Source organism: Gastrolobium bilobum, unplaced genomic scaffold (genome assembly GCF_033153095.1).
Source record: "Gastrolobium bilobum isolate Gb01-03AN ecotype WA unplaced genomic scaffold, APGP_CSIRO_Gbil_v1 utg6459, whole genome shotgun sequence".
NCBI lineage: Eukaryota > Viridiplantae > Streptophyta > Magnoliopsida > Fabales > Fabaceae > Gastrolobium > Gastrolobium bilobum.
Window position 1 is genome coordinate 95,248 of NW_026895412.1, and position 65,107 is coordinate 160,354.

General features: G+C 33.7%; 4 protein-coding genes across 4 annotated transcripts; 1 reads left to right on the top strand and 3 right to left on the bottom strand.

The window, feature by feature from the left end:
* Positions 1 to 10,308: 10,308 nt before the first annotated feature.
* On the top strand, positions 10,309 to 13,703 carry LOC133310158 (cyclin-dependent kinase inhibitor 4-like). Its single transcript, XM_061511064.1, has 3 exons — positions 10,309 to 10,959; positions 12,913 to 13,104; positions 13,368 to 13,703. The coding sequence occupies exons 1-3, from the start codon at positions 10,553 to 10,555 to the stop codon at positions 13,435 to 13,437; spliced, it is 669 nt and encodes a 222-aa protein (XP_061367048.1). The 5' UTR covers positions 10,309 to 10,552; the 3' UTR covers positions 13,438 to 13,703.
* Positions 13,704 to 19,251: 5,548 nt separating this feature from the next.
* On the bottom strand, positions 19,252 to 25,063 carry LOC133310170 (uncharacterized). The gene is made up of 3 exons (XM_061511073.1): positions 24,933 to 25,063; positions 24,125 to 24,246; positions 19,252 to 19,864 (listed from the first exon to the last, which is right to left on the bottom strand). Exon 3 carries the CDS (start codon positions 19,819 to 19,821, stop codon positions 19,459 to 19,461), a length of 363 nt encoding a protein of 120 aa, XP_061367057.1. The 5' UTR covers positions 19,822 to 19,864; positions 24,125 to 24,246; positions 24,933 to 25,063; the 3' UTR covers positions 19,252 to 19,458.
* A 10,345-nt stretch (positions 25,064 to 35,408) lies between these two features.
* On the bottom strand, positions 35,409 to 36,667 carry LOC133310134 (uncharacterized protein At4g04775-like). Its single transcript, XM_061511031.1, has 3 exons — positions 36,497 to 36,667; positions 36,097 to 36,428; positions 35,409 to 35,493 (listed from the first exon to the last, which is right to left on the bottom strand). The coding sequence occupies exons 1-3, from the start codon at positions 36,665 to 36,667 to the stop codon at positions 35,409 to 35,411; spliced, it is 588 nt and encodes a 195-aa protein (XP_061367015.1).
* Positions 36,668 to 37,726: 1,059 nt separating this feature from the next.
* On the bottom strand, positions 37,727 to 41,148 carry LOC133310154 (cytochrome b5-like). Its single transcript, XM_061511053.1, has 3 exons — positions 41,059 to 41,148; positions 40,174 to 40,240; positions 37,727 to 37,977 (listed from the first exon to the last, which is right to left on the bottom strand). The coding sequence occupies exons 1-3, from the start codon at positions 41,143 to 41,145 to the stop codon at positions 37,727 to 37,729; spliced, it is 405 nt and encodes a 134-aa protein (XP_061367037.1). The 5' UTR covers positions 41,146 to 41,148.
* Positions 41,149 to 65,107: the final 23,959 nt, after the last annotated feature.

Consider the following 65,107-nt stretch of genomic DNA (forward strand, 5'->3'; position numbering starts at 1 on the left):
AGGTTAGTACCTGAAATATAATCCCCACACTGGATAAGATAAACATATTAGCAAACTCTTGGAGGATTTCTCCACCCCAAAGCTCACTTCAGGTGTAAAAGCAATAAACAGAGATAATACAGTATATATACATCCATGCAATGCGTGAAAATATTATTCAAAACATCCCTTTGGGCTACACACCATCATTGGAATGCTTCCATAACAGTTAGTTCTATTAGCCAGAGAAAACTACAATGTATGAATTATGCAAGGAAACCATCTTGCCATATACCAGCATAAGAAAACCATCTTACACTAAGCATAAGGAAACCCTGTTAGGCCTCACATAAGGGACTCCATCTTGGGTGGATTACAAGCATATGCACATAAAACATTATATCACACTCTATTGCAATTACATACACCATTTAAAACCATCCTCTCTCAGAGTATGGAGGAATAGAAAATGGATAAATCTCAAAGTCCAAAAGCTTACCTCTTGAAGCTCTCAAACAAATGATTTCTCCACTCACAAGAAATCTCCCACACTCTTGCTTTATCCTCAAAATACTAACCAAATAATTTGCTATGTACAACATATATTAACAAGGTGAGATTGCAATCAATCACTCAATACAATCAAATTGCAAACAAGTGAATATATCTATATTCACATCAACATTATGCAATTATATGCACAAATCACAAAGTTATGAACTTACCTAATCTTGAATCATTCAAGATTTCTACTCAAGTTCCATTGAGTTTTCTAATGCTTAATATCTCAACAATGATCCACTTGATTCAATAATATAAGTCAAATGAACACAATTTCCATCTATATTTCCAATCACAGGCCTTGGAATACAAGCAATCCATATTTAAAGGCATGTAATTTTTGAAAATAATAAAGATGGTTCAAATGGCTACTTTAACTCATTTTCACCATTTATTTCCCTTCCTAAGCATACTTTCCAACATAGACTATGTCCAAGCCATTCTCCAACACCTTCATCTCACACAACATTTTATCAAAGGAAACCTAACAGTCAAAATTCATGAAACTTCAAGAGAATGAGGATTTCTTACCATCAATCTTCTTAGAATCACTCAAGGAGCAAGTTCCAAGCTTCAAGAAGACAAACAACCCTTTCTAGCTCCTTGAACACCAACTTAGGTGCCTCATTCAAGAGAGGATGTCTCCTTGCTCAATGATTTTCTAAGAGGTTTCTTTAGAAGGATATGATCACAAGGTGATTCCTAACATTTTTCATGACCAAGGTTTGTTGATTTGGTGGCTTAATCAAAATGTCCACCATCCATGGCTTTCGGGTTTGGATTGAGCAAACGAAGGAGATGAAGCTTTTTAAGCAAAATGAAGTATTAAACACATTTTAATCCAAGTTTGACTTTTATGAATTTTTTTTTTTTTTGGAGTTACCCAACCCTAATTACCTCTTTGAGGCGAGTTGACTCCCTCCGGTATCCCCACAAGCTTCGACTCTTTGAGCCGGCTATGGGACTAATCCGGAGTGCGGGGGTCAGTGATGGCTAAAGGTACTTTTATGAAATTTCTACAAATATCTAAATGGATTGTTACAAGTTTAGCCCTTATGTTAAATTCACTCTTGGAAAGTAACTTAGCCATAATTCCATAATTCTAAAGTTCACCAAGGTTATTTATTAATGTTACACTACATCATTTTCAAGTTTTGGGCATATGTTGCATAATTGCATTTTTATCCCAAAACTCTCACTAATTGCACTTTTGCCTAAAAGCAACTTTATTTTCCTTAATTATTTATCTCATCTACTTATTCCCTATTAATCATGATTAATCACTTAATCAAATTACAAATTCATAATTCACATGTTAGTATTATTATAACCTCCTCTTGTGGCTCCCAATATGTGTTCCCCATTCCAAGTCTACCTATCAAACACCATACAACGGCTAGATTACAGATCCAGCGCGACAAAGGTTTATGTTACAATTGTGATGAGAAGTTCACTCATGGTACTTGCTATAAAAGTTGTTTTACAGTTCTAAGGGTTCAAATGAGAGCCTTCACTCATGGTACTTGCTATAAAAGTTGTTTTACAGTTCTAAGGGCACCATCATTCAAAATTAGCTTTCATGCATTTTTGATGCATCATTCCTCTAAATCTATTTATGTTTCAAGAACAACAGTAAGTTGTTCACTCTAAATGTTGATCGACAAAGGGAGCACCTACAATTTCATCATACCCAAAATGGCCACCTATCTAAAATTGGAAGTGACAACCATTTTTACTTTGCTACATTGTTCTACTGACCATACAATATTACATTTCCCCTTTGGATTTAAATGTGCTTGATCTCAAGGGTGCTAGCATAGTATTAGGGACCCAATGGCGAGTAGCATCAAGCCTCGCTACTATTGATTATAATTAACTAAAAGTGTATTCTTCTCTCTTAATAATAATCACATTTTATTACAAGGAGATTCCTCTGTAAGCTCAAACCCAATGTTGTCTTTGCATATCAACAAATTCGTCTCGCATCGAGTAGGTACTTCTTGCCTAATTAATGTGCTTCACCTTATCTACAATGGTGGCTACTATAACCTATCAGGGGCCTACAACCCGGCTTACATCAGGCCAGGCTTGACTTATTAAATATAGTAAAATAGAACAATCTTTAGCTTTAAAAAAAATTAGAATTTACCAAAAAAAAAGAGTAAAGCCCCTTTGGGTTCCTAATAAAAAATATGGTCCCCTCTTTCGTCCCTTACAAAAAAAATACCCATATTAATCCTTTTTTAGGGACTAAATTGGATCTTCATTGAATTTCTTAGGGACCACATTTTCAAAGAACTGGAATTATAGAGGGATCAAAAGTTGACTTTTTTGTAAGGGATGAAAGTGGGAACCATATTTTTTGTTATGGACCCCAAAAGTGTTTAACTCAAAAAATTCTTTTTAGAAAGTAGGCCATATACTTTTTTTATAAGTCCGACCTATAAGCCTACAGGCCAGCTTATATCATATTACTTAGTTTAAATAAAATAAATAAAAATATTATTTTACTGATTTTAAATAATAAAATAATATTTTTTTAATTATTGAATGTCAAATAGGCTTAAACAGGCCTAAGGCCGTACCTTTTGTTTTTTAACATAGGTCAGACCGGACTTATAATTTGGGTCTACACAAGGCTAACATATCAGGTTAAACCTAGGGATATGCATGGATCGATCTGAACCGAATTTTATAGAAAATTGAACCGAACCACTTTAAACCGGTTTGGTTCTTTGAGTCAAACTTTTTTTTAATCGAACCAGTTCGGTTTGGTTTAAAACTGGTTCGGAATGGATTTGACCCGAACCGATTATGAACTGGTTTCAAACCAATTCTGAACTAGAACAATTTCCGAACCAGTTTCGAACTGGTTTCAAACTGGTTTTATGGGGGAAATTTGTTTTCAAACAGATTTATTGGCTATGGCAATGAGGGGCTTGAAGAGGTACTGTTCTTCAAAATAGTGCCTGGAGATTTGTGAAAAGAAAAGATGGCTAAACAATTACACAAGAGGGGAAGTGAATTGTGTGTTACTTAAAATTCAAGAAACAATTCAAAAATCAAGTTTTTGAGAAGTATATCAACCAAAATCAATTCAAACAGAATGTGATCTTATTTCTCAATACAAAACAGAATTAAAACAGTTCTTATAACATCAATTCAGAGAGAATATGCAGTGGATCAAATTTGAAGAAAAAATAAGAGAATTTTATTGTTTATGGTCACCCTTTTCAAGAATTCATGCAAGAACGAATTAAAACATAAAAGTAATGATCATAAACCTTTATAAAAATTCAATATGACATATATCAACTATCAAAATGAAATTTAATTGATAGAAATCAAAAGAGATAGGGTAAGCAAGAATCACACCGGAATTTATCCTGGTTTACTCTCTAAACCACTTGAGAGGTACGTCCAATCTGAGGTTGATCGTTTTTATATCATCAAGCTTCCAACAGGTGCTTGAAGAAACCTTTTTACAATTGAAATTTTACAAGTTTATGATCACACCTTGATCACACTTAACCTAAGCCTTTAGGATCACTCCAATTGTCTTTCCAACAATTACAGCAATTCACTCTTGCTAAACAGATGTAGAGTCACCTCTATACGTTCAAACAAAAAAAAGAACATAAAAAGATTGAGAGATGAGAGAGTAATTGAGATTTTTCTCAAGGATGTGCAAAAACAAGCCAATATAGGTTCAATTTTGAGATTTCTTTGATTCTGAGTGTGTACTGTTAATTCTTGTGTTCAGAACCCTAATGATATGTATTTAAAGGTGCCCAATGAGTTATTAGTCGTTTATAGCCGTTGGGCATAAAAAAATGTGAATTTCTTTCAGTTTAAGTCACTAATAACAGAAAATATTTGATTACTTTTCGGGGAGTATTCGAACACTTCTTCAAACCCAGAAAGTATTCGATTACTGTTCATCAAGTATTCCATTACTTTTCTACCTAGAAAAATATTTGATTACTTTGCAAAAAGTATTCGATTACTTTTATGCAGAAATCAATTTTCATGCTGGTTTTTCAAAATTTAATGCATCTTAATGATTTCTAGTGAATTCTAATTGATTTTAAGTGACTTTAATATATGTATGATCATGTATCACACTTGCATAACAACTCTTAATGTGTGTGAGCATTGTATGCATGATCAAAGTGAATATGTTTCACCTATATGAGTTTTTAGTTTATTTTTGCACTTTCCAAGTTAAAAACTTAATAAACTCAATCCTAATAAGTTCTAAGACTCTTAATGTACTATATAACCAGTAAGTGCTTGAGACTTCATAGTTTGAGTCTTCTTCTACTCTTTTTAGCTTGAAATCTTTGACTTGAGCTTTTGACTTTGTATATTTGAGTCTTCTCTTCATGTTTGCACTTTGTTATAGCTTCTTGTGTCATTTAGAATTTGTTGTCATGCTTTTCATTGAGAGCTTTCATGTTGAGCTATGTTGGTACTTGTTGTTGCTTGGTTATCATCAAAACTTCATAAACATAGTCTTCTTGACCTATGATTCAACAGATCGCGCGTACCCGTTCGCGGTGCCGGGATACATGGGCGATGGTGGACCGGGGCAACTGTTGCAACCGAACGTTGATGTCGGCGTGGATGGGATGGTGAGCGTGATCGGACACGAGCTCACGGAGCTATCGTCGAACCCTCTGGTGAACGCATGGTACGCCGGCAAAGACCTCATCGTACCCACCGAGATTGGTGACCTGTGCAAGGGTCTGTACGAAATAGGTGGCGGAGGCTGTTACATTGGTCAAGTTTTGAAGGACAGGGTGGAAATACGTTTAGCCATAATGGCATTCGAGGTAGGCAGTTCTTGGTACAATGGATTTGGAGCCCTATTTTGAAGGCTTGTTCTGGTCCCAATGCTTTGGAGAACCGATTTATATTTAATTTATTTTTATCATGTGAAACAATTAATAATATCATTAAATGCATAGCATAAAAGTTTTAATAAAAAAGATGATTAAATAAAAATAATAAAATATAAGAACATTTTATCATATTTAGTTAGATTTGGAAATTTTATTGATAAACATATTTTGTGAAGTTAACTTATTTAAAATAATAATAATTTAATCCAAACTAATTTTGAAAACGTATTAGTGAGTCAATGACATGGATGAGAGAACATTTGGAAGTGAAGATTGATTTTTTGGTCTTTGAAATGATCAAAGAGGATGCTATCTCCATACTCCAATCTAGAGGTGGCAAAGTGGGCGGCTCGCCCCGCCCATCAACCCGTCAAAAAATGAGTCAGCCCGCCCCGCCCCGTTTGGCGGGTTGGGCGAGTTGGCCCGCCAGCCCGAGCCTATTTTACACTGACCCGCCTCGGCCCGCCTATGCCCGCCATCAACCCGCCAAAAAATGAGCTGTCCCGCTTTTGAGATGGGTTGAAAAACTCAGCCCGCCCCGCCCCGTTTGGCGGGTTGGCCCGCCGAGCCGAGCCCGTTTTGCCGGCTCTACTCCAATCATCGACAATCAACTTTGAACAGAAAATGGGCTAGTTCTTAATATGGTTCAGGTTCTTGAATTGGTTTTTAAAACCAGTTTAGTTCATGAACCGGTTCGGTTTATGTACTGGTTTTTAAAAATTGATTATTTTTAATTTTTTTAGTTATTTTGTACCTCCCTAGCTAAACCTAAATTATTTTATATATACTTGACCTATTTAAGCAAAGTATGACCGTGCCCAACCTATTTAGTGCCCGTGATATCCTTCTTCGGAGCTTCCATTAACTCATGATTTTCTGAATATTGTAAGTATTCTCAACAAATTTGCAGTGACTTTTTAAACACCAAAGAGATCACCACCAAATCAGCCTCAAAACGAACACATTACCCCGGTGCCCAACTTAGGAATCGTGTTTCTTAGTTTTTCTTTTCAATGTTAAAACTGACAAAATTCAGGCTCCTCATACATAAGGAGCCTCATTTCAACCACAAAACCTTCATGAGAAGTTGCAAACTCACAAGATACCCATCATGAAGTGGATTAAATCAATTAAATCTAGTAATTTTGAGACATGATTCTGTAAATAATGGAAAATAAAATCATGCAAGCAATTTCTATTTTTAATTAGAAAACCAAAACAAACGAGAAGTAACCATCTTTACATTGATTGGGAAAGGTCGCGTCTTTACATATTGGGAAAACAATTTCTTTTATGAAGTAACCGTCCATAATAATTGCAAATTCAAAAGAAACGAAAATCGTTGACATATAAAAGCATTCAAACAAAATTTCGTTTTGTATCCGTTTTCACAATTAACAAAAATCGAATCATAAATTTATTTGAATCATTAATGCGTATGACGCATTGAAAGCACCATAGTCAAAGGGCACTCAAAGCAACGATTATGCCACATTGAATGAATGAGCATTGATAATAACTATCACTGTGATAGTTCAAAAACAAAAACAAACACGGTTTTGCATTTTCACAAATGAGACTCTAAGTGTAGAAACAATAACAATAACGGCTTTTTTTGGTGTATAGTATAGGATAAAATTTGATAGTATAAGACTTGATAGTATAAGATCTGATAATATAAGACCTGATTGTATAAGACTTGATTGAATTTTAATACTATCCAGCGTTTGACATGATATTGTATAAAATAATATATTGTATAAGATAATATCATCTAATATTTGGTAATGTACTGTATAATACTATATAGGATAAAAATAAATATCTTTTAATAAAAATATCTTTTAATAAAGAATTTATATAATTCTTCAAAAAATGTCATATGATATAATTTTATAAAAATCTATTGATCAGTGTGTCCAAAAAATAAATTAAATTTATAAAACTAAAAATATTCAATATTTTAAAATTTAATATATTGAAAAATTATTTTTTACTTTAATATATTAATATTAAAATAATATATTAATTTTTGAGAATTGCACTGGTCAACGATGTTAATACACTAATCCCTTATCAAGCCTAGTCCTTCTTCCCCTTTAGGCCGGATTAAGTTATACATCGTTTTGATGTATTAAAAGATTCTGCTGTATAAACTTATACTATACGATGGTCACACTAAACAACTGAAAATGTCATATCGTATAATATAAGCTTATACTATCATGCCTTATACATCACACACACGCCCTAAATAACAACAAATAATTTCTAAACAGAGATGGATAATACAAATTATCCTAAGATTGTTAGAAAATTAATAGGAAAATAATGAGAGGGAATAACAACGTGTGTAGAAGTTGTCTCATTGGATTATTTAAAGTGAGATAATGTATTTTAATTTTTAATAGCATTGTTTAATAAAATCATTGGAAGCTTTCTACAAATATTAATTAGTTTTGCACTTAAAAGTAGTAGATATTGTCTTTGTTTCAGTACTTCTGGGAGACTTGTGTGTTTGAATTAAACCTTAATGCCTAACCTAAATTAAGCAAAACAAGTCACTTCATAATATTTTTCCATTTAACTAGCAAAAATTTGTTTGAAATAAAAAAATATCTTAATTTTTTATTAAATTTAAAATGAATTCAAACTTACGATAAAATAGAATTACACTTTAAAATAAATTTAATTTTTTTTATACATAAATTTAAAAACTGTTTTATTCCTTGACTAATTGGTTCCTTCTTAATTACAATTTACACTTACTCATGGTCAAAATTCCTAAATGTTTGAATCAAATTTTTGTTTTTGGAAGAAACTATTTAACTCCTGTTCTAGATAGCCCACATACATAAGCCCAACCACTGAGTCCAATCTAAAAAGTCCACTTTTAGAAGGTGACATAGGATTCCCTTTCTTCCCCATGCACATGGTTGCCCCTGCACACTGGCAGGGGTTCAACATGCCCAGTTTGAAAAGGCTAGGTTGACTAGGGCTCCCACTCTAAGTACCCCCTCTCACATTGAGGAAATGGCTTCTTCTCCTCCATTCAACTTCATGCGCAGCTACCATGAAGAGCTATTCTAGCCACTCTCACATACTCCCGTTATGCACAATATGGGAAGCTTCACTAGTGCTTTGGTCTCTACCATTGTCATTATGAGCACCTCCTATATCAACATACTTCACCCTACATAGGGCACATTTTGTATACCAAGAGCACTTCTTTGGTACTTCTTTACTAAAAGTAGAAAATTGTGATGGTTTAGGAAAAAATAACCATACAAGAAAAGGTAAAACGGTAAAAAAAAATACTATTTTTTTCAAATTAAGTAAATGATGCATTGAGTCTTCAATACTCACGTAGTACTGAAGATATCTCTGTACACCAATAGTACAACTCCAAAGTGTTCATTAGTCAAAACTTGTTAACCAAACATGTATTTAGTTCCTTATTAGTTGAATTTGAAATGAACTCTAATCGTAAAAGGGACTTATTATTATACCAAAAAAGTTTCCATGGCACGGGCTTCCCTCTAAAGATAAAGCTTCAGAAAAGATAGATTTATTAAAAGTTGGAAAAAGCAATACTTATTGAACTTATAAAAAGAATGGGATACACTTTTTGTTTGTAACTGGAAAAAAAAAGCTTGAAAAGCGTGACTAAAAATACAAATTTTGCAGTCTAATTAACTCTAGTGTAGAGAAATACATTTAAAATAAACCAACTTTTGGTACCGTAAAAAAAAACCAACTTTACGTAGTTTTAGAAATTTCATAAAGAGTTTAATTTTGATTTCAGTACTTATCGTATATTCATATTTGATATATAGATAAAATCAGAATCTATAGAATCCGGTTAATTTCGTTACTTTCTTTAAAAATAAGATAAAATAAAACGTACTATCTTTTTTTAAATTATAAATTATAAATTAAATAATAAAAATTTACAACTTTTTTATGTCTATAACTTTTATAAATCTATATTTTTCGTTGCTCAAATAATAACAATTGACATGAAATTTATAATTTTAAAAAATATAATATAATATCAAAGTGAAGCTCTCCCTGTGACTCTATTGATGCTATAGTTAAAAGAAATATAGCTGTTTACCAATATATATATATATATATATATATATATATATATATAGCTGCACTTTAAATCTTATTTTTTTTATTGGCATACGATTTATAATTTTTCTGGAAATTATTATAATCTTTAGGTATTTATTGAATAATAAAACTAAATTAATATATATATATATATATGTATATATATATATATATGAATTTTTTCACATAAAAGAGAGAAAAATGTTTGTTATTTTAAATGACATAAAGTTATGTCATTTTAAGATAGAGATAGACATAAAATATTTTTTTTGTTTAAAATTTAAATTAAAAAATCACTCACTTTCTCTTCTATGATTTTTATTTTTTGTGTCTATCTCTCTCCTAAAATAACATAATTTATGTCATTTAAAATGACAAACATCAAACATATAACATGATTACGGGAGGAATCAAAATTATGAAAAAATCACTCACTTTCTCTTCCATGATCTTCATTTTTTGTGTCTATCTCTCTCCTAAAATAACATAATTTATGTCATTTAAAATGACAAACATCAAATACTATAACATGATTACGGGAGGAATTAAAATCATGAAAAAATAGATCAATAATAATAAAAAAAAAAGAGAGAAAAATATTAAAATAAATAATTATAAAATCATAATTCTTAATTAAAATATTGAAATAGATAATCAAAGGATGATGATTTTTTTCTTACAATTCATTTTCATATATATATGTATATAGAGAGAGAGAACACTGCGGTCCCTGCCCCTTAAAAACCCCAACCCTAAACATTTTTTCCCCCCACTTTTGCCCAACGTAGACAGATTGGCCTCTTCTCTCTCTCTTTTCTGTATTTTTCTCTCTCTTCACTAATGGCATCAATTACCTGCACTTGATTTCATGAATTCTCCCTTACTCTTCTCACATACACTTTACCCCAAAACTTTTTTTTTCTTTTTTCTTTTTTTGTTTTGTGTTGTTTTGGCATTCCCCTGAAATTGAAGAAGAAAGAAGGAGCCAAATGGGAAAGTACATGAAGAAATCCAAAATCGCCGGCGACGTCGCCGCCGTTATCATGGAGGTTTCCACTCACTCATCCTCCTCCTCCGTATCTTCCTCCCCACTCGGGGTTCGCACGAGGGCCAAGACACTCGCTCTTCAGAAATCTCCGCCGCAACTTCCGGACTCCTCCTCATACCTCCAGCTCCGGAGCCGCCGCCTCCGTAAGGTTCCGCCGCCGGAGCAGCCCCGTAAGTGTTGTAGGGAAAGCGCGCTTGCGAATTCGAGGTTTGTTGAGAGTTCGGCCAAAACGGCGTCGTCTCCCAGAGACGAAAAGTTGGGAACTTTTTCTGTGGAAGAGGAGAATGTTGATGTGGGTATGGATGGTTCTTTTGGAGAAAATTTGTTGGAGGTTGAAGGCAGAGATAGGTATATATATAATTCTGATATCTCCTCCTTTCTTCTATTTTATCATTTTTTCTCTCTGCTTTTATTTATTTTGGGTATGAATATTCCAGCATTACAGTTTTTTTTTTTTTTTTTAATTGTGGGTATCTCTGTTTTTTTTTTTAAACAAAAATTTGGGATTATTTGCTCTTTATTTGTGTGTGCTGTGTAGCTCTTTCTGTTTGTTCTTGCTCGAAATGAAGTGGATACATGTGAAAAACCAGAAAGGTTTTGAGAACTTTTTAGTTGCATGTAAGTGTTTCCATGGTTTTGAGAATTTTCATAAAGTGTATTTTCATGTGCATTTCTTTTCGCCTGGAGGCAGATAGAAAGGGAAGAGCAGAGAAGAGGGTTTTCAGAATTGTCATATGTGGGATGTAATTAAATATAATTTCCCTCAAAGTCACAACTTTTTTGCTTTTATAGATGGGAAATACTAGTTTACTTTGTTCTAATAAATTAGTATCTTATGTTATAAATACAGCATTTGAGGCTCATTTTTATTTAAATAAATAAATAAATAAATGAATTTTATATATTTTATGTTTATGATATGAGATAATTAGTTTCCTACGAACGTAAGATTAATATTCCGCATTATATATATAATGGGCGCTCTTATTCCTCAAATTTGTTCTGTTTATGCTATTTCACTCTTTTGTGATTGTATTGATTTTTTATATTATTTCAATTGTTACGTTTTTAGCGGAGTGAGAGTCATGAGAATTTCTCGAAGAAGAGAGTTTCATAATTGTTGAATGCGGCTGATATGATATATTCCATCTCAAAAGTCGCAACTTTTTTGCATCTTCTACTTTTTTATATTATTATTAATTCTTGTGAGGTCTTAGTCCCTGAATTTTTATTTATGCATTCTAACTTTCATGTCATTGTTTTGATTTCTTACTCCGTCAAATCTGGGTACAGAGGTAAAGGTCTCTGAGCACAAAGGTTGCTCAGATTTGTAACTCCTGTGACTTGTGATAGGTTCTGCAACTTGCATACCCCTCAGTATAGTTATTTACAGCAACTTGTATTTTTCTTCTCTGTGTTGATATCTACATGTCACTCTTTAATTGAACCGCCTTTCTTACGTAATTTATTATTAGGTTTTATAAGAGTTATGTTGCAGAAAAAGTGATTGTGTAATGTTATAGAGATTCGTTTTGCGTGCCTTAACTTTTTTAATTTTTTTTTGTTTTAAAAAGTGCAGGTCCCACAAAATGTTGTGTGTGTAGGAAATTTGATGGTGTCATGTTAAATGAGAAACTACAATCCCTTTATTATTAATATATCTTATTTGCCATACGTGCCCAAAAAGAAAAAAAATAAAAAACTTTTTTGCTATAAATATCTCTTTACATTAATGCAGTTGATAAATTCTCAATCTTTTTTTTTAAGTGAATAGAACCAAAAAAAAAGGGTAAATAATTTCTGTAGCTTAGAGAATATTGATGGACATTAATTTTCTCTGCAGATCTAGTTGTTGAGTAATTGTGATTTTACAATCTTGCTGCATTTCCCTCAAGATTTTGATGAACATAGAAAACTGAGTAATTAGAAATGTTTCTGTCGTGACTCCAAAATGCATTTAACGTTGAAATTTTTTGGATTTTAGTAGTAATAGGAGCAGCTATAACTCATTTTTTGAGTTTTGACTCGTGTTAGAAACGACGTTTCATGTACATGGGGCCTAGTGGTATATTGTTGTGTTTTGGGTTACTGCTTGGGTTTGCGGAGACTGAGAAAGATTTGGCCGTTTCTTTCTTTGTATTTTTTGGTGGTTGAGCCCACTGAGTTAGTGCTTGTCCCATTTAAATGCTAGTTACTTTTTTAGAGTAGCTATTTGTCTCTAGTTCCATACTATAGAGATTATGTGTGAGGAAACTCTCTTTTGCTAAGCTATTTTCATTACTAATTTGTTTCATTCAACAGAAGCACCAGGGAAAGCACACCTTGTAGTTTAATAAGGGATTCAAATGCCATTCATACCCCTGGTTCAACCACAAGGCAAAGAACTCATCAAATAATCCATCAACACATGCAAAGAAATATTCCAACGGCTTATGAGGTGGAGGAATTCTTCTCTTATGCAGAGAAGCAACAGCGAACAATATTTATGGACAAGTGTGTATTCTTTTACCCCAATTTTTTCTTTTCTTTTTTTTTGGTTTTTCTCTGAGTATGGTCTTGGAGCAGCAATAAAGTTACTTCTTATGAGGGATAAGACTGCGTATAATTGATTATTATCCCTATCTTTGCAAAAGAGGGAGCTTAGTTAATTGGATTTTTCCTTTTATTTGTTTTCACCTAATATTGTACTTTTATTTGGATTTATTCCCCATTTATTGAGGTATTTATGTAATATGCTAATGTCTATACTTTTACAGGTACAATTTCGACATTGTCAATGAAGTACCTCTACCAGGACGGTACGAATGGGTACCAGTACTTAACTAGGATAAGCTTTAGTCATATGGAGTTCAAGCAATGCTATTAGACTTGTAATTTAACAACTAGCAGCTTTCACTAACCATTCAGATTGCTTGAGGCTCTTGTTCAACTAGTTTAAGGAAAAGGGTCTGTTTAGAACATGTTTCTGAAATCTGGGTAGTTTAGAGTTAGGAGTCTTTCTGATTTGTAGGGGTAAGTATATCTAATTTGTAGGTCATATTTTCTGTAATTTATTTACTTTCTGTCTATAATTCAGTAGGGACTATCATGGTATGGAGAGTTAATGTAGAGAGTACTTATCCTTCAATGTCCTCAAGCTGAAAATTTGGCATTGATGTTTTAACGTTGAAGACTTTTTAACCATTCTATATGCCCCACAAGGAGTGCCTCCAATGTCAGACAGTGATTCATTCAAACTCTGTTTGCATGATAACCAGTCAATACCTGCACAAGAGTACAATATTAAATTACTATAAAAATAAATGAATGAGTCTTCTTATATTTAACATGACATGATTATTTAGGGGAATTATGACTATATAAAGTTAAATTAATGGTAATAATTTTGTAATTATTTATTTCAATATTTTTTTTATATTATTGATTCATTTTCGTATAGTTATGATTTTTTAACACCATCATTCCATGTTAAATATTATGAGAAGATTCACTTCCAAAATAAATACAAGGATTACTTTTTTTATAATGAAAAAATTACATTGAATTCAACTAATGATAGATCGCTTTACCAAAAATAAAATAAAAATACAGCAATTGAAAATATAATTCGTTTTTGAAATTTGGTTCTTTATCTAGTTCTTTCGGGTGTTAATGGGCCGGACCAGACTGAGTTTTGATCTTGAAAGGTTACGTTTGTGTTTAAATGTATCAGATCGACCTAACTCTGGAGAAGAATTTTAGTGGTTCGGATCATCATTTACTCAGTGGTCCGGACCAATCAAAATTATACAACTAATGAGGAGAGAGGAAAGAGAATAAATAAAAAATAACATTTTACCTAAGTGTCACCTCTTGAATGGAAGGACCATATAGGACATGGAGCACCAAAAATAATTTCGTCTTGGACAAGAATTTCAGTGGTCCTGGATCACCATTTACTCAGTGGTCCCGGATCACCTAACCCTGCAACCTGTTATGAATATAATTATTAACATGTGGACTGACTTATTTACAAAAAATAAAAGTTTGGCTTAGCCTATTAAAAAAAATAAGATGACAAAATTTTATCCAAACAGAATATATGATCAACAACACTAATAATTTCATAAAGATTCATAAGTTCAATGTATATTTAAACAACAAAATTTAGAATAAAATCATTCAAAAAGGTCTGGTTAACCATTAAACTAAAGTTGTACAAAATTTTGCACATCCAAAAGATCAAAGAATACAAATTTTGCGTAAACAATTTAATATATTAATATCAATAATTTAATATATCGCGACGTTGTCTCCTCCTACATAAAAAAAAACAAGTTAGATTATTTTTAACATTCAATTATAATATCGTAAGATATAAAAACAATTTAAATTAAGTAAATTAATACTTTTCTATTTTTTCTTTATGACATTCAATTATAATATCATACAAGGTAAGGGCAGAATGATTGCATTTCCACACGAAAATATCTACAATCTTAGTTTGAGCGTACACAAGGAATCATAAGGACTAAAAAAAAAAAAAAAATATTAACCCAAATACTTGGAGTGAAAATAACGATGGATCACGAGGAGGAAGTAAAAATTAGGTTGAATTTAATAAATATTTAATATAAGAAATATAAAATAAAAATAAGAGTTAGAATACCGTGCCAGTCCGATAGACTCGACCAAACTTTTGAATTGATTTATTTTTATTAAATAAGCTTTTACACAAATATCCAACTATCAAAATAGATGGGTACACAAGTTTGGCCAAAAATCTCTAGCTCTTTTAACGGCCATATTAGTGACATTACAATGTGGAAGTAATGTTAGTTATTTTAACATGTTATTAGTGATTATTACTTAAGTGATTAACTTTTTTTTTATTGAAATCAATAATTTTGTTATGGTGAAATAATAGAAAGTTGGTCGAAGGACACATTCCGAAGTGTTTAGGGTGTGCATGACAACCTTTTCGGAATGAGTTTTTTTTTTTTTAATTTCTGTTCCTGGGAATAAAAATGGATGAGAAACTCGTTTGTTAAAACCGGTTTATTCTTTTGTTCTCCAGATGAACCGGTTTAATTTTTGTGCCAGGAAACAAAAAAAAGAATCAAAAAATTCCTGCTTTCTCATTCCTGGCACAAAAATAGAATCAGTTTTCTCACTCTCTCTCTCTCTCATACCCCTCATACACCAACACCAAACCATCACCGGCCTTCAACATATCACCAGACCACCACCTCCTTCACCGCAGAATCTTCCCTCTCTCTTTTGCCTTTTTGGTGTGCCCTGACATTTCCAAAGCGAACCTGGCTCAGGATCGGTGTTGTTCGAGAACCCCAGATGGAAACCTCCCCATCCCACTGCAACATAACATAACAAAACATCCAAATATTTTTAATCTTGGATCTAATGCGAATGCAACACCAATTATTTTAATCTTCTCAACATCTTCGTCTTTCCTTGTTACAGTGAATGTTTTGGTATGTTTTAAGTTTCAAGAAAAATTATTATTAACATTTAAAAATGAAAAAAAGAAAAAACAAAGAAGTTTCAAGAAATCAGAATTCTGAAGGTGTGTTTGTTTTGGTATTTTTCCCCAGCAACCTCGATATTTCCAGGAAGGTTCCATTGGATCGTTATGTTGTTGATGTCCACGGGCACGATTATGTGGAGCTAGGACGCAAAGAGATGGCTTTTGGCGAAGTTTCATTTGGTGAATTATTGATTTTATTGTGGACACCACAGTTTATTGTTGTGTGCATTATTAATTAATAGCCTCATTAGTTTGTAGAAATAAAGCTAGGGTTCAGTCATCAGCGGAAGATGACTAATAGCATATGGGACACACACGACATTAATATTAAGGTAATAATATGATATTAAAAAATAAAATGGTCAAGGAAATGAGAAACAAAAAAAATATGAATTGTGAAGATGATTAAAAAATAATAGTTAAAACTATATATTAGCATTTGTCGTAAAAAAAAAAAAACTATATAATAAAATATTATAAATTTTTATAGAATTTTTTTAAATATAAAATTTGGCATTTCGGTTAAAATTTGTTGTCATTTGCTATTTTATACAGTGGATGAAATCTATAAACAAAAGTAAAGAAATAAATTTTTATTGTGTTATCAAACGTAATTCTGATTCGCAGAATAAAAATAAAATATGTTAACAAACGTACTTCTGATTCTCAGAATTGTTCCAAGACACAGAAATAGAAAAGAATCATTTCTTTTCAGAAACAGTGCCAGAAATCAGAATGATTGTCATGCGCAGCCTTATTTTAGTTTTTGAGACTTATCCCACGTGCACATTCTAAAGTCTTGAAATTTTGGTGAGTAAATGATGGCCGAAATATTTTCACTTACACTTAAAAGTAGAAAAGTTATCAAACACTTTGAAATATTCATGGTATGTTTTCCATTTTAGTTGGAGAATGTGAAAATCAAATAATATTTTATCAACACTAGAAAAAGCATACGAAGCAACAAAGGTTTGTGTTAACGGAATGAGTCTGGCATATACTTTCTATTTTCAGAATATCCTTACGATCTGTCAATTCGAATTGGATAATTGTCCCCTTTGGTTTGTGTTAAGGAATGCACTAGCATATACTTTTTAATTTTCGAATATCCTTAGGATCTATCAATTCATATTTGGATAATTGTCACCTTTGATTTTGGACAAGAGGCATCATTCCCAAATGCTGTCCCTATCTCTCTTAACTCTTCATTGTCTGTGCAATTTGTTCTCTAACAAGTAATGAAAACGGTCACACATTGATGAACATTATCATATAATATTTTGGTGTTCCCTTGAAAGATCAATAATACTTTTATCCCAAATTAATTGGGGTTGATTGGAATCTCCTTAAAAGCATAAATAAATAAAATGACATGAATTATATGAAATAAAAAATTTTAAATGCTTCAAATGAACCTGATCAATTTTTAAAATTTTTATACATATACATTTTGTTGAGAGATTGTGCAATAAAGTACCAGATTGGGTCCCTCCATTTTCATTCTGTCGTTAAAACACACATTTATCTTTTACGTTCACTCGTCAAAATTTTCTTCTAGTCTCTTGTTTCCCTCTTTCCTAGACTATCTTTACGAGTCGTTCTTGTTATTTACGTAACAAACTTTTTATGCTAAATAGCTCCAGGCTGAAGAATAATTTAGCTCAGGGTTAGCAAAACGAGTCAACTTGCCTTGCTCTGTCTTCAACCCATCAAAAACTGGATGAGTTAAAAATAATAATCCACCTTGTTTTGAGACAGATCAGTGGGTCAGTCCGCATAAAATATAAAATATTAAAAAATAAATAAATAAACATATTCACATTAATCTTTTATTTCTAATTTCTAATATCTAAATATTTCTCAAATTTAAAAGAACCATCAAGCAATAAGTCAAAGACAAAAAAATGATTTAAATTTCATTTAACAAAATAATAACATCAAGCATATGAATATTTGTAAATGAACACACTATTGCATTTGCATCATGTAATAAGAATTTCTTAAGTTTCTAGTTTGATTTGTATGGATACTAATATTTAAATCCAAAAACAGGCTTATTGTTCTTTTATTTTTTGTGTTAATCTTCTTCTTTTTTCCCCAAAAGAATCAAAAGTGAATAAAAAATAACTTTTCCAATAAAATAACAACATTATGACCCTAAACGAAAAAATTTGTTTATCACATAAGTCATTCACATAGACTAATCAAATCATAATTTAACATTTAATATTTTTTTTTTTTTAAAAAGTGACCAGCAAATTGACCCACCCTACCCTAACCCGTCCCACATATAAACGGGTTATGTTGGATTTGTGGTTTAAAATACATAACCCAACCTGTTCTGTTTATATCCAAGTCATAAGTATGTTTAACCCTAACTTTGCCAAGGACCATGAAATGTCGTTGGTTTCCTTTCCACCAGGCTAAACATACTAATGACTTGGATTAATTGCATTTATTAGTATATTAATAACTTCATTTTCTCAAATTTATTATCAAATTTATACCCCAATTCAACCTAATGGAACTGCTTAATAATCATACTTGCATTGAGCCACTAGGAGCAAGCTAGTTGTGAGGTAATTTCCTTAAAATTATAGTTTCAAGACTTAATGCCATCATTATCCAAATACACATTATAGTATATTTGAGTTACCTTCAACACAGTCCATCTGCAAATTTCTTAACATTAGCACTGCCATTTCTGAAGCTACATTATTCAACCAAAAGAATAAAAACATGCTACACCAATTAATACAGGATCATTAGTACATAAGACATGAAAATAAGGAAAGGATTTTTTAAGTGGTCTGGGCCTACATTAGGACCCGTGAGACCTATTGTAACGCACACATTAAAACACTGGTATTAAAGTGAGCATGGTCAATATAAGAATGTCTCATAAGATAAATTTTATACAGTTATGTGAAGACAGAGCAAGAGTTAATAAGACAGATTTTTCACCCGATTAACGCATCAATTTGAAATGGTGCTCAATTGTATAGAACATATGCAGTATACAACAGTGATTTGTTACCATAGTAAATATTAAATTTTCACACGAAAATTGTCTCAATATTGAAATTGAATATCTGCAAACAGTATTCAGTGTGCAGTGCTTCCAATGATTGTGTAAAATAAAGACATCACAGAACTTTGGAAAGAAAAATATCAGATATAATTTTTAACAATTTCTACAAAGCTTAATATAGTTGAGAACTTCCTCCAATGATTCAGTTGTTTAGAGGAGCCAAAAAAAATCTTATTTCATGCCCCAGGAAACTAGACTACCTGGCCCTTGTAAGGATTATTGTGACTGTAGGCTAATTGGAAGGCTTTTCAGATGATGTAGAACCCTTTTCAACCACTTTGGTAGAATTAGCAGATTTTTCAGCTTCAATTTTCTGACGCAGTCTTTCTTGAAGAACTCGTACTCTTTCTTCTGTTTTGCGAAGCCTTCTCCATCTATAAGCAGTCCAGAGACCAAAGCCACCATATACAAGAATATAAGAAGCCCATACATAAGGATAAGTTTCTGCATTCTCTTTGATTTTTTGATACTGTTTTTCCAATGAATCTATCAAGCCCACAGGTGACATGCCACTGGCTATTTGACCCTCAGTTTTCTGGATAGGTGTGGGGGAACTTGTTGCTTGCTGGTTTTCATTTTTTGGCTGATTTGCCATGTCCTCTGCTTGTGTTGTTCCAGTTATCGATAATTTAAAAAAACTGCATAACCAATGACATTTTTACGTGCCACATTAGTTGAGAAAACAGAAGACAGTAACATTCATAATCGAACACCATAGCATCACAGCATGAGTAAACATGCCAACGGAGAAAAAAATTTATTCTGCACTTGCTAGTCAAGAGTCAACTCTGAGAACATCTTAAACCATACATGTGTATATGAAGCCACATCCAACAAATACTCTATTTAATTCAGAATCCAGATGTCATAAATTAAATTTTTTCTTTCCAGACATGAGCAAATGGTGGAGATTTTGAGTATTGTGTAACCACAGAAATTTCTAATATAATCCAAGACGTGGGATACCACCCCACCAATGTGATAGCCTGTCTTCAATTATTGAAGCATCAAGAAAATTATATCATATGGATCAAGAAAAAAGAAGTAAGCTACAAAACAAAAGTTACATAACATCTTCAAAACCCACTTCGGTAACAATACGTTCCAAACCATTTTCCTTTTTTGAGTAATTAAGGAATTATACCGAAAGGGCAACCATTGTACATCTAAACAGTGAGAGTAGTCCAACATTGAATGAACTCACTGAAAGTATGACTCTGTAATGGATTCCACTATCTACCATGCGATCCATCTGAAATCACCATATTCTAAAAAACCCCAGTGCCTAAATCATACTTGTGAATAGCCCTGCTATAGTGCGCTATAGCGGAGTTGCGTTGCGGTGCAGCGACTAGCCGCCACAGACCGCACCGCTACGGTCAGACGAAGTGTAGCGGATGTAGCGGCCGCTATTGCGGCTGAATCGCGGCGCTATTGCGCCATTACAGTAGTTTATGCAAAAATGTTCTCGTCGTAGAAGGAAGAGATTTACAACTTAGATACAATTGAAAGTAAAGATGAAGATTTGGATGTTCATGATTTCAATTATGATTAGTTCCTTAAGTTCTTTGATTTTGACATTTCACTTAAGTGGCAGTTTGAATTTTGACTAATTTTGCCACTTTATTTTGTTGTGTTACATTATTTGAGACTTTAATTCCTTCAATTTGCTTATGATTTGAATTTTAATGTTTGAAATCATTTATGTTTTAGTTTGAGATCCTTCAAATTTGTTTTTTATGTCACATTTTCATATTTTAAGTTTTATATTTGTGAAGTACAATTTAGTATATCACTTAGGTACACTTTGCACAGTAGCGTTGTAACGCTATCCGCTATAGCAATTTGGAGGGTGAGCCGCTATGCGCTGCTATCCGAGATTAATAAGTATGGCCTAAATTAGGAAATATCCATCCTAAAAGACAGGGTTTTGATTTAGTGGAATTTAGAGGGACATGCTTATGAACTTGATCCTCCTGATGGTTGGAAAGGAGTGATATTTTCTTTTTATTTTCAAAATTTGGTAACTTTTTAGCAAGGTTGTCAAACTCAGCACATGTAAACTCAACTTGTAAACTTGTTTACCTATTTCAACAATAATACACAAGCATTATTCAATAACATGTCTATAATCAAAGTTTCAACGTTCCTACTCCATAAAAAAGCAAACAAAATAACAAAGCATGATAATTCAACAAACAGAAAGCAAAGAACCGATCAGAAGCATGAACAGAACACAGAAACCGCAAGTACAGATCAGAACCCAGCAACAAACGTGATTTTTGGGGTCTAGAACAGAACAGAAAGAAAGAGACAATGGGGAAATGAACAGGACCTGCATCCTGACATTGCTCTATCAGAGAGATATGAAGTGAAACAGCCAATAACAGGGCCAAATCTGGAAATGCAACAGAGCCAGGATTTGAATTTGTGCCTTTAGTCACAAAGAAGTAGTTTTATCACCGCTCTAGCTCACCCTCTTACTAATAACCAAAAAAAAAAAAAAACACTCATAGTACATTCCTCTTCAAATTTCTCATGTGTCCATTTCTTTATAGAGCTTATTGTTTTGTTATGTCATTAGTATTCCATTTTTATCTTAAAAATCAAGTATGCCAATCATCCAAAGCCATGGAAACTTTTCAAAAGTTGTCACAAGTGGTTCTAAAGACAGGGGGAACTCTTTATCACATAAACCAAACCATTATGTCATAGCCTTGGAATGAATTTTAGTGTCACTTTATGACTACCTTCATAGAAGTTATCATAGATTTCCATTAATCAGAAACTTTCTACCCACTAGTTGGTATCAATTCTGTACGTGGATATATGAAATCCGACAGTTTCAATTAAAACTATAGGTCTCTGCATATACTGGAAGTTAAACACACACACACACCATTGTAGCCATTTTCATTGATAGGAAATAGATAATAACTAAAGGTCTATACCTAGAAACTCACTGCTCCCTGTCTTGTCATTAGGTGTATTATACAATAAACCCAATTCCAACCCCCTTGCATTATTGCAAATAGACTGTTTCCTTAATTCGAAATCTTGACCTCTCAGCCATCAAGAAGCAGCTTTACCACTGCTCTAGGCTTGCCCACTTTAGGTGTATTATACAATAATGAAAAGATATTTTACTGCTCTGAAAAGTGATTTTATATATTTAAGAGCTGTGCAAGTCATTTCATTGATATCTAAAATATTTATCAACATAAGATTCCAAATACATAAGCCATAAAGTGAATAAGTGAACATCTAAAGTCTCAAAACCCGGCTTCCTCACACTGACATGCCTTGAAGTGTTCATTCAAAATTAAAACACGAACCCAAAATCTCAAATCATAATCTTTTCTGCCTGCATTATCAGTATTTCATATAATTTTAAACCGCAAAATTATAAAAAAAAAAATTATCAACCAATCAATTATCAAACGAAAAAAAGAAGAAAATGCAGGAAAAGAAAAACATCAGAGGGATCTAAGTTATTGTATGATTAGCTTCGGCAATTATAAAGGCACCATCTCAAGCATCCAATGGTCCAAAGATTGCATATTTTTTCTTGAGATTAGGTAGAGATTGAAGCACTGAAAGACGACTAACAAAGAGATACTTGAGGCCAGATTGCAAGAAGAAAAGGGTTTTCCTATGCCTTTTGAGTTCCACCCTTGAAATGAAAGGGTTGCAACACTTGGTGAGAAACAGTTATTCTGTGCTTTAGGCTTCACCCTCTTTAAGCTGAGACTCACTTAACCTTCTAATCAACACAAGGACAGACGGGATGGTGGTGGATGGTGGCCAATAGGCATGTGGGGCTGGCACAAAGCCAGAGTGATAGGGGTTCACTATTTTGTAGCAAAATGAAAAAGGGTCCATTGTAGGTTGATGTCTGTAGATATCTTGTCAGGTTCACTGATCATTTATGTTGAACGAGTTTGCCCATTTGGACTCGCATTTTACATAAGCTTTGTAAAATTTTATTTGGCTTGATTCATTTTATAAATTAAAGGGTCCTAAGGTGCAAAGCAGACCAGACCCAGCCCTGCCTCTAACCTGACAAAAATGTGATGGGACTGGTTGACCCTATTTTCAAAAATGGGTTGAAAACACCAGCCTGTCTTGTTTAATGGCAGGTTTGCAAGTCAATCCGCCTAAATAATAAAAAAATTGAGAAATAGAAAGATAGAAATTAGAGAAGCTAAAAAAATACTATTTTATTCACCATTGGAAAACTAATGCAAATTAAGAAGATGCACTTGTTAAAACCAGAGAAGCAAACATGCATGATGCAAATAAATTAACCTGCCAGAGCTTAATTACTGATACTGTAATTTGATAATCACTGAAAAGGATGTTTCTGATTTTCTATTTTTTTAATAATGACAAACACAATCGGCATGTTTGATTTAGTCACCTAAACCATATTATAAATATGCTGACCAGTGGTGCAACATTCATACATACAATAGCAAACTGCTTACCCTGGAATTCTAGCTCCTAGAGTCCCAAACAAGCGAAATTGAGACATAGGCGTCTCTTGGAAAAAGTTAAGCAAAGAACAAAATACAAGTATATCAATGACTCTTCAACCGGAATATGCTTGATAGTATTCCCAAGTCTTAACTCTTATGCATATACAATCTAATATTAGGTGCGTATTCTTCAGCATTTCCCCCACCCCCCCACCCCAGTAAGTACCTTTTTATTTACTAACTTTATTTTGTTATCAGTTCAATATTGAATAATTCATGATTTAGAGTCAAATCAAATGAACCAGTTGTTAATAGCACATGGAAGATTTGTACAGTCATTCACGGAATGTGATGATATTATACATACAGGGCATAATAAAAAATTGATAAAATAGGCCTTAAGTAGGATGAAGATGTTACCTAAAGTAGAAGGATCATCACTAAAGTCATAATCCAACCTTTTTGAACCAAGTTTATCTCCGTGCAAAGTGACTTTCCAGCAATCAAATTGAAATACAAATACAAAAATCTTTTTTGAACACCTGCAAGTTACCAAATAGAGAGTAAGTCATCATAAGTTTGAAACAGATTATGAAGTTAAAGAAAAGTGAGAGATCCCAGAACATATAAATCATCACAACTTCAACTTTAGTCAAAATATCAAAGACTTTGTGATGGCGAAGGTTCCTAACTCTTCATCAACTCATTCACAATGTTATACGAGAAATATGAACCTCTTAAAACATAATTACTCAAATTCCACACAATTTAACACGCAGAAGAAAGAGAACAATTTATGTAAAAAATTTAGAACTAAAGAAATGTTTTACTATAAAACAGCTTCAAATCTTGTATAAAACCAATTATCAGCAGCAAATCTGGTTTCGTGTGGTTAAAACTTTTCAGGATATAACCTAAAGGGACAATCTAACAGGACTAAACAAAAAATCTCAGCCAAACTACATTTTAGGAGAATGGACTTGGTACTAAAGAAAGTCAAAGCTTGAAACTAAAAGTTCAAAACCCATCATGAAAAAAAAAATTAAAAAATCAGAAATTTCTGGTGTCATTTAAGCTTAAAAGCGGCATTTTTCTGTGTTTAGAAGTTCCATTTACTGCTTGTCATTGTTCCTCTTCAATTTAAACTTAATGTGAACCAAACATCACTATTTTCTGCGATTATCAGAAAAAAGGAAAAGGAAAGAAAGAAAGCAAAAATATACGGTACCTGATATGTGCAGAGAGGAGGAGAATGCGCCGGCGGCACAGGCTGTGTGTGGCTGGGGCGGCTGTGTGTGGCTGGTGTGTGCTCGTAGGGATAGATTCGAGTAGAGATCAGGGTTTAAGGTAACAAAACCCTAACCCAACTGAATAATAAGTATTTTAAAAAACTTAAATAAAAAAATAAAATGTACTTAATAATTGCATTTAAAAAAATTTCCTTTTATGATTATTGAGTAGGGTTGAATCGATAAATATTTTTTTATAAATTTACAAACTATATTATGTTTGACAGGTAATACTCTATTCAAGAGTGTATTACCGATCAGACATAGCATAATTTTAAGAGTTTGTAAACAAAAGATTTGTAAATATAACATTTTTCATGATTATATATTGGAAAAATATTTCGAAGAGTGACTAATGTGCCACGTTTTTTGCATTTATATATCAAACTGTCATGCGAACTAGGGGTATTCATAAACCGATCCAAACCGATTCAAACCGCAAAAACCGAACCGAAAAACCGAAAACCGAAAAAACCCGCAAATATTTACTGGATTGGATCGGTTTTCGGTTTGGATGTTGAAAACCGATCCAATCCAAACCGATCCAAACTTATTTTCTACCAATTTTTTTTTTGTTAATGTAGTATTCATGCCAATGATCTATGTATGGGTAAGAAGAATTCAGTTTTATGTTTCAAGTTTACTATGTTATGGAATTTCTGGATTACTTTCGTTAATCTAGTATACATGGTTAAGTTTTTTGTAGAAGCTGTGTTTTGGCCAGTGTTCATAGTGGCCACTTTTGCAGCCATTATAATTTATAAGTAGTAAAACAGTGACTTCTGTAAAAGAATTCATTACTTTTTTTATTAGTGATTTTGGAAGACTTATTACTACGGTATTGTCAAAATTTTCTGCTACTACCAATACAAAAGATCCATGACAAATAATACTACTCATTTTTCTAAAAATAATTCTTATAAGTTCTGTTTTTTTGGCTTTTCAAAAAACCGAAAACCAATCCAATCCAAACCGAAAAAATTGGATCGGATTTGAAAAAAAATTCAAACCGATCGGATGATGTAATGACCAAACCGAAGGAATTGGATCGGATGGTTTTTTGCTTCAAAACCGATCCAATCCAGACCGCGAACACCCCTAATGCGAACAGTAAAATTTATCAGACTGCCGCACGTTAAGTTCACTCCGAAGAGAACTTGGTAGCAAATGATTTCGTGACACGTGGCATACTTTCGCAAAAAAAGCTACGCTACCAAGGGTAGCGAACTTGGTGTATTATGTGGCACAATCTTATTGCCCGATCAGAATTTATGTACCAATCACAATCAAAAAAAGAAAACTAAGAAAAATGACTATTTAATTAATGGAAAATTATTTCTCCAGTCACCGGAGATAAAGTTATCTCCAGTGAGCTTAAAACGACGTCGTTTTGGGTTATAAGATTAAAAGATTATAATGACAAAGAGTAATATAACCCTGGAATATATTATAATTACAAAAACACCTTGATTTTCTCCCCGACGTCGTTACCAGTCACCAATCACTAATCACAATTAAAGTATCAATCACCAATCATAATTCGTTACCAGTCGCAGCGAACTTGGACACGTGACACTGGCAGACCTGCTCAATTGCCAATGTGGGCAAATGCAGACATAAATTTGGAGATATATTTTTTTTAGTAAAGAAGAGATATATTTTTTAATTAATTAGAAATGTAAGGAGTAATTTTAGTAGATGGATTGCCAAGAATGCAAGCACATGTACTAAGAAAGAAATACATATATTTCCAAAAAAAAAGAAAGAAATACATCTTATTTACTGCTTATGTTTTAGTGTTTTTATATCATTAAGTTGATTAGTATTTTTTTTATGTTAAGTTAAAGTTTTCTTTTCTTTTTTTATTTGGGGATTATATCCCTCATGTTATATGAACTAAATTTTTTATCATGTTAAGAAAAAGACAAGCTAATATTAAAGAAAGTGGGAGGGAACATAATTCAATGAATTGATCTTTTTTTTTCTTAACATGACAAAAAATCTGGTTTATATAACATGAGGATATAAACCCTTCTTGTTTATATTCTTTTATTTTTAATGCATTTAAAACTTTGTTTCAAAAAAAATTTCGGGGACAGCACGCCACTAAATGTGCAGACATAAATATAATTTCCTCGGTCCGCCATTGACACGTGGCAGTCAGTTTTTCCTGCGAAAGTATGCCACGCGTCACAAAATCATTGGCTATAAAAAAGTGACAATCTGGTCACTGTTCAAAATATCTCGTAAACTTATGTACAATAACTCCAAAATTATTTGGTTTTGGGATAGAGAAAATGAATGAAGGATATTTTAAGAGTTTTTTTTTTTGTTTATTTGTTATATGAATTTTATCAAAACCACTCCGTTAATTCTCTCAAATATCAAAACGATATAGTTTTGGGTTGTTGAAGATAACTTTATCTAATGTTGCAGCAAAAAGGATAAACCCATTATTTATTGGGAAAGTGTTTATGATATAACATGAGATAAAATTATTCAATAGAATAAGTTATCTCCCGTGACTCTAAAATTATATATACAAATTCGATTTTTTTCAGCCACTTTACGTGCATCAGTGACGAAAATTTTCCATATATATAGGTTAAAGTATTTAATGTAGGAAATAATAATCGTACAAAAAATAAAAGCATTACATGTGAGGAATCATAACTATACACCTGTTATTACTGCAACTACAACAACTTTAGATATGATTTTTCATATATATATATATATATATATATATATATATATATATATATATATATATATATATATATATATGGGAAAACTTAAGATAAGCTTATCTCCAGCCATCCCCTAATGTTATTCAGGAAATATATAGATATAATATTAAAGTTACTTTTTTTCTCTCTCTCCACGTCAACCGACAAGTTTCTAAAAAGTTTCTAAAGAGAGAGAAAAAAAATAATTTTAATATTCTAACTATGTATTCCACGAAATACATAATTATAAGGGGTGACTTGACAAAACCTCACATATATAGGGTCAGGATCATTTTACACTAGTGTAAGTTACACTCTTAATCTTGTCCGCTGATCCCACTTATATCTAAGGCTCTAATTTTTTAGTAATGAGAGCCATTGGATACAAGTTGATCAATGGTTAAGATTGAGTGTAAGACTTCTAACTCTTACACTAGTGTAAGAATATCCTGCCCCACACACACACACACAGATATATATATATATATATATATATATATATATATTATGAGGTAAGATTCTTTGACACCTCATCTGAGGGCCGTCAGATCAAGTCAGATCAATGACGTCACATGCTTACAAATCAGAGTCGTTTGATTAAGACAAGATCAACGATTTTCAGATGAGATGTCAAACTTTTTGTTCGCCACCGATGTCAAAAATTTCTATCCTTACATATATATATATATATATATATATATATATATATATATATATATATATAGGGAGGGTTCTTTTGATTCCAGAATAAGACTTTTAAGTCTTATTCCGCATCTGAGCCGTTGATGGATGGAAATCAACGGTTGTCATTTATATTGTAATTATTAATTAATTAATATAACTTCCTAAACTATAACCGTTGGTTGGACGGAAATCAACGACTAAGATGAGGAGTAAGAATTATAAGTCTTACTCCGGAGTCAAATGATCTCTCATATATATATATATATATAACTTATCTCCAGCCTCCTTAAAACTACGTCGTTTTGTTTATTTATTTCTTTATATTATTTGATTCACCCTTGAATGATTATGATTCTCCTTTTCTCTCTCTTCCTTCATTACTATTGATCCATCTTTGTACGGTTATGATTTATTAATCGGATATATATATGGGGTAGGATATTGTAACAACCAATTAGTGTTACTACCAATCAATTTCACCGTTAGATCGATTATGTTGATCTAACGGTTATATTTATTTTCATCTTTGTATGATTATGATTCTCCATATTTGATGTGAAAACATTAAATATGAGAAATCATAACCATACAAGGGTGGAAAAAATATTTCTACAGCCACCTTAGATAAGGGTATATATCTTTTGTGATTGCTATATATCCTTTGTGATTGCTTCATTAGTTTTGGAACCTTTATTTGATATCCAGCAAAAATAACATTTATGCAACCATGAATGACAGTGCGATATGTTGTTTGTTGGATAAACAGAACAACCATAACAAGTGACAATTTTATCCAAGCTGTTGTAGAAATAGAGACTGTAGTCGTGCTACAATTTTGCCTCAAAGGCTTAAACTCAGTGAATATCCCTTGGTTGCTCCTCTTCCTCGATTGGTATGTTGAACGATACCTTAAGATTAAGCGACTTACGAATACTATCGGGTCTCCTTAGACAGGATTTCAGCATGCTAACTTGTTCATTAGACACAAACTTCAGTGTAACATCTTTCATGTGAAGTCCTGTCCCTTTGTCTTTGCTGCGGTTATGATGATAATATTGTACTGCCTCGTAAGGTCTAAACTCAAAAGTTGATTCGTCAAGTAATTCTTGTTCCATTTTCTTCTGGGTGTCTTCATATCTAATCACCTGCGATCTTTCATTCCAATCATATTTGCACACATTCACCATATCAGGAGAAATTGTCTTACTTAGATAATTGGATGTATGAAGCTTTTCTTCCCTTCTCACAAACTGACCCTTAATGTTTTGCTTGTTTTTGTGGGGTATGGAACTCATGCCATCATAGAAGTTGACTTGAGAGTGTTGTTTGAGTTGTTGAGGTACATGATTGTTGGGATATTGGTTTTGTTGTGAAATGGGTGATTGGTTGATTTGCCCTTTAGCTTTTAACAAGTCATAGATTGTACGATTAGGAACAATGAGGAACACACTACCAGGAAGCAAAACTGACTCGGGTTTAACCACAATATATGGGAACTCAAAAAAATCTGGCCTAGTAATGCAGTGTCTTGGCCTCCTCCTCATAATCTCTGCTGCTTTTATTGGTTCTTTGTGAACCTCAATGTATCTACCAGGATGCACCAATTTTAGCACTCCTTTCTCCCTTTTGATGCTTACCATTCTCTCTGTTTATCTTTCTCTAAATGAAAAGAATTCTGGAAGAGGAAGTATCAGGTTGCTCAATCAGTTTCTTATATTTGTTTCTATGTCACTTCATGACAAAAACTTAAGCGGAAAACACAAGGGAAGGATCTTTGGAGAGGAAGAGTCTTGTTCTAATTAATATTTTGGTTTCATTCGATGACAACTAAAGTTCGTGTAAAATGGGAGTTGGGAGATCAGCTTTCTTTGATTGTTTGTTTGTTTCTTTTTTTTCATTTTCTTTTTTGTTTTTTTCCCATTTCGTTCTTGTTATGTCATCTTTGATTATCATCTAAAATGGCAAAGACATTTTTAACTTTTAAAAAAAGCTTCTTGCCGAACGAATATATCTAAAATTACAGAAGATTGTTTAGTCCTGATATTAAAGGACAGAAAAGAAGTTCAATGCTTCAAACGTTATCAAGACTCTTTTTATTTTTTGTTTTATATACTGGAATGGTAGAATTTGACTTTCCAAAAAAGTGAGTGGTAACGTATTAAGGTCAAAAATTAGAAAATCATGGATGTCGATTGTGAGTAATTTTTTCCTTTTGGTAAAATTAGGAGGTATATCAACTCAAGCATCTCTAGCCATTTTGCCATCAGAATACGACCTTAAAAGCTAACTATAGAGGCCAGCTTGAAGTTGTGATAAAATTACTCATTTGTGACTGAAAAATTAATGATTTGAATGTAGGAAACAATTTCTTCGTAAATATACAATGATAAGACTGCTTGCAAAGTTGCTCCTTGTTGCAAAAATACAAGAATTGACTTCACTTCCTCCTTATAAGTATGCCCTTTTATGTTCATATATTTTACCACAATTATAGGAATGAATTCTTTTATGTGTTAGTTAACATAATTATGTCATGTGAGAAGATTTTAAGTCATAGGCAAATAAACGGTGATGGAGAATGAGAGAGAGAAAAATAGAATAGAGAGTAATAAGATTATCATCGTTGATTTACCCATAAATGATTAAGATTATCTCACATAACATGATTGTATTAATTAACACATGAGAGAATCCACACTCCATAATTATAGTGATTGATTTTTCAATCAATGATTATAACTTTGTATTTTTCCACTAAAATATACTTCAATTTTTTTGTGACATGATATGCTTTAATTAATTTAGTATATTATTCTGAGATAACTATTTATCTCAAAGCTATACTGCCTATACACGTTTTATGGCTCAAATCTGTAGAAGCTCGAGCGAATATACAAAGGTTTTATCAAAGGATTTCAATTTCGTAGCTTTCAACTTAGGTTCATGCAGATAGTTCACTTTTTCCTCCTACATTACCCTCTATATTTGAGAGGATCTCAGGGCATTGGTTTCATCAAAGGGTCAAAGTCAAAATTTACAAGGGAATAGAATTGGGCGGAGCACACAATAACCCACGATTGAGGTTGAAATTCAAAATTGATTTACTCAAAATACGCTACCAGGTTGTTAACAAGGAATGTAATGCAATGAAATTGATAAACTTGTAGATAATCAAATCCATATAATAAACAGAGGACCATGAGGTTCTTGGAGTGAATCTGTCCTCCTTGTGTAAACTCTTATTTAGATTTAGTAGCTCCTTGAAATTACAATATAAATAAAATAGTTGTCATTTTTATAAAAATAGTTATCATTTTAGTTCCTGAAAGATTTAACTAACATTAAAATTTTAAAATAGACACTAATTTGGTTCTTTAATGATAAAAGCATAGCAAAATTATATTTTAATAACAATTAGAATATTATTAATAGAATTTTTAATTAAAGAGCTAATTAATTGATGTCACTTTTTATTATTAAAGAACGGAATTGATATAATCTTTATTTAGAAAACCACATTGATGTTGTATATATATCATTTAGGGAATGAAAAAAAAATAAAATATTGTTATTTTAATAACTATTTACGAAAACATAGCTATTTTGAAACTAATTACAGATCTATTGTACTCAGTCACACTCAAAATAAGGCGTGACCACTCGTGCCTTATATGAGGCGTGACCTAGGAGAGAGACACGCCCTGCATGGGATTTGAGTTATGATGAGAGAGACATGTCCAACGCGAGGCGTGACCAGGGACTCTAACCTGCATTATTTGGGCGTGATTAACCCAGTTCTCCCCTATTTAAACCCTTCTCCTCTCCACACTCTTCATAACTCTTCTCCATCATAACTCTTACATACATTATCACTTGTTTATTCATACTCTCTTTTATGTTTTTTGTTAATATATTTAAGAATGAGTTAACATTCTGATTCTGTTCGTGTTTTTCTATATTACAATGGTAGGAAAGTGGAATGTCGACGTGACGTAATTTTTGAAGGCGAGAAAAGACCATCACGTATCAAGCAAAACTTAACAGTTGGCGAGCTGCATCAGAAAATTCATCAAAAATTAGCTCTCGAAGGTAACCAATCTATCACTCTGGTTATGGCAAGATTATGGCAATCTGAACAATACATGGGCTTTTAAGTTATGGATGATGAAGACGTACATATGGTAATGGAGGAATTCTTCAACCAGTCAAGAAAAGATTTTTTAGAGTTATACGTGGATATTGCCGGAGCAGAAGATGTAATTTTACCCATGAGGTCAGTTGCTTTCAATTCTCCACATATTACCTAGACTGCTCATGTGGTCTGAAGGGGGCTAAAACATTAAAATTGATTTCTAAATTTAACATAAACATTAATTATAATACTCGTGGAAAGGTAATGAATAAGGCAATACATAAGACATATCAGTGTCTGAAGTGCCACTCCGGCTGAGTAGGATGACGAAGAGGGGGAGCAATGGTGGGAATCTGAGCCAACCCCAGATCTGAAGAAAAATGTGGAACCTTCCAATGTTTGATCTGCTCAGATTTGTACATTCGCACAACTGTCTAAACAAAAGCCCGAGAACTGCAGACCCCCAACTATATCCTCAAATCTCCTCAAACTCTCCTCCAAGCAATGGAATGTAGGGGCATGTAATTTTGCACCCTCGATCTGTCGTAGAGGAGCTATGCTGCTTATAAACATGCAATGTGCACCTTAGTGTAACACCTCACCTCCTCAGGATGCTTAGCAACTGAACCCCAATGGGCACGCAGTCTATCAAAGCACTGATAAGAGCGATTACTAGCAATTCTGCCGTAGATCACCACCAAAGAGGTCAGTGCCCACGCGGCTGACTAATCCAATGCGGTACGTCCGGTAACTACTTGCCAATCAGTAGGCAATCTCAGTATAACCACCATGTCCTGTAAGGTAATGATTATCTCTCCCTGCGTCATGTGAAAGGTGTGTGTCTCTGGTTTCCACCTCTCGACCAAAGCACTGATAAAGGCAAAATCAATCTGAAATACATAAGACATTATTAATTCATATGTAAACAATTCATTAATTTATAAAGATTAGTGTGAACAAAATATAATACATTACATTCTAAAATACATACCTGAATATGACGCATGCATGCCACATGTATGAAACCGACCTGTGTAAGGTACTCAGCGAGGGGGTCCCCCATGCAGTTTACCGCGTTGAGTCTTCAGTGCTCGAATTTTATCCTCGTTCCACACGGTCTGTGAAACATGTGTGCGTTGTGTCTTCCTCTGAAGTACCTCCCACCTGTATGGTCTAGGAAGGACATGTGTGGTAGGATCGGAAGGCTTAGGCTCGTGCACGGATGTAGACCGAGGAGACTCAGATGATGACGAATCAACCATAATAAGTGATAATTTATACTTTCTACCATGCTATTTTGTTGAGGGGTGTTTAGACTCCTTAGTTATTTGTCTTCGTGCTTTCTAGATGACTTTTGTTTGACAAGGGTAAAAAAGGAGAAAAAAGAAGAAGAAACTAGCCTATTTGATTGTGTGATGTTTTTTTTTTTTTTTTTTGTTCTTGAAAGGTGAAACTATTTTGTAAAGTAGTTAATAAAATAAATATTTTCTATTTTTTGTTTTATTTTAAAAGTTAAAAGTCAAAGTAGAAAACAAAAACAACTAAACATGTTATCTAAATTTAATTCTAAAAACTAACAAGTAGATATAATTTTTAAAACTGCTTTTTCAAAACAAGCATTGTTAAATAAGTTTTTTTGTTTTTTATTCTAAAAATTAAAAAATTATTTTTGAAAACATGATTCAAAGAGACCCATAACTCCAGCTTTTTTAATGGCGAAAAATGGCGTGTTATACTTGTTCTCTTTCAGGAGAATGGTGGGCAAAATATGAATATTGAAATTCAATGGTGATAGAAACCATTATAGGTGCTCTTGGAGTACATTACTACAATGCCACTTGCAACGCCTATTCTAATTGTTAAGTGAAGATGAAAGAAACAATAAATAAAATTTGAGTGAATACCCTTTTTAGTCCCTGGAAATATTTGCGAAGCACAATTTAGTCCCTCGGTTTAAAAAAGTCACATTTCAGTGTTTCATTTAAAAAAAAAAGGGACACGTTTATCCTTCTGTTAAGTGGAAAGTGACGGCCCTGTTGACGGACGCCACCTGGAACGTTAAGTGGCTGAGTCACTAACGTCCTGCCCACGTGGAGAGAAAACGACGTCGTATTGATAGCTGCCTTGTGTCTAGTTGGATGTTTGGACATGTGACCGTTGCATGAAAGGGTGAGTGACCCAATATAGTCCCTGTCAAATTTAGAACCCTAAATCAGCCTAAGAATAAAAAAAAACCCCAAAACACATTTTGTTGAAGATTGAATAGAGTGTCAAGTAGAAGGTGTTTACTGGCTATTTTCTGGTGCGTAGAAGAAGATGACTATGTTATCTAGCTTGGGGGATCAAGTTTTCTGGTGCATTTGGGAGTAGAACAACCTGACGGAATTTTGGACGAAGGTGCAAGATGTTGTTCAGCAAGATCTGAGTATGAAGGTGCAGGAAAGAAAGCTGTGATGATTGCAATGGTTGTAACAATGAAATGCATTGTACGAAATGTAGTTTTTCTTGAATGAAATTGAATGACTTGTTGACCACTGTGATGAATAATGTTAAGAAGATGCACTTTTGGTCCCTGGATATTGGAACCTAATGATATAAACTAGAACCCAATTGAGTCCCTGGATATTGGACCCTAATGATATAAACTAGAACCCAATTTAGTCCCTGCATTTTTTTATCGAGGGCCAATTAGGTCCTTGAAAAAATATATCGGGGCACTTTTTGGTCCCTGACAGTTAAAATTTGGACATGACCTGTTTAGACTAAATTGGACACAAGCTGCAATTCAAAAGTTGTTCATCACAAAGACATAATGCAGCAATTCAAAAATCAGCAAGCTGCAGCAATTCAAAAGCTGCAATTCATACAAGCTACAATCCAAAAATTGGACATGAACACATTGCATTCAAATTTGTCCAAACAGCAACGACCAAACAGTACCCAGAATTGGACCACCTGCATTGTAGCCAGAATAAAAAAGATTCATACACAAATTAACAAATCAGCATACAGATACAGCTTGCAGCAATGGGAAACAACTGATATAAAAAAGAAGTTGTAGTCAGTTACAATTGCATACCCTTCCATCATTACATACCACTATCCACTTCTCATTCTCCCAGATGCAACAAAGATTTGGCTGGATATTTCACTACATGCAACTGTCATTTATATGTAATGTCCATGCACCACCACATAAGGAATGTCCACCCTCAATATACAGATAAAAAAAGCTTATGCCCCATCATGACAGTGTAATCATAACAATATTAAACTTCATATGTTCATTGCCATGTGGGCTGTATTACTCCAAAACTCAATAACAATTGCTATTGACATATTCTTAGTATATCATGAAAGGGTTGAGTATTACACAATTTCACATTTTATAGCACATAAAACAGAAATACAAAGCCATATAATCATGGCATCTTGTGAATTTTAATCATCACCAAACAGAACTACATTGTCATTACATTTCATTGAAGAAAAAAAACATTTCGATCACTACATTTAATTGTTACAACAATTGCAATCAAAAAATAAATCATCAAAAACCCTACACAAGTAGCAACTAAGACCCTAGCTGCCCTACCAACATGCCTAATTTCCTTGTCCATCCTATCTAACTCCTCCACCATCTTCAGGTATAGCTCATTCAGCTTTCTTTTCTGCACCTTGATATTCAGTTCTTGCTCACTAATCTTCACACCATGGTCATTCAACTTAGCTTGCAATTGGTCACTGATTATCATGTCCACATGCTTCAGCTTGAAATCCATTTCAGCAACATCCAACTCCACCTTGTTGATTCTTCCATCTTCAAGCTCCAAGCTTTCATTACATACATCATCTACCCATCTAAAAAAATTACAAAAGGGCTTCTTATCCTGCCAAAATTTCAGTCCACCGTAAGCAAATATTCCAAGTTATCAAAACTCAATTTACAAATGTATACCTTGAAATTAGGGCACCCAAAGAATGCCCTATTTGGGTTTCTCTCTGTTTTGGAGGTATAGACGATTGTTTGCCTCCCACATTTGCACCTTCGACCGCCAGGTAGTCCCTTTGTTCTACAACTAAAAGGCGTACTCCCACTTGATCCCCCCAAGCCAGATGACATACTCATCTTCTTCTACGCACCAGAAAATAGCCAGTAAACACCTTCTACTTGACACTCTATTCAATCTTCATCGTGGGGAGCTTTTGGGGTTTTTTTGTTCATGGCTTAGGCTGATTTAGGTTTCCTAATTTGACAGGGACGAATTTGGGTCACTGACCCTTTCATGCAAGGGTCACCTGTCCAAACATTGGGATAGACACAAGACATCCACCTAAACGACGTCGCTTTCTATCCAAGTGGCCAGGACGTTAGTGACTCAGCCACTTAACGTTCCACCTGGCCTCCGTCAACAGGGCTGTCACAATCCATGTAACAGAAGGACAAACGTGTCCCTTTTTTTCAAACATTAGACACTAAAATGTGACTTTTTAAACCGAGGGACTAAATTGTGCTTCGCAAATATTTCCAGGGACGGAAAAAGGTATTTACTCATAAAATTTCATAAGTTTTTTAGGGTATCAATGGATTCAATGCCGGTTTAATTCGATTAAAGCACTATACTATTCATATTGAAAAATGTTTCATTATTCTTTTTTCTACCATTATGGTAACAATTTTACCCGGGAAAATGAAAACTCAATCTGCTTTCGAAATGTAAATTTATATAACTAGAGTATTGAGAATGAGGCAGGATATTTGACAGCAGTGTTAAATTTGAGATTTGACACCTCATCTGAGAGCCGTTAGATCAAAAAAAATAAAAAAAGATCAATGATGTCACATGTTTACAAATTAGAGTAGTTAATCTTTTTTGATATAACGACTTTCAAATAAGGGGTCAAATTTTAAATTTGACATTAGTATCAAGAGATTCTACCTCATCGAGAATATAGTACAATTTAGTTTTTAAAACTACAAAAATTCATAAAGAGCAGATAACTGTTCAAGTAGAATCCAAATACAGAGAAGACAATAAGAAATTCAACAACAAACGACACTTAAAAACAAGAGTGGTATGTCCTATTGACCCCTGAAAATTGTAGTTGGAAAGAACAAAGCAAACAAAATTATAACATTAATATATTATTGTAAATGTATATTCAAGTGCTCTTGCAGTTTCAATGACTACGTTGATTTGTTGTAGAAACGAAAACCAATTGCCAAACCCAAGATAATCAGGGGAACTAGAAACTGGAGCATCTTGATAATAAACCCTGGGTTCTGGTCCTGATTAATTTGAGGTTGTTTTGGAGGAGTGTTCTTAACCTTAGCGGGGATGGTTGCTGAATCAATGTCTCCAACATACATGTCATCTAACATGGCTCTAGCACTGTTACTGTGACCAACATCCTCAAAGTCATCAGTTGCATCTTTCCCTACAAACAAGTGACATTTGGGCTATCAAAAGGCATTATTTGCACTCCGGTGAGAACTAAGAGGGTAAATATGAAGTAACGGTAAAGTTGCTTCTCTTTGATCGAAAGGTTATTTGAATTCAAAAAAGAATTTCTTTGCAAATATACAACCGTAAAATTGTTATAAGAATTGTCCTCAACCGTACTTGGTCAATGTTTAGAATCTGATTGATATTTTTTTAAGGTTAAAAGCTACTTTAAGCTGAAGTTAAAAAAGAGCTTAAAAAATAAAGTTAAAAATTGTTTAGTGATTTTATATAAAGTTGCTCTAATAACTTTAAAGGAGAGAAGATGAAATAATTTGTCATTTAGATAAATTATTAGGATAAGAAATAAAATTTATTAATACAAATTTAAAATAAGGGTAAAATTATATAATAAATATTAGCACTATAAAAAACTATCATATAGCTTTAAAAAAATCTCTCCCGAGAGTTTTTAGCTTTTAGCCTTTTTCTTTATTATAAAAAGAGATTTGCATTCATCATGCAATATAACACAAATTTTTTTTCTACACACACAATATTTTATGGGGCCTGCACTTTTTGAAGCAAAAAAAGAAAAAAAAACTAAGACACGCAAAACGAATCTCTATAACATTACACAATCACTTTTCCTACAACATAATTTTTATAAAACCCTTAAGCTCTTATTATATTCAATGGTGTAGTTTAGTTGACAACATAGGCTGAGTAGGTAAGGAGAGAATCATAGTTTGATCCCTACTAAATACATCTTTAGGGAGAGAGAAGAACTTTAATAGTGACTAAGGGCCTGATTGATTTGTGTTTTCAATTTTTTTTTTAGTTTTTAAAAACAATAAAACAAAAAATCTTGTTTGAAAACCTGTTTTCATGCATCCTGTTTTAAAAATCGTGTCTGCTTTTTAGTTTTGGAAATCGGAAAAGCAAAACAAGTTTTACATGTTTTCCAAAGTTGTTTTGTGCTTTTTAGTTTTGTGCGGTGGCAATTTGGTAAATAAGGGGATTCATTAATGACATTTTCGTAATTAAATCAATTTTTTTATTTTAAATTATTTTACGGTGGCATTTTTGTAAATATGAGAATTCATTAATGGCATTTTTGTAAATAATTACATCTTCTTTATAACTTTTAAACTAACCATATTCAAACAAGTTTTATTATTTTTTTACTCTCAAAATCAGTTTTCAAACTTCATTCTTAAAACAGTTTTTAAAAACAAAAAAACAAAAACACATTCAAACACACCCTAAGTTTCGACTTAGAATTAGCCTTGTAATTGATTCAAAAAGTTAAAATTTGTGGGAATACTCGGATGACTGACTCGTCTCAAGAAGGTAATTAAAGTCGGTATATAAAAAAAACTCTTTTTGTAATAAGGACTTTTATAAAATTATATTTGATTAAACTAAAGAGAAGAAACACTAAAATTAACACATATCAAACTAGAGGTGGCAATATGGATTGAGCCTGGTGAATCAACCCGCCAACCCGCCAAAACGGGACGGGTTGGGTTGAGATTTTCAACCCACCAACCCACTTCAACCCGCCCCGCCTAGAAGTGGGTCAAAACGGGTTCAACCCGCCACGGGACCGGTTGACCCGTTGGGTTATAATTTTTTTTTTTTTTTTTTACAATTAGGTAGTATTTCATTTGTCATTAAATTTTTTTGATATCCAATTTTTTTTTTTATCTTAATACTTCTTAGAAAAGATAAAGAATAACAATTTTATTTATGACAAATGTTATCTATATATGGAGATAAATGAGTTCCTAAAGAATGTTTGACAAAAATTATTATACATTTAAGATTGAGACTGAAAAAAATTAAGAAAAGTGTGAAATAAGATAAAATAATATTAGAAAAATTCATAAAATTAATTTTTTTTTAAATATTAATTAAATTTTTTTTTTAATTAGAGGGTTGGTGGGTTGACCCGCCAATCCACCATAAAACAGGGTGAGTTCAATTTTTCAACCCATATTCAATGACGAGCCAACCCGTCCCGCTCCGTTTTTGACGAATTGATGGCGAGTCGGGGCGAGCCAACCCAAATTGCCACCCCTGTGTGAAACTGGTACTTTGTGGGAAGTGGTTAATTTTTTTTATCTCACTTAGGTGAGACCAAGAGGTGTGTATAAATTAAGTGCATTGAGTACTAGATATTTAATACCTGTGGAAGACAGCATGACGTCATCCCCACCAGGGTGGTCATCTAAGAATTTTGTGACATTATAAACCTGTTCCAATGAAAAGTTATGGCAACTTGAAAGATATTGATCAGAGCCCACATTAAAGATTTGATCTAAGGTGAAGTATCTCATACGAATAGTACTTTTTTGTGTGTGGACAATATACGAATACTTTCAAAACTATTGTGTATGCTTTGAATAACAGAGCTAGGTGCAAAACAGCATAAATGCAGTGTTATAATTGTTTGAAAGATTCCAAATTGAAGTTATTCCTTAACCAAATCCATTCCTTTCATAATCAAATTTATGAGATTCTCTCCACAAAAAGTATATATAGTGATATCAACTTTTAGAAACAGACATTGAAAGTTACTAGAGTTAGCCGAACGGTGAGGGATGTGGTTAGTTATGTTAGGTGATGTGTATTCTAATCCTTTTTTATGTATCGAAAAAATAGAAACACGACACGGATGATTCATAACACCATCAATCCAATTTTGATTTGCTTGAAATTCTTGTAGAATATAGAGACAGGAAAATTGAACAGGCAGAGAACTAATTCCCAAAAGAATCAACCTTACAGAGAGGAATTCAAAAGTAACAGGAATCCTAATACCCATTTCAAAATAAGGTTGTTGTAACAAGCAAAAGTAACCCACCTCACAAATATCCAAATAATGAGACAAAAAATACCATTCATACAAACATACAATGTAAATCTCATCAGATCCAACTGAACCATTGCATGATTCCATTCCTGGTGAATTTTCAAAAAAAAGAATCAAACAAAAAGAAAAAAGAAAACCCAGATTGTAGAATTACAAACAAATTTGCATCCATCCATATATTGCTCACATTGCACATACCTTGCCATCAATGATAAGCCAGCAATCTTTTTTGGTATTATGCTCAGATACCTCAGCCAAAGTGTAATCCTTGCGCTCTCCACCCATTTGTCTAAGGAGAGCAATACAATGTTGTCTCTTCGAAGATATTAATGATTATGAATATTGTGGTACCTTCTGTTCAAAGGTCAAGACTTAAGAGGATCTGAATGCGAGGAACATGGAGATCTGTGAGAATAACAAATGGTTGGTGGGTTATGTACGAGGTTGATGAGTGTGAGAGATGCTTATGTCACCAACTATTGGACATTTTATAAACGTGTATAATCTATAGAGTATGATCAAGCACCAAAAGGGTGCGAACTTTAACTCACCCACAATTAGGATGTAAACGGATGAGGCCAGCTTATTTGAGCTTACGATATAGCTTATATTACATCAGATTTAACTTATTACAAATAATAATATCCAAAAAAAAAATTATTACAAATAATAAAATAGAACAAATTTAGGCTTTTAAAAAGACCTATTTAGAAAACAGGCCATAGATTGTTTTTATATATCGGACCTATATCATATTATTTATTTTAAATAAAATAAATGTTTAAATAAATATTTTTATTAATAATATTAGATAATAAAATAATATTATTTTAATTATTCTTTTATTTGTTGAATATTTAATAAGCTTAATCATGCTAACATGCCTAAGTCAATGCTTTTATTTTTTAAATATAAGTCCAAACAAACTTATAAATTTTGGCTTATACAGACTAACATGCCAGGCCAAACCCAATACTTTTTACACAAGTCTAGTCTATTTAAGTCAAAACCTAATTTACTCTAATCTATTTACACCCCTACCCACAATGCCTTTACATCCATTTTAAAAATGGCACTACAATTTTTGTGATTGAGGGTAAAATATCAAAGTTACCAGTAAAATAAAAAATAATAACAGTGAATAACTCTTATAAGTATTTTTTTAGGGAAAAACTAACTATTAGAACTAATAATTTATTGGGAAATATTATACTTAGTACTATTTTTTACTATTAAATTCTAATCTTTGATTTTCGTTAATCTGATGATTATAATTTATTAGATCATATTTATTGATTAATTATTAATTCTTAATAAATTATAATCGCTAGATTGATGAAAATTAACTGTTAAATTTTGATAGTAAGATGTAATGAGAAAAAAGTACTAAGTAAAACCTCTTCTGAATTTATTATTATTAAACAAATATTATTTTAATGTATAACAATACTATAATTAGAGTTTATTGTCTGTCTTTGCGTAGGATAAAAACGACTCTTCGTTATCTCCTCAATTCTCTCTCTAGTTAGGTTTATTTTCCATATCGTCTACGGACCGAATAAACCCGAATAATCTTGTGCATCTCCATTCTCTTCAAAAATTGCCACTTTCAGTAATTGAACTCGCTATCCACTTACCATCGACGAGTGACTATGCCTAATAACAGTGCTCCTCTTACGGTTGGTTGCAATGTTTAATTGTCTCATTTTTTGCATTTCAAGTGTTTGATAAATTTCATGTTTCAACATATGGTGTTCCATACCCGATTAACATTTCCGACACAAGTCTTGCACGGTCAAATTGTATTTTTGTAAAAAAATTATAATTTTTAAAAAGTTAAAAAATATGGGAAGGATATTATAACAATCAAGTTATGTTACTACCAATCAATCTCACCGTTAGATCGATTATGTTGATCCAACGGTTATATTTATTTCCATCTTTGTATGATCATGATTCTCTATATTTAATACATTATATTTATTTCTATCTTTGTATGGTTATGATTTTCCATATTTAATGCTTTCACTTTAAATATGGGGAATCATAACCATACAAAGATAAAAGTAAATATAACCGTTGGATGAACATAATCGATCTAACAGAGAGATTGATTAGTAGTAATAACATGGTAGTAACACAACTTGTTTGTTACAATATCCTTCCCGAAAAAAATATTTAGTAAAAGGGAATAACATCTGTCATTTTAAAGGATATAAGCTTATATCCTTTTAGATCATAACCGTTGATTTTCGTCCATCAACGATTATAATTTATTGGATCAAAATTATTAATTAATTAATAATAAATTTGCCCATTAAGTTTGGTCCAATAGATTATAACCGTTGATGGACGGAAATCAACGATTAGGATCTAAAATGATATAAGCTTATATGCTTTAAAAAAATAGATGTTTTTCCCTAAGTAAAAAGTTAAAAAAAGTTAACATTTAATAAAATAATTTTTTTTAATAAAAACATAACTCTCTCCTCCGATTAGGATTTAGGTCTCTTCTCTGCTGCCTCTGCTCCACTTCGCTGCCGTCGCAATGCCCCTCTCTCTCTCTGTGTGGATTTCAAGGTTGAAGTTAAAGTAACAAACTTTAGACCCGAGATTGATAATCTTGCTCGCTTAGCTGTTGAAGGACAGTATAACTTATGTAGTACCGATACCGACACGGGACACGTGACACGATACGACACGACACTCTGACATGTTAATTTTAAAAAATATTAGATTTCAACACGTTAGGACACGTTTTGATATTAAATAATATTTTTAATTTATGTAGTCAATATTATATTTAATATTCAATAATTTAACAAAAAATGAATCTAACCTTATAATATTCATAAATTTTGCAAAGAAACATAAGATATTACAAATATTTATATTAAACTCAATAAAATGATAATCGTAATACAGCGAATCTAATAGTTGGAACTAAAAATTCAACACAACGCAACCTTTGAACCTTTTTTTGAATTTCTGTAACGCGTGTTGGAGTGTCGGGGAGTGTCCGAGAGTGTCGGGAAGTGTCGGACACGACACGTCAGGATTTTTGAAGTGTCGGTGCTTCATAAAGTAGAACACAACAAAAAACAGATTTTTAATTTGGATTTTGTTGTTTTTTGAGGAAACTCGAGGAAAAAAGAGAAATTTAAAACTTAAAGATCTTATGTTTTATGTTAATTTGCTACTGGTTGATTTTGGCACGTGATATGTCAATCAAAGTGTTTGTTTTTTTTCTTTTTCTTTTAAATTAAAGTTTAGATTAAAAAGTGGAGTTAGTTTGTATTAAGTTATAATAATTGGGTTCCTTTTCTACGGTGTTTTAAAACCCCACCTCGCCTCCCAGGTTGACCCGGGTCAACCCTAACCCCTCCCCTCTGAGGGTTGGGGTCACTAGTTGGACCCTATATGCATATCGACCTCTCCGACCCCCAAAACCCGGCCAGGTTTCAGTGACTCCCAGGTCATAGGGGTCAAAGGGGGTCACTGCATGTTTAAAAAAAAAAAAAATAATTCCATGAAACAACATCGTTTTATTAAAAATAAAAAATAAAAATACTTGCAAACCTAAATGTAATCGTTCTCTTCTCTCCCAGCAACCTAGAGATCTTCAATCTTCACCTCGCTGTCATGAATCTTCTAGAAAAAGTAAGAATCTTACCCATTCAAATGAAATCTTTATGATCGTCGATGGAAAACAAAAACTCATTCTTACTTCCTTTAAATTTTCTTTTTTTAGAGACATTCTCAAAAGAGGCAGAACCGGGTCAGCGTAGTGACCCCTTAGAGTATGAGTTTTGTACTTTGGTATCTTGATACTTTAATTAGGTTATGTAATATTGACTTATGATTGTAATTGGTGAATTATGTTAAGTATATTTTGAATCTTTAATGATTGGTGATTTATTTTTTAAAATTTTCATATAGGATATATATATTTATATTTTTTAATATATAAAACCGGGTCAGCATAGTGACCCCGTGACCCCTCGGTTGAACCCGTGACTCCGTGACCCCTGACCTCGGCCGGGTCGATGGCCGGGCCGGGTTTTTAAACACTGCTTTTCTATGTGTAGCGGGTAGGGGTGGGGTGGGTTGTTTTTGTTTTTTATTTTTTAAATTATTGAATATTAAATGTAATATATATTATATAAAGGGACAAAATATACTTATTACCAAAAAAGTTTATCACCTTTACAACCAATGTAATCATTGTTGATTTTCGTTAATCTAACGATTATAATTTATTGAAAATTAATAATTAATTAATAAATGCGACCCAATAATTTTCAATAAATTATAATCGTTAGATTGACAGAAATCAACAGTGATTAGATTAGTTGTAAATGTGGTAAACTTTTTTGGTGGTAAGTATATCATTTCCCTATATAAATTAAAAATGTTATTTAATATTAAAATATGTCCTAACATATTGAAATTCATAATTTTTTTAGATTTGTCATGTTGAAGTATCATACAGTGTCATATCGCGTGTCGATATCGATGCTACATAGCTAATATCTATATCATTAAACATGACAAATGAATTAATTCAAGCAAATAGTAATGGGCTCAAAAATTAAAATATTACACTTTTAATAATTAATTATGAATATGTTGCAGTTTGAATACTATTTTCGGATTTATTGCAGTCATTCACGCTCAAAATAGGCGGGACAATTCACGCCCATGTTAGGCGTGAATTCCACGTCATTCACGCCCAAAATAGGCGTGATTAGACACGCCCCATGTAGGCGAGAATCAAAGGGTATTCCAGCCCCATCTAGGCGTGACTTAGCCCCCTTTACAACCCACTTTGGGCGTGAATACCACCTATTTTTCCTATATAAACACCTCCCATCTTCACATTCATCACAACTCTTCATCTTAACTTCTTAGCCTTCGATACAATCTCACTTGCTTATGCATACTCTGTTTTGTGTTTTTCTTTATTAATATAGTTAAGAATGAGTTCACATTCTGATTTTGTTCGTGTTGATTTATATTATAATGGTAGGAAAATGGAAGGTCGACGTGGTGTCATTTTTGAAGGCGAGAAAAGGCCAACACGTATCATGCGGAACTCAACAATTAGCGAACTACATCAAAAAATTCGTCAAAAGTTAGCGCTTGAAGGTAAACAATCTATCAATATGGTCACTACAAGAATATGGTGTGAATCACAATACATTAGTATGCAAGTTGTTGACGATGAAGACATAGAAATGGTAATCGAAGAGTTTTTCAACCAGTCAAGGAAAGATTTTCTAGAGTTATACGTGGATATTGCCAAAACAGAGGATGTTGCTATACCCGTGAGGTCAGTTGATTTAAATTTTGCACGTAATACATCATCATCTGCTGCTCCAGTTGGTAATCTGTCTGAGGAAGGAGAAAATGACCCTACTTGGGTTATGGAAGATGATGGTGAGGATGACGATGATGAAAATATTGCAATGGAAGATCAACTTCTTGCTGAGGATGCTAGCGCTTCAGACAACGATGATGAGTGTGGTATTCCTGAAACTCAAATCCTAGAATATAATGTTGTGGGGGAGTCTCATGTCCAGGAACATGATAACGTCGCGTCCACTCAGTTACCGCCAATATCAGAAGGTAAGTAAGTTAATGGACTGAAAATATACATTTATATTTGCAGCTTTTTTGGTTTTAATGTTTAATTTCGTACTTGCAGGGGACAATATTGTTCCATTTTGGAAAGAAATTCCACATTACACATACATTAATTGGGATCATCTGAGGGAACAAGATTCTTTCCATGACGGTTCAAGTTCTGGCTCAGGCTCAGGTTCAATTAATGGTCCATGGATAATAGGTAACAAGTTGTATGTTAAGCAAGAATTTGAATAAAAAAAAGAGGCGAAAATGGAAATAAAGAGAAACCTAATGAAAGAGCATCAAGAAGCGATCGTACTTGAGAGCACGCCTACCAAATTAAGTATGAACAGGGTTGCCCGTGGAGGGTTAGGGTAATAAAACCAACGTACGGTGAAAAATGGAAGGTTTCTAAACGGGGTGGAGACCATAATTGCTTGAATGATCATATTTCTCAGGGTCATAGACAACTTGATGCTGATATGATTGCTTCACTCGTACTAGGTATGTTATTTGATTATTTTGTCAAGGAAGTTGAATTTATAGTTAGGGTTAAGGTTTAATGTCTAACTACAATATGATTGTTAGGAATGATACGAGAGGAGCCATCAGTGTCAATTTCACTTGTTCAGGAGAGGATCACCCATGCGTATGGTTTCAAAGTTTCTTACAGAAAGGCATGGTATGCAAAACAAAAAGCAATTGCGATCATGTATGGTGATTGGGAGGGGTCTTATGCATTTTTGCCTAGGTGGTGTGAATATATGCTTCGCTTTTCTCCAGGTTCTGTTTATAATATTCAAACAGATGATTATTTTGTTGCCACCGACTGGTACGTGAAAAACGAGTGTTTCATCGCATTTTTTGGACTTATAGACAATGTTGCGAGTCTTTCAATTTTTGCAAACCAGTAATTCAAATCGATGGCACTCATTTATATGGAAAGTATAAAGAGAAATTATTGATTTCCACATCTCAGGATGGAAATGCGGAATGTTTGCCATTAGCATTTGCAATTGTTGAAGGCGAGACTTTGGAAGCATGACAGTACTTCCTTGATAACATTCGTCGTCATGTCACGCAAAAGCAAAACATATGTCTCATTTCATATCGGCTTCGAAGCATATTATCTGCTGTGGAGAATCATCGTGGTTGGCAGCCACTAGGGGTGTTCATCAACTGATCCAAACCGATTCAAACCGTCGAAACCGAACCGAAAAATCGATAATCGAATAAACCGAAAATCGAAAAATTGAAAATCGAAAAAAACCGCAAAATTTAATTGGATTGGATCGGTTTTTGGATGGATTGATGAAAACCGATCCAATCCAAACCGATCCAATATATTAATTCTCCTCTACCTATCTGGTCCTTTCCCCAATCATAGCCCAAAATTTTTTAAACCCAAGACCCATTAACTCATCAAATAAACCCAAGAAAAAATCACGTCTCATCAACAAAATTTCACATGTGTAGAGTTTCATATCTCATTGCAAAAAAAAAAAAAAACTATAGTATCGTTTACTGATATTTTCGTATTTCATTTTTTACAAAGCCAATATATAGAAAAGATGTTATTTGCACAATAATCATGAAACTAATTTTAGGATATTCAAAAAACCGAAAACCGATCCAATCCAAACCGAAAAAAATTGGATTGGATCGGATCAGATTTAAAAAAAATCCAAACCGAATGGATGATTACATGATCAAACCGAAGGGATTGGATCGGATGAGTTTTGCTTCCAAAACCGATTCAATCCAGACCGCGAACACCCCTAGCAGCCACCACATGCCCAACATGTGTTTTGCCTTCGCCATATTGCAAGTAATTTTAATCAAAAGTTTCGGAACAAAAAATTGAAGAAGACAATTATGAATTTGGGTATGTTTTGGTCTCTTTTTTATGATGTTTAGGATTATTATTCATTGCAAAAAATTATTAAATATTTTTCTCTTTTCAGGTTATACTCCTTCTAAAGTTGATTTCGATATAGCCTTTGCAAAATTTCATGACATTAGTCCTCAGATTGCAGATTGGATTGATCAGATTCCAAAGGAAAAGTGGACGAGGGCATATGATGTCGATGGACTTAGATATGGCCATATGACAACAAACTTGTTTGAATCCGTTAACCGGGTTTTGAAGGGTGCGAGAAACATGCCAATAACTGGTTTGATTAAGCATACATACAGCAGGCTAGTTCATTATTTTGTGGAAAGAGGTCAAGCAGCTACAGCACAACTTCATGCTTCACATCGTCATTGCAAAAATATAGTTGAATCGATGAAGTTTAATGAGTCCCTTGCAACAGGTCACAATGTGCGTACATACAATGTTGATGAAACTGTATTTGAAGTTGACGAGGGTTATGTGAGCTTGTATTCTGTCAACCTTCCAGAGAGATATTGTCAATGTGGAAAGTTTAAGGCATTCAAGTACCCATGTAGTTATGCTTATGTGGCGCACTAAGTGTTCGGCTGAATCCTTTTGGATTTATGGACGATGTGTTCTTGACAGGGAATTTGGTTCATGCATACTCATTTCCTTGGCAGCCAATTGGTAATGAGGCTGCTATTCCACCTTGGGTAGGTCCAGTTATCATACCCGAAAAATCTATGTTGCGTGCAAAAGGCCATCCAAAGTCAACTAGGATACGCAACGAGATGGATGAAGTTGAAGCCAGTCAAAGTCGAATTAAGTGTGGTCTTTGTAAGCTACCTGGGCATAATCGCCGCTCTTATCCTAATCGTTTACCTAATCAGTGATGGATGTAACGTTTGTAATCAAAATGATAGTCACCTTTTACATGGCTTTATTATGTTGTGTTATTGATGTGCCTCTGGCAAGTGTGATTTTCTGTGTTAAAATTGATAAGAATTGTGTCATACTAGGACAAATTAAATATATATTTGCTAATTATATTGATTCTTTCTAATCCAATAATATTTCTCATCTATTGGTTGTGTTTATACAGGAAAAAGGAGTGAAAATTACAAATTATAAAAAGCCTATAGACGCGAGTCCACACAGATGTATCACAGTACAATGGACAGCAGTATGGCGCCAACCGGCGCCAGTTCGTGAAAGAATAAAAAAAAGCACAGTGGAGTGGCGCCCAGTGGCGCCAAAATGGCGCCAACTGGCGCCACATTCATCACCAAAATTCCACGCCACCTTGCGCCCAAAATAAAGAAGGAATGGCGCCAAGTGGCGCCAAGGTTGAACAAAGATGGTGCCAACTGGCGCAACTTTACGTGAAAGCTGTTCCGACTTTTCTAAATTGGACAGAGGCGTGGCGCAAACGTGCGCCAAACCGGCGCCAACTGGCGTCGGTGTGCGGGAAAATAATACCGTGTTGTCCTGGGGGTATTTTTGGAAGAAGGAAAATAGGATTATAAATAGGATCTCTATGGTAGAATTAGGTATTCAGACCTATTCTACTGAGAGAGACGACATCGGTGCTCCGAGAGGAATCTGAAGATCAAGTTTCTTTCTTATTCTTCTCTTTAATTTTATGCTTCTATTGAATATTGAATTTTTAGCCATGACTATGTTTGGCTAGTTACTTTTATTGTAGTTAGGGTCACAAACCTTATGTGAACCCTTGTTACGACAGATTGATTTGTTTTTACTTGTTTATATAAATTTCTTTATCTTTACCTTGTGCAAAATTTCTGTTTTCTTTATTAGACTTGATCAATCTAATAGTTGATAATAGTTTGAGGGTTAGAACCCTAGATAGGAATATTGGGGTTTTCATCCTGAAAGGGGGTAGGATAACGGTTCGTATGCATGCTAGGAATAGATGTGTATTGAATTGCGGATGTCTAAATTATTGAGTTCATCGCTTAATTTTCATGAGGGGTTGCTAAGGGATTAGGATTTCAATTGAGATTAAAGGGTTAAATTGCCAAGGGATTGAGATTTAACTAATTATTTTAGATAATAATTTATCCGAGTAATTTTATAAATGAATATTGTAAATCAATCCAAAGTAATAAGTGAGGATCATAAGGTGAGTGCGCTCTAGCTACAATGCTTTTCTCATTTTTATAAATCAAAACTCATTTTCTTGTTCTTATTTTTATTCTTCATTACAGAAAAATTACAAAAACAAGTCTTTATTTTCAGTTCTTAATTTCACAAAATTCGACAATATTTGTCACAACCTTTGAACTCTTCCATTCTTAAAAGGAACAATTAATTGATATTCGACCCAATCCCTGTGGAGACGTACTTTACTTACTATTATATTACTTGTACGATCGGTATACTTGCCGGGAAGCATTAGTTATCTATGTCATTTGTTTCATTAATCTAGTTATGCTGAAAAATAAATAACTCATACACAATATGGGATAAGCATGCAGTCCATGAAATATACAGACATAAAAGTGTCAAACATAAGTCACTGCAGGTAAATATGGTGTCCTAGTACATAACAAACTACGATGGAGGAGGCCATTGCCTCTCCCATGCCTGATGAGGAGGCAAAAATCTGCGTCTAGGAGCTACATGTTGCCTAATGTCGGGGTCGGCTGGGGCTGGAACAACATCTGGAACAGCCTCTGGTCTTGGCTCTGGCTCTGATGAAGCAGAAACATGGTAGGGAGGTGGAATGACATCTGTAGGCTGAAATGGTTCCCAATATGGCATCGAATCTGGGTCCCAACACATTTGCTCCATCAAGTCGTCAACATCTCCATGTGACCACGACTGGTAATCCTGAGTGCTAGTCTCTGCCTGTGTGGTTGGCACGTAACCAGGTGCGCTGTGGACTTGACTGGCATGATACACTGGCTGACTCTGGGAGTCCATGGGTGGACCATGTGTACCTGTCTGCGAAGGGAAAAATGGCACATCCTGATGGTGAAGAGGACCGTAATAAATGGGCTGCGAATCATATGTCTGCCCCTTCAAGGGGGGCCTGAAGTATCCAGACATATCCATGCATGGCCTAGGGGCATGTATAGGCTCCGGAAGTGGTGCCACTGGCTCTCGACGGTGTCCTAGCCCTCGTCCCTCCTGTCTATGTGTAGGAATGTCAAGAGATATCTGAGGCTCATTGATGAGACGTAAATTCGTTCCCATCTAAGCCCATTTTGATGGCAAAATACCATACGTTCCCTCATTTGATGAGCAACTTCAGCATGAAAATCACTTATTTTACACATTTATGACAAAAACACAGTGGGGGAACAGATGGTAACGTATTCCTTTAAAATATATTAAAAGGAGAACGGACTGAGACACACTTATTGCACCTGCTCCATTCATTTAATGCTTCTGTACACTTTGCAGGTAACGTAGAGTTAAAGACTTCTAAAAAGTAAGGCGGTGCACCAACTGAGCAGCTGGAAACGTGAAGAGCAGAGAATCAAGAGTTCTCATTGGCTGAAAACAGAAGCAAGGCATGGGCAAGTCTGCATACTACGGCTAATCATCACCAAACCTTGTTCCATCCAGCAATTTGCGCAGCTTCCATACTCTGCTGCCACCGTCCCGTCCCTCATTCAAGCAACTTGCTCCAAAGGATTTACAAGCTTGCCACTCTCCTTCCATCTATAAATAGGACCACCCTCATACAAAAACATCATCGGATTCTGGAGGGATTAAAGTCCACAAGGAAGAAGATCACCTAGTAGTAGTAGTCAGTAACTTAGTTTATTTTCAAGTTGTAACTGTAGTTAAGTGACAACCCCTCTTCTCTTCTCTGTAAACAACCATCAAGACTCCTCACGAGCAAATCCCATCTTTCTCCATTTTCTGTTTCTTTTTGTAAACTGTCTTTTAAATTAATATAAGTGTTTTTCTCTTCGTTCCAATCATTATCTCTTGACTAAATCTCGGGTCTATGTGATCTCAGTTAAGAATAATTATGTTTAAACTATCAGCCATGAGCTGAACTATCTGTGGAACGGGTAAACTGTGAAACTCTTAAAGAACTGTTTTCAAAACTCTTGACTGAAGCTTTTTGTATTTCTTTGGCTAAGTAAGCTATAATCATTGTGCGCCAATAGAAATTGGGTACATACTGAGAAAGGAACTTCCATAAGGAAGGGATTTCAGATAGCTTAGTCATTGGGGGAAGGTAGATGTCATGGCAAAAATGCTACTAGTCACCTTAGGAATAAGAGGCCAACTCGTCCATTTTAAGGTTCTGAACTAAGTACTTGTTGGAGTCAAGGGAGCCATAGGAATATGGAAACTTGTGAGCCATCTAGACCATGAGCTGAGGAATCAGAGTTGGCAGGCAAAGAAACTGGGACAAAGCCAGAAAGTGCTAAGTCTTGAGCAGAGAAAACAGACCCCTTTAAGAGTGAAGCAGTGAATCCGTTCCTTCTGTTAAACTGTTTTAACCACCATCTTGTTGTCTCTTGATTATAGTTATTACTGTTTTTAGTAGTTTACTTTATTTTATTTAGTACTTATAAAAACTCCAATGATTGTTATCTCACCTTCTTCTAAACAGGAAGGATCACATACATAACGCAGCGAGCAACTGTTTGCCATCAGGTTGAACCTACTGTTCCTGAGGAACGTTGTCAAGACAGTAGGGAACGTTTGACCAGACAGTTCATTTACTAACTTTTCTTCTCATTTTCACTCTTTATAAACAGTGATAAAACAATAATTAGCACTCTATCCTCGTGGGAACGATAATTTGGGCATTAATACTCCCTTTATACTTGATGCGTGCACTTGCGCACTTGGGTTGGAACTAAGGGAACGAATCTGTGTTTTGCAAGAACAGAGGAACGTCCCCTATCAGAACTTATATTTTCCACCATCAGCAAACCACCCAACACTCATCCTGTGTCTGGGCCAGGGGAGCCTGTGATCCTGGCTCCTCCACTCTGGAGGACTCTCTGAATACAGAAATTAAGCGCCCAATCTCCTCATGAACCCAGTCTAAACCAAAGGTCTCAAAATGCTCAGGAGTAGTCGCGAAGTAAAGCATCTCCAGACCATTAATCTACAATAAAAATAAATAAGACAGTGTAAATAATTGAAAAAACTTAGAAAGATATCGGTCTTTAGAAAACATACACTGCGTCTAATCTTCGTCGCCCTCCTGGATACATAACGCTTGCCTCTGAGCCGATACCAATCCATATACTCATGGTTTGGTGACATCAACCCAGCCAATGGGGGCAGCTGACCTATGTGCTGAGCCCTGATCTGCCATCTATGTATGAATGGTCTGAGCTTAACTTGCCAGTTATCAGGCCATTTACCTCGAAGCGTGTGATCATGAACCCCTTTGAGCTTTCTAGGCCTCAAAGGTATCAGCTGGTCCAAACCAAACTGTCTCAAGCATCTATCTGGATGGCACTGCTCAACCGTATGAAAACATATGATCGGTGTCCTAGCCAACCAAAGATATCGCTCATCTACAGGTATGTCCAAGAAATGATAGTCCCCGTACGGCTGCCAAACGACCTGCAAAAAATATGATGGATTTCCATAACGTATGATTTTGGCAGCCAGAGAAAATAATAATCATAATTTCTTACAAAAAATATAACATACCTCGTCCCTAGTCAATGTGTCTAGAGTCCCTCGATATAGAAGCTGATGCTGTGGTTTAAAGCGGGCTAAACCATTAAACCTGTTAGGCAAAATGAAACATATGCAAGATTATTAATAATTTGTTACAGATAAAATTAAAGTACAATTCTTATACAAATGACACATACCGGTGCCCGAAGTGCCACACTGGGTGAGTAGGCTGAGGAAGATGATGAGCAATAGGTGGAAAATATATTATGGAAACAATTCAACCTGTAATTTGTAATATAAGAAATATGTTTTTGAACAATATATTATGGAAAATTTGCATCAGATACTATCAACTGAATATAGAAATTAAGCACTTGAATTTTCAGTGACTCAAAGACTACAACATTGGAACATCCAACAAAGGGAACGAAATAACGGGATGCGACATGTTTTAAGATAGGACTACAAATTATTTTAATGCAAAATAAGATTATATTTCCATTAGATTCTGTATTCCAAATTACGATAAATATATGCTATTTTGAAGAAGAAATTATATAGCTAGTTTGTTTATATTTAATAAATTTGGTTGCGAATTATATGTTCAAGAAAATTTAAATATGCTAACCTACATTTACAACTAACATATGTAACTGTTTGTGCATTATTTTCATCACTTAACTTCGCAATAGAAATTTTCGTTCAAAGCAATAAGTAAGCCAGTTTGTTCTTTGGGAAACTTATCTTCCCAAAGATGGAAATAAGACAAGAAAGACATTGTAAGCTGGCATAAATAACCAGGTGTCTGTCATTCAAGTAATGCATCATTATATACATTCTAAATTACAATAATATTTTTGTGATAGTTCTTGTTTTCAGCATAGGGTTCGGATTCAGCATGGTCTATGTTAGGTGTAAATTTGTTGGTTGCTTAGATGTTCATTTAAAGGACGTTCCCTTTAGTCAGTTCATCAAGAGAAAACACATTCGTTCTCTTGATTTCAACCAAAGTGCGTAAGTGCACGCACCAAGTAATAAATGGAATTATTAATGCCCATATTATCGTTCCCACGAGGATAGAACTCTAAATAATACCTTAAACTATTTTAAAAAGAATTAAAATGAAAAGAAAAGACAGTATTTGAACTGTTTGGTCGTTCGTTCCCTACTATCTTGACAACGTTCCTCAAGGATGGTAAGTTCGACCTGACTTCAAACAACTCCTCGCATCGTTATATATCAAATCCTTCTTGTTGAGAGAAGGAACGACAATATTCATTGGAGTTTTGATACTGTAGTCACAAGATTGATAAAAGACAATAACTACAAGATAACAATATTTAAGAGACAACAAAATGGATGGATAAAAATAGTTTTTAACACAAGGAACGGATCCACTGTTCCATTCTTAAATGGCTATATTCTCAACTCAAGACTTAACTCTTCTGAATTTGTTCGGGTTTTTTCATTGCCAACTCTGATTCATCAGCTCATGGACTTTAATGGCTCACAAGTTTTCGTATTCCTTTAGCTCTATTGACTCCAACAGTTACTAAGCTCAGAATCTTCAGTGAATGAGGTGGTTTCTTATTCCTAAGGCAACCAATAGTGTTATTTTCACAACACTACCTTCCTCCTCTGATTAAGTTGTCTGAAATCCCTCCTTATGAAAGTTTCTTTCTCAGTTTGAGTTTAATTTTCATTGATACACAAAGAATAAAGCACACTTAATCACAGAAATACAAAAGCTTCAGTGCAAAAGTTTTGAATATTGTTCTTTAAACTTTACAGCTTTTTCGTTCTAAAATAACTTAGCCCATGGCTATAACTATAAACATAATTATTCCAAACTAAAGTCTCATAAACCCGAGATTCAGTTCAGAGATAACGATTGGAAGTGAAAAGAAAGAACAACTTATATTAATATGAAACAAGATTAGGTTACAAAAAATAAAATGGAGAAGTATGGAGTTTCAAATGGAAGGTATAGAATAGAGGTAGAGTTGTTGTCACTTAACTACTGCTACAAATTATACAAATGGAAAAATAGAAATTGAAACTATACTAAATGATCTCTTCTTAAGGAATTTGATACTTTCTTCGTGTTGGAACATCCTATTTATAGGCCATAAGAGTGGATGGCAAAACTTGTAATTTCCTTTGAGTTGTTTTCTTGACTGCATGAAAGGGGCGGTGTGAACAGTACTCAAGATGGACGCAAGTTGAGATTTGCCTTTCCTTCTGCACTTCCCATGCTTTGCTTTCCTCTTACCCAATGGAAACTCTTTATTCTCTGTTATACACGTTTCTTCCTGTTTGATTACTGTACCTCTTTATGCTTTTTAGAAGTTTCTTTTCAACGTTTCCTGCAAAGTGATCAAAGAGATTGAGTTAGCGGAGCAAGTATATTTAATGAACCAATCCGTTCCCCTTTTTCCTATATTTCTCAAATGATTACCTCATCATTCGTTCCTTTCCGTGTTTTTTTCATAAAGATTTAAACATGTATTTTTAATGCAAAAGTTGCTCATCAAATGAAGGAACAAATGGTACTTTATCATCAAGATGAGCTTAGATGGGAGCGAATTTTCGTCCCATCAGTCTACTTGAAACAAAAAGAGATAAAGTTCTTCTCACCCCCACAAGATTGAAAGAGAGAATAAGAAGATGGATGATCAAATGGGCATGGAATCCCCAAAATTAGGAGAAATGTAATGGAATAGATCTAAGTTGTAATGAATATCCTCAATGAGACTAATGGAAAATGCTAGTGCCATTGAATCCTAAGGGACGCTTAGCAAAGTTCCTGTTTGTCCATCTTTTTTATTTTATCTTTGATAAACAACAGTAGTACCCTTTTTTGATAGATGTCTCTAAGCAACATTGAGTGCAATTTTGTACACAACTTAGAAAGAAGGATTTTTGTCGTATTTCCTAGGGGGCACAAGATATTTTTTTCAATTCAAAACTAATATTTTGGAGTATCCCTTCCTATTTGATATAACTATAAATTTAATTTTGTGTTAGTAAATCCGGGTCGATTCAGTTTGAAAGAGAAAAAAAAGAAAGAGCACTACGTAAGAAAGAAACCTAGTTGGAACAACATATGTTATTTAGAGAGAATCTAAAAATTTTATTAAAAGAATTTTAAATGAAACACCACTTAATTGACTTATCTTGTGATCTTAGGATGGATAGTCTTTGTATATGTTAAAAATTATTTCCTATTTTAAAATATAATTTTCTATGTCCTCTGCATATATTTTCTTATCCTAGAAACACAAGATGAGATCTAAGAGCGTAATCAATATATTAAAGGTATTGCTATAAAAAAATCTTTGATTTAAACAAGCGAAAGAAATAACTCAAACAGCATAACATTATTCTTGAACAAAATGTGGTGTGTTTTGTTTGGTAGGGGAGTCAAGGAATATTCCCTTATTTATCCTAGATTTAAAGGAGTCAAAGAAAATGTAATTTAAATAGCATTAAATAACGTTGAATACTTTTAGCTTTCAAAAAAGTTGAATTGAAAAAATGAAATAATTTTTTTTTAAAAAAAGCCATGGATCAAAAATTATTTTAGAAAATAAAATAGTGACACAAATACCAAGTTCAATTAATTGTTTGAAGCGAGAAGAACAAACAAAACCTCAACTTGAATTATTTTTCCAGAACAAAATGTAGCGTGTTTGGCATAGTAGGGAAATCATGGAATATTCCCTTTACATATCCTACATTTAAACGTGCCTTAGAAAATAGAATTTGAATAGAATTTTTTAACATTAAATAGATTTAAAATTTAAAAATGCTGAATTTTTTAACAAAAAAAATGCTGAATTGAATAAATGAATTCAAAGAATTAAATAAAAATTCAAAAAACCATGGATCACAATGAATGTGCTAGAAAATGAAAAAAAAAGGGACAAAACTACCAAGTTAAATTAAACGTTTGGTGGGAGGTTATAGAAGAAAACCTTAAGTTTAATGATTTTTTAATTATTTCATTTAATGAGCATTTATGAGAAGGGTAAATATAAAATATTATTAATTTTACCATATTCACCTAAGAATCTTAGATATTAGATAAAGTGCAATCCAAATATTTTGTATAATGTACATCAACACGTTATTCGTTCATACACAAATAGGAAAAATTAAAAAATTCTAATTATTTCAATATCAAGTTGAAATTAATATTTATTCAAAAGATAATAATTGCAAGGTCGATGACATGCTTTTGATCGGATAAAAAAATGATCATAATACACATAAATTAATTTGACATCATTTAAAAGAAATTAGAAAGGAAAAAAATGTTGAATTCAAGACAATAAATTCGTTATAATTTTGACAAAAAAACTTTTTGACCACAAAAAAAAAACATAAATGTGTGGTCCCCTATTAAATGCCATATTTAACGATATTCTATAATTTATTTATTTTTCCTAAAATGAAAATCAAACAAATTGAAAGATTAATAAACTTCTTTTTTCGTATACACATATGCGCACGTGGACAATCTCTTTCTTTGGATTCACAATACATTTATGTTATCATGTGTATATTTTCCGCAAAACACTAGTGTTCTATCCTTGTTCTTTTTTTTGTGATTATTGTGTGCCTCGTTAATTGCAATTGACGATTTTAGCCTTTTGCATTATATATCATTTTTTATTTTGTGCTTTATAAGAAATCTCTTATTCTCCTAGATTTACAATATTCTTTTTGTGCTTTCTCCTTAAAAACACTCTACTCGGGTTTTCTTTAAAATCCGAAGACATCTTCCTTTTTAGGTGAAGAAATCATTTGCTTTTACAATATTTCATTTGCTTTGTAAGAAATCATTTTTGGTTTATTTATTGTTTGTTATCCGAGCTTTGTATGTGAAGAACTTGCTTGAGTCCTAGATTATCCTTCCTCGGTTAGTTCCTGAAACTAAAGAGGTCAGCGATTTTTCTTGGTGCTTTTTTTTTTACTTAGTTTTGGCTTCCTTGCTTGTATTTGTGGGCATATATAGTCTTTTATTAGGGTTCTTATAATCTTTCATGATTATATTTATTGTATTTGCAACGCTAGGATTTGTAATTTGGGGCTTTTTCAATTGCCTATGTGCTTGTGCAATGTATACAATTTGTACCTCGAGATCAAAGATTAAAGCAAAACAGAAGGATTTTAAACTATTTTCCATTGGATCTAGATTTCTAACCACAAAGATAAAATATAAATCATGTAATTGTTATTTCTCTTTTCTATTTCATGGCATCGATGATTAATTTTTATGTTTGTAAAATTCTAACAAGCTGCATCTCCTGCCCAGATTTTATACCTGCTAAGAAATATGGCAGATTCGATGGATCTGCTAAACCTAGTTTCTAAATCCTTGAAAGAACAGATGTTGGTAAGTGAGTCCAATTGTTTGTATATCATTGTTCCTAGGAGTGTATAGTTTAAAACTTTTAACAAGTGAGTGTATTAACAATTTTTTTTGACTATGTAATCAAGAATTTATTAAAGAAATACAAGAATTAGCAAATGCAAAGGATACCCCTGAACGTGCCTTAGCTATAGTCCCCATATCTTTGATAATGATAGAGGATGCTGATGTTGCACCAAGTAAAGTAATTCTTTTTTATAAACCCTTAATTTATAATGTTTTAAAGCATGAATTAGTTTGATTTGTGTGATTAAATGGATGGAAATTAGGGTTAATGTCCTGGAAAGTCCTAAATACAAGTTTTGAAAGTTGTGTTGAAAATTTACATTGTTCTTGTAGGAAAATAAAGATCAAGAAGCAAAAGAGAGAAGGGAGAAGATTCTGAAGAAATTGGAGAATTCAAGTGTTGAGCGCTAAAACGTCCAAAGCAAACGTTTTTGCGCGTTGCTGCAAAATGAAGCCAAAAAGTGCTGGTGCCGAGCGCTAAAACGGCCAAAGCAAAAGTTTTAGCGCTCTGCTGTTCAAAATGATTCGGGTCTTGAACGCTAAAACGTTCAAGTCAAATTTTTTAGCGCTGAGGACAGTTGAAAGCAATTGGGCATCCGTCAAAGTTGAACGCTAAAACGTCCAACAAGGAACGTTTTAGTGCCCGTGTCAGTTTTTGGATGTTATTCAGTTGGAATTTGTAAACTATAAAAGGGAAAAAGGCCATCACACTTGAGGGAGATCCTCTGATCTGACTTTTTACTCTCTGAAATTCTAAATTCCTTAGGTCCTAGTTTTTGTATTAGTTTAGTGTACTTTATGTAATTGTGATTGAAGATTGAAGATTGAAGATTCAACATCATGACAATGGAGTTTGATCTTTCCTCTTCTTTTGTTATTTCTTTTCTTATGTCTGAGTAGAGTCTTTTGTAGTTAGATTTCAATGGAACTCAAAGATGAATTTATGTATGGTTGATTGAATATTATGATTATCTTTTATGTGATGATATGAAATTGTCTTTATCAATTCTTTCCATTAAGGGGTAGTGTAGAACATGAATGTTTACATTATTTCTGTAACTGGAAATTTCATCATCAGTGTTCTAGTATTCAAGGGATTGGAACTAGTACTCTGATGTAATCTTTAAAATCTTAGTGCTTAATGTATGTATTAAGAAGGGAATTACCAAGGGATTGGAGTTCTTGGTTAATGTATCAACTAAGGTAGTAAGGTATTACATCTTGGTGATAATAAAAAGGTTGATTGACATCACATGGAAGATAATTCATAATGGGATTGATTCTTACATAAGTTTATAGTTGAGGAACCTTGATTTCTTACTACTTGTTGTAAAATTATAATTCACATTTTAGTTATTTTATCAAGTCCAAATACAATTCAATTTCTGGTGACAATTATCAATGCATTCAATGAATTCTTGTTTGATTCAACTTAATTATAAATGGTTAGTTGGTGTTTGAACACAAATCCTTGTGGGAACGATCTTTACTTATCATTTTATTACTTGTACGACTAGTACACTTGCTAAAGTCGCAACAAGTTTTTGGCGTCGTTGCCGGGGATTTGTTCTTCAACATTGACAGACACCATTAATATTTGAGATTGAATTTTTATTATTTTCAGCAATTTATATTTATGTGTGAAGTTTTGTTTAGTTCCAATTCTGGTGTATGCGAGGTACTACTAATACAATGGTGGAGTATGGTTAGGAGGAGCCTTGTGCCTTGCATTTGGGTGAGTTTCCTTGTATTTTAAACGGTTGAATCATGTGATTTGTAACAGCCCGTTACGTACCGGTAATGTTATCATTGCATATGGTATTAAGCGCAGTTACAATCAAAGTAATTGAGTTAATTAAATTACGGGTAAACTTTTTCCTTTCTTACATTCTTTGCTTTAAACATTAACCATTTCCGTAATCAATTAAAACAACACAATAATTGTAAATGCAAAGCTCGCGAAAGCATAAAACATACCAAATATAATCTCTCTAAGCAATACCATTTATTTTAGAGTTTATAAAAACACATTTTCAAAATTTACACTGTGGTAATCGATTACCACCTTGACGTAATCGATTACCAAAGGTTACTGTAGAAGTCAGAACCTCAAATTGGGCTCCCCTGTTTCCTGGTAATCGATTACCAAGGATTGGTAATCGATTACTGAACTAGGTAATCGATTACCAATGCTCTGGTAATCGATTACTTTGAAGACAGAAGCTCAATTTTTCGTCCCCTGTTGCAGGTAATCGATTACCAGTGAAAATTAATCGATTACTATGCAGCAAAAATGACAGATGACAGCTTTTAAGACCCAAAATGAGTGGTCTAACCTACTCTTAACACATTGCTACTTCATGTACACTTTACACATGTCCTAATGTAGGCTCTAAGCCCTTCCATCATGCATATTCATTAATCAATGCATCATTACAACCATTTGCAATATCATAGCCATTTTACACAATCAATGGTCTATTTACAACTCAAGTCTTCCAATGCCTCAAAATACAAATATGTGGCCATGGACAAGTCCCATGCTCACTCAAAATACAAAATGACAATAGGCATAACTATACATCAATTTTAAAGGACTTAACATATAGTCATAAATATACAAGAGCATGGCAATATTCACATGCAACAAGTTCATATCCTAAGTCCAAAATATCACATACTACACTATGTACATCAAAAGGAATCCTTCAATATGTCATGCTCTCCAAATGCACCTCACGCTCTACTCTTCCACTAAGCGGGCCTCTTGTCGGGGTGAGATATACAAATATATCTCAGTAAACCAAGGGTACTAGAGGATCACTCCACCCCATGGCTCACTCAATGTGCATACAATGATCATCATATAAAATGCATAACATACAAATATCACACAACAACAACTGGGCACAAATCCAAGGACATCCACATCAGGATTCCCTTAAAGGACCCCATCATATAACTCCCGGAATCTTCCTGGTGCCTCTCTCATGGTTGAGACGACCCCATGGCAAAACCCAACTGGAACTCCTCATGAGACCTATCCAGCGGAAGTCCCACGTTTGGATCATCCTGGTACCGCTCCCAGAGTCGGTTCCACGGCAAAACCCGACCGGAATCCCCAAAGGATATCTCCAGCGGACGTCCAAACCAACACACATCTACTGGCCAGAGATCACAATTATTTCACACAACACGCTCCAAGCATGTCACACAATCATGTCAATAATGCATGAACATACATTTATACATAATCAAAGGCATCAAATCCAACCACAACCTTCCACTAGGTGTGGTGGAACACACGAGGGAATAAAACCCAAGTTCCAAAGGTTTACCTCAACTCTGAAGCCAATGCTCCACAACGTAAGCTCCAAGCTTAATTCTCCTCTATTGAATCCGAGAGAGGAAACCTATAATGACCAATCAACATGATCATCAATACAATTTCAAGACAACCAATTCACTTTCAAAATACAATAATTCTCAACAAAACAACCTAGGCCTAATGGCCAACTCCATTTAATCCAATTTCTTCAACCATTTTAGTCATTAAACTAGATCACCATTTATGCACTAAGGCATCACTCATTGGTTATACCACATTTTCACATCATTTTCCTTATTTCCTTCAATATGGTTGAAATCTCACACGCACCACACATCCAACATTCCTCCTTTCAATTTCAATACATCAAACCAACCTACCATTCATTTAAACACCAATCACGATCATATAACATCAACTATATCATTTTTACATCATCTAACCATGTATCAACCATTGATTAAAGCCGTTTTTCACTTCAATTCTTCCTTCCCACTACATGGTTCGAAAATTACAAGGAACCATCCAACAAGGTTCTCAATCCAATTCCACACTTATACTCATCATATAATCCTATTATTTACATATACCAACAGTCCATGATTCAATTATTCAATTACACCACACATCAATTTCACAAAGTCTTGAAAACTCAACACAAAATTTGCCTAAGTTAAAATTCCCACATCACCATAAATTTTATTGTATCAATCATCATCATTTGTCATTCTAAGCATTTAATTACAAAGGATACATGTCATTTGAAGTTCCTAACTATCATCACTCAACATACAACTTCAAAACCCTCATCAATATTATGATCTCACCAAAAACCAAGTGAAGGTGAGAAACATTACCACCAATAGCTTGCAAGTGGTCCAAGGAGTGATAATCAAGACTCCACTCAAGCCAAAGCACCATCAATGGCCCTCAAAATCCAAAAAACCGCTACCCCTTCACCATGGAAGATCTCATCACACACTCACTTTCAAGACTCTCTCAAGAAGGGACACATACTCACAACCTCAATGCAAACAACTTTGATGTTGGAACTCCATTGATTTGGTGGCTAGATTTCAAGTTGGGAAAATCAAAAAAACTCTAAAGCTTCATCCATGGAGACGCTCATGGGAGAGGAGAAGAGAGGGAGGAGAGAGAAAATGAGAGAAAGGTGGGTCATGAGCCACTTAAGTCACTCCAGTCCCTAGGTGGGTCCCACACTCGATTTAACTTTAATCAATCACTAATTTCAACCACAAATTCATAACCTACGTATTTTTCTGGTTCATGTCATATTTTTGTTTCCTAAAAATATTGATAAAATTTCACGCTTATCGGTACAATTATACTGCAGTATTTTTACACCGGGAAAATCACTATTCATCAAAATTTTCAAAACTTGCCTATTCACTCGATTTTTCGTCCTGAATCCATTTCTGGCATTATTTTTATCATTTGAGGTCTTCTACTCAATTTTTCATGCCTCGGGTTACGTGTTTGGTAATTTACCATTTTGCCCTTTTCACACAGTTTGGCCTTAATTTCTGGATTTTCACTAATCCTTCCCTTTTAACCCACATTATAGCATATAATTTCATATTTAGATTTACGAGGTGTTATATTCACCCCACCTTTTAGGAATTTTGTCCGCAAAATTAAGTTATACTTACACGCTAACTCAGGATACACCTGGAGAATCTCAGTCTCCCGTTCTCAAGTAGCTTTTCCCAAGCATACGGGCTTCACAGTAAATCACTTACCTCACAACTTTCTGGCTTTTAAGCCTCATTTCACAATGGCCCAGCATTTCAAAGGCCCAATGAGAGTCTTTAATCCTTCCCGATTTCAACATCATCCGGTGCCACCATATGTGAACAACCGGAGCATACATCGCAGTTGCAATTTTCAACTGCATCATTATTTCATTTTCACAAGTTGTGTTATATTACATATAGACCCGAAAATTTCTCTTTGAAGATTTTGCCAATATGTTTAGCTCGTCAAAAGTTCTAATACACTTCGTGCCTCACAGGCAACTATCAATCACTGACACATTTCGTCCTATACGTAACCATCAATTTAATTTTATTCCAGTGAACTCTAGCACTTTCGTCAGGGAATTCCTTTTTAGCAACACTCACCACATAGTCTTACCTTATCAAACAACTAGTTTCTCTATCCATCATATTCCACATTTCACACTGTTATGGACTCTCAACAGCTTCTCAGTGCAATTCACTGAGTCATCATCTAGTTCACGCTCGTTTGCAATTTCATTTTCTAAGGGGATAATCCCCATTTACGGCATTTAGCCACAAGTTGAATACACACACATTTTCCT

What these genes read in the sequence shown, in the direction of transcription:
- LOC133310158 (XM_061511064.1), top strand. Translation starts at nt 10,553, where the DNA reads ATGGGAAAGTACATGAAGAAATCCAAAATCGCCGGCGACGTCGCCGCC. An exon ending in GAGGTTGAAGGCAGAGATAG is followed by an intron (nt 10,960 to 12,912) that starts GTATATATATAA and finishes TTCATTCAACAG; the next exon opens with AAGCACCAGGGAAAGCACAC. An exon ending in CGAACAATATTTATGGACAA is followed by an intron (nt 13,105 to 13,367) that starts GTGTGTATTCTT and finishes ATACTTTTACAG; the next exon opens with GTACAATTTCGACATTGTCA.
- LOC133310134 (XM_061511031.1), bottom strand. Translation starts at nt 36,667, where the DNA reads ATGAGTATGTCATCTGGCTTGGGGGGATCAAGTGGGAGTACGCCTTTT. An exon ending in TTGGGTGCCCTAATTTCAAG is followed by an intron (nt 36,429 to 36,496) that starts GTATACATTTGT and finishes AAATTTTGGCAG; the next exon opens with GATAAGAAGCCCTTTTGTAA. An exon ending in TTAGTTGCTACTTGTGTAGG is followed by an intron (nt 35,494 to 36,096) that starts GTTTTTGATGAT and finishes GCTACAATGCAG; the next exon opens with GTGGTCCAATTCTGGGTACT.
- LOC133310170 (XM_061511073.1), bottom strand. Translation starts at nt 19,821, where the DNA reads ATGGCAAATCAGCCAAAAAATGAAAACCAGCAAGCAACAAGTTCCCCC.
- LOC133310154 (XM_061511053.1), bottom strand. Translation starts at nt 41,145, where the DNA reads ATGGGTGGAGAGCGCAAGGATTACACTTTGGCTGAGGTATCTGAGCAT. An exon ending in GGCTTATCATTGATGGCAAG is followed by an intron (nt 40,241 to 41,058) that starts GTATGTGCAATG and finishes TCATTGGAACAG; the next exon opens with GTTTATAATGTCACAAAATT. An exon ending in CGTCATGCTGTCTTCCACAG is followed by an intron (nt 37,978 to 40,173) that starts GTATTAAATATC and finishes ACTTGTTTGTAG; the next exon opens with GGAAAGATGCAACTGATGAC.